At 43.4% G+C, this 72,089-nt stretch overlaps 1 long non-coding RNA gene across 1 annotated transcript; it reads right to left on the bottom strand.

The window, feature by feature from the left end:
• Window positions 1-21,259: 21,259 nt before the first annotated feature.
• Window positions 21,260-34,873, bottom strand: LOC123409919. The gene is made up of 2 exons (XR_006612934.1): window positions 34,787-34,873; window positions 21,260-21,446 (listed from the first exon to the last, which is right to left on the bottom strand). It is a non-coding gene; the product is annotated as an uncharacterized LOC123409919 (long non-coding RNA).
• Between the last annotated feature and the right edge of the window lie 37,216 nt (window positions 34,874-72,089).

Below are 72,089 nucleotides of genomic sequence, written 5' to 3' on the forward strand. Positions count from 1 at the left end.
GGGACATGGCGGTCCATTGTGCACTCGGACGTATCAAGGAAGTGTACAGAGGCTGCCCTATTTCACCGGACCTATTCACGGTATCCCGGAGAGGAGAAGATGGAGAAATCATCTCAAGCAAGACCAAGGAGGCTCTCCTGTCCTATGCCCAGACCTTGGAGAAGCATAGCGAGACTCTGGAGCATCGTGTGATCAAGGACGCCAGGAAGATCAAGCAACTGTCGCTCCGCGAACTCGAACTCGAAGAAGCAGCCCGGGAAGCCCACTATGAGCACGAATTGGAGGTGAAGAACTTTCTGGAGAGGATCGAGAAGCTGAAGACTCGAGTCGCATACCTGGAGGAGGAACTGGACATGGGCGAGAACCTTCATCCCGAAGGAGATGTAGCCCCCTTGATCAGCAATGAGGAGGACTATGAAGAAAGCTCCACCGAAGGACCCACCACCATGCTTTTCTGAGGAGGACACTTAGACTAGACCACCAAATTTATCTTATCGTTAAACGCTTAGGACGATGTTTAGGTTATCGAATTTTGTATCCCCGTGTGTGAACCTTTTGTGATGGTATTGAATAAAATGTGTGGTGTGATACTTGTTTGTTGAATTTCATATGGGTAGTGTAATTACTCTTTAGACCATTGTTCTATGCTAATCTCACCCCTCTACAAACATCAGATGCCTCCGAGACGTGCCCCTGCTTCCAACTTCCTGCCGGAACTCACTCAGTTGATTCAGCAACAGAATACCCTGATGCAGCTGATCACCCAGAACCAGAACAATAATAACAACCATCATCCACCCGAGGCCGACAGTCTCACCCGTTTCCTGAGGTTGAACCCTCCGACTTTCTCCAGCAGCATTGAGCCCATTGTGGCAGATGATTGGCTCCGCAAGATGGAGCGGGAACTTATCACTGCTCGTTGTACTCAAGCTGAGAAGGTGCGCTTTGCCGTGCATCAACTTGAAGGCCTTGCAGCTGCATGGTGGGAGAACTACACCACCACATACCCCATTGCTGGAGTCACTTGGGAGCAGTTCAAGCAAGCTTTCCGCACCGCACATGTCTCAGCTGGTGCAATGAGTCCGAAGAAGCGTGAGTTCCGCAACTTACGCCAGGGAAATCGCTCTGTGGCTCAGTATGTCGATGAATTCAGCATGCTCGCCCGTTATGCACCTGGAGATGTGGCCCATGATGCGGCCAAGCAGGAAAAGTTCTTGGAGGGACTCAATGATGAGCTGAGCATTCAGCTGACTGTAGCCAACTTCAACAACTACCAGGAGCTGGTAGATAAGGCCCTCATCTTGGAGGGGAAACATCGGCAGATGGATAACCGCAAGCGGAAGTATGGCAATGGAAAGTTCAACTCTGGCACTCAGCAGAAGCCTCGCTACACCCCCTATTCAGGGAATACCGGGACTGGATCCGGTAAGTTTGGAGGACACGTCCAGCATAACCACCCAGTGCACAACCATGGAGGCCACAACCATGGAGGAAATGGGAACCACCGCAACAACAACAATTTCAAGAATGGCGGTAGTGGCACTCAGCATCATTCAACTCCAGCTCAGAAGGATCTGAATCACATCACCTGCTTCAAGTGTCAAAAGATGGGACACTATGCCACTGAATGTCCCCAGAACAAGCAGGGAAATGGAAACGGCAACGGCAACTCTGCAGCAAAGAAGCCCAATCATTTTCCTTGAGCTCAGGTGAATCACATTGGTGTTGAAGAGGTCTATGATCACCCCGATACTGTGGTTGGTAAGTTTTTGCTAAGTTCACGTCCAGTATTGGTACTTTTTGATTCTGGTGCAACGTATTCATTCATATCAAGGGTAGTTGTTGAAAAGTATAGTTTGCCAACTAGAACCCTCAGCCAACCGATTAAGGTCAGTTCCCGAGGAGGCATGATGACAGTCGGGATAGGATGCCATGCTTTGAGTCTCAACATCGGGAACCATAATTTTCCCACCGACCTCATCGTATTAGAGTCCCACGGATTGGATGTAATCCTAGGAATGGATTGGTTTGCCTAGTACGAAGGGAATATTGATTGTGCCCTTAAGTCTATTTTGCTCACCACCCCCGAGCAAAAGCGGATAAAGTACGTGTCTCAGCGCCCGACACGGAGTAAACGAGTAAACTCTCTCATGGGAGTAGTATAGGAGGAAGTACCGATTGTACAAGAATACCCAGATGTATTTCCGGAGGAATTGCCGAGCATGCCACCTGATAGAGAAATTGAGTTCCTGATTGAGCTATTACCCGGAACAGCCCCGATATCCAAGAGACCCAATCGGATGCCCGCAAATGACTTGGTAGAAATCAAGAAGCAAATTAAGGAGTTGTTGGACAAAGGGTATATTCGCCCAAGTTCTTCACCTTGGGGAGCCCCAGTGCTCTTGGTTGAAAAGAAGGATAAGTCCTTGAGAATGGTAGTCGACTATCGTGCATTGAACGAGGTGACCATCAAGAACAAGTATCCTTTGCCGATGATCAATGATCTGTTTGACCAGTTAGTTGGAGCCCGAGTATTCTCCAAGATCGATCTTCGATCCGGGTATCATCAGTTGAAGATTCGTGAATAGGAATACCCAAGACAGCCTTCACCACTCGGTACGGCTTGTATGAGTACACGGTCATGTCATTTGGGCTGACTAATGTTCCGGCGTATTTTATGAATCTGATGAACAAGGTATTTATGGAATACTTGGACAAGTTTATCGTGGTGTTCATCGATGACATACTGATATTCTCCAAGAACGAGGAGGAACACAAGGAACATCTGCGTCTAGTTCTGGAGAAACTTCGAGAGCATAAGCTGTATGCAAAGTTTAGCAAATGTGAATTTTGGTTGAAGGAAGTCGGATTCCTCGGACACATCATCTCAGGAGAAGGAATAGCAGTGGACCCTGCCAAGGTCGCAGCAGTCACCGAATGGGTAGCACCCACTTCAGTCAAGGAGATCCGCAGTTTACTCGGACTTGCCGGATATTACCGGAGGTTCATTGAGAATTTCTCAAAAATCGCCAAGCCCATGACAGAGTTGTTGAAGAAGGAGTCCAAGTATGTTTGGACCGAGGAATGTGAATCCAGTTTTCAAGAGTTGAAGAAACGTTTGGTTACAGCCCCAGTGCTGATATTGCCGAACATTCGGAAGGATTTCCAGGTTTACTGTGACGCTTCTCATCAAGGACTCGGAGGAGTGCTCATGCAAGAAGGTAAAGTTGTAGCCTATGCATCTAGACAGCTCAGACCCCATGAGTTGAATTATGCCACACATGACTTGGAGCTAGTAGCCGTAGTGCACGCTCTCAAGAGCTGGAGACATTTCCTGATCGGAAATAGTTGTGATGTTTACACTGATCACAAGAGCCTGAAATATATCTTCAGGAGAAGGAGTTGAACGTCAGACAGAGGCGATGGCCAGAATTGATCAAGGACTATGACATGAGATTGCATTATCACCGAGGCAAGGAAAATGTTGTAGCCGATGCGTTGAGCCGCAAGAGTTATGTGAACACACTCATAGCGGGAGGATTACCCCAGGAGTTAGCCTATGATCTCCGAGAGCTCAAATTGGAAATAGTTCCAAGAGGATTTTTAGCCACACTGGAAATTCAGACCACCTTGACCGAAAAGATCCGCGAAGCACAGAAATCAGACAAGGAGATAGCTGAGATTAAGCAGAAAATGAAAGACGGGAAGGCTAAAGGTTTTTGTGAGGATGAACACGGAACTTTATGGTTTGAGGATCGCATTTATGTGTCCAATGATCCCGAACTCAGGAAGTTGATACTTCAGAAGGCCCATGATTCCCCGTACTCGATACACCCCGGCAACACCAAGATGTATCGGGATCTAAAAGAAAGTTTCTGGTGGACAGGAATGAACAAAGACATTGCCGAGTTTGTAGCAATATGCGATGTTTGTCCGCGAGTAAAAGCCGAGCATCAGAAGCCAGCAGGTTTGCTTCAACCTCTGCCAGTACCCGAGTGGAAATGGGAAAAGCTTGGTATGGACTTCATCACAGGATTACCCAGGACCCGTTCTGGCTATGATTCTATTTGGGTTGTGGTCGATCGTTTGACCAAGGTAGCTCACTTCATTCCCGTGAAGACTACTTACACGAGTGCCAAGCTGGCCAAGATATATATGACCAGGATCATATGTCTGCATGGAGTGCCGAAGAGTATTGTGTCAGATAGAGGGACTGAGTTCACATCAAAATTTTGGCACCAATTGCATGAAACCTTGGGAACGAGATTGGAGTTCAGTACAACTTTTCACCCACAGACAGATGGACAGACCAAGAGAGTCAATCAAATTCTGGAGGACATGTTGAGAGCTTGCGCACTAGTTGGGATGACAATTTGCCTTATGCCGAGTTCTCATACAACAACAGCCATCAGACCAGTCTGAAGATGGCCCCTTTCGAAGCTCTATACGAAAGGAGGTGCAGAACACCGTTGATGTGGGATGGAGTTGGAGACCGACAACTTTTTGGTCCCGACCTTATCCGAGATTCTGAAGAGAAGGTCAAGCTGATTTTTGACCGACTCAAGATAGCTCAGTCCAGGGAGAAAAGTTATGCCGACAGCAAACACAAGGAAGTAACATACAAAGTGGGAGACCGAGCCTATCTTCGGGTGTCTCCACTTCGAGGAATCAAGAGATTTGGTGTGAAAGGAAAGTTAGCACCCCGATTCATTGGCCCCTACAAAAATCTTCAACGTAGAGGCGAAGTTGCATATAAACTGGAACTGCCGGAAGGATTGTCGGGAGTTCATGATGTCTTCCATGTTTCCGAGTTGAAGAAATGCCACGCTGAGATGGCTAATGTTCCGTTGAGAGATACATTGCCCCTAGAGGCCATACAGCTTGATAGTGATCTTACGTATGAGGAGAAACCCGTCAGGATTCTCGAGACTGCCAACAGAGTTACCCGCAACAAGATCATCAAGTTCTGCAAGGTGTTGTGGAGCCACCACACCGAGGAAGAAGCCATGTGGGAACGAGAAGAGGATCATCGTTGAGATCACCCGCACCTATTTCTAACCGACCCGAATCTCGAGGGCGAGATTCATCTTAAGGTCGTAGGTTTGCAACATCCCAATTTTCCCACCTTGGAATGTTTTACAAATATAGCTAAGAATCTATGCATTTTGTTTGCAATAAAGTTTGCATTTGAATTCTTCAAATTTTTGCTCCTTGCTTCTCTATTTTTCTTCCCACAAGAAATACCCCACAAATAAATTCTTGCAAGCAAGAAAGAGTGGAGGAATATGACCCTCCCAAATCAGGGGTATTTCTGAAAATATTTGAGCCAAGGAAAACCAAAGTTTCACGGAGAAAATAATTGCCAAAAAGAAAATAAAACCTTTGGGGTTTTTGTGAAAAAACATTTTTTAAAAGTTTTAAATTTTGCCTTGGAAAAATGTTAATCGTGTAGAGATTTTTTTTATGAAAATTTTGGTATATAATACCCCTATGTTTATTATTTATTTTGTTAACTTTTTATTTTTATTACTTGCTCTTTTTAAAAAAAATACAAAATCAGGAAAGTTATTTAAAAAAAAAAGGAAACCCACCCCGAGCGCATCTTAGCCGGCCCACCAATCCCGCTGGCCCGGGATTCCCGTGCGCCCAACCGCACCCACGCCGCCCCTGGGCCCCGATCGCGCCGACCCCACCCGCAGCGCCGCCCCCACCCGCGCGCACCCCCTCTCTTCTTCCTCCTTCCTTCTTCTGTCCCTTCTTTCCTTTCTCTGGCCCGAGCTCGCTGGAGCACCGATCCGAACCTGGATGTCCCTCCTCCTTCCCTCCGGAGCTTGCCCCTCCCCCTATATATACCCCAGCCCTCCACCGCACCCCGTTCCCCCCAAGAGCCGAGCCCCACACCCCACGTCGCCCCGCCACCTCGCCGGAGTCGGCCACCACCGAAACCTCCCGGAGCTCCCCCTGCTCGCCCGACGTTCCCCCTCTCCTTGCCGTCGCCGCCAGAGGACACAGGAGCCCCGCCGCCACCTCTCCCACCCCTCGGACACCGCCGGGACCCGCCGGAATCGCCGCCCCAACCACCACCTCTTCTCCTCGGCCTCGCCGGAGCAGAGCAATGCCAGCAGCCACACTGTGAGCCCCATCTCTTTCCGTAGTCGTCGGATCGTGTATGAACGCTATAGATTAGATCATGATACCCTTTCGGTCTTCTAAACAAAACCGAGCCAGTTTTTATTTACTTAACTATTAGCCAGAGAGTTTTTTGTTAGGTTTCGATCCTTTGCTAGTTCCTCTCGCAGCAAACACCCTCCCAACCAACCAGAGAGAGACACGTATACCCCTCCCCGTTAGAATCAATTTCGTCTTTTTCTGTTTAATTCCAAAACAGAGAAAGTTCCAATATTGTTTTGATCATAACTTTTGATCTAGAGATCCAATGAGGTTGATTCTTTTTCCAGTAGATCAAAAGTTTTCTTTAGTGTTTAAAAACATATAATTTGTCTATGTTTGAAATTTGGAAATTTGAATTAGATCAGATATAGTTTAAACCTTGGTTTGCTTATTCCAGGAGTTTAAAAAATGATTTGTATTTGATTCTTTTTGCTACTACTTCCTAGTGGTTATATATCACTGTGGTATAAGTTTCAAATTTTGTTATATATTTTTACTTGGGGTTTTAACAGAAACAATTTCTGCCTTAGTTAGGTGAAGTGAATTCTTTCACTTACGCCATAGCTACTTTATACTTGTGATGTTATTTTACTTGTTGATGATTGTAGTGCTTATGGTGTGTATTTGTTTGTATCGGTAGATCACCCGGAGTGCGAAGCTTGTTACTTAGAAGCGCTCGATCAAGACAACTATCATCAAGGCAAGTCATTTTGATCATACTATCTCCTATGTTTTTCTATGGATGGTAGTTTCACCTTTCTTTGCCCAATTGTATGCTGCGTAGGTACTTGGAAATTTTGGTTACATATTGTAGTATCATGTGGTAGGCACCCAACAACCTCGATACTTGGCCCGGGACGACAAATTTCATATTGCTACGCTTGAGTAGACGGGATTTTGGTTGAGTGCATAACACGAGTGATGCGAGGATGATTAAATAACCAAGACCGGTTAAGACAAGATTTTCAAGACCCCGTGAAGAAATGCAACTCTGGGTGAAGGACGGTTTGACGGGCTCCCTGGAGAAACCAGTGGACGACCCCGGGATGCTGGAGACGGCCATGACATCTCGCGGAAAGCTTCACCCAGGCTCGAAGAGACGGACGGAGGCTTCAAGACCCAAGGCTTACCTGCACAGCCACAAGTCATTATGGGCTCTGGCTTGGTTGGACAACGCGGCGACTCTGGACAGGCGGTGCTAGCAGATGTAGAAGAACGGTAGGAATGGATGGGCACCGACAGGGATTCAGAGGGACCCGTTGAAAGACCATGTTTTGATCATCCGGTCTGCAAACACCCTGAAGTGCGAGGACATACTCGGAGACGATCAAATCTTGTGGGGAACATGTGCAAAACTCTGCAGAGTGCCCAAACCGAATCAATTAGCCGTGTCCACGGTCATGGACAACTTGAGCAGAAGGCATTGAAATTTCCCAGAACTCTCGACACAACTTAATAATGATGTGGGAATTATTAACAACTCGGGTACGAGAATTGGTTGGCGGAACCATCTCGTTAACAACAAACAATGTAGTAATATTTTGCTTTCAGCGCCCTCTTGTTGTAGGAGAAAATTGGTGTTATGCTAAAACTTATAGCCCCACCTACCAAATATGCATGTAGAGATAGTTGATTATTATTTTTCCCCTCTCTTTGATGACTTGCCGGCATATTCCATATGCTGACCTACACGGCTGCAACGTATCATGTTGCAGAGTACTTTTCCGACCAAGAGTGAGGCTACGATCTACGCTCAACGACATGCCCTGGAGTCGGATAGGCTCGTCTTCCTGATGCTTCCGCTAGTCTTCGTTAGATATCTCATGAGATGGCCTTCAGCCACTTTATTGTAATTCATTATTGTAATAAAGTACTCGATATGAGATTTCGATTAATAAAGCTGTGTGATTGAACTCTTGATATATACATTGATGTACCGAGTGTATACCAGCATGATCTTGGGATGGTACGGAAACACCAGAGGCTTGACTCGTATTGAGTCGGGTCGCTACATCAAGTTATTCCTCTCACTTTTACATTCTCTATGTGCATCAACAATGACCCGACGAAGATCATCATCGGGCACATCGTCTGGTTCCTCTTGATCTTCAGCTTCCCCCATTGCAGCAGCACCGTATTCAGGGGGCTGGCAGTTGTCATCATCCTCTTCTTCTATGTTGTCTTCCATCATAACCCCTCTTTCTCCGTGCTTGGTCAAAACATTATAGTGTGGCATAAAACCCTTCTGAAGCAGGTGGAAGTGAAGGGTTTTATAGTCGGAGAATTCCTTCGTATTCCCACACATAGTACATGGACAATGCCTAAAAACATTCTACTTGTTTGCCTCAGGCGCTTCGAGAAAATTATGCTGGCCCTTAATATACTCGGAGGTGCGTCAGTCATCGTACATCCATTGTCGGTTCATCTGTGTGCGTTATATAATAAAGTGTATTAAAAACTATTACAACATATCATGAATAGACAAGTGACCAAATTCATAAAAATTCATCATCACATTAAAGCCAAATTACAGTAGTGACCAAAATAAATACATAATGTTCATACATAGTTCTCATTATTGAACAACATATAGCTCTCGAGAGCAGATAATTAGAACATACATTGAAACTATAAAATTTAAATGGAACAATAAATGCGATCATAATCGCAACTAAGGTACCAATTGATCCAACGACATAATGATACCAAGCCTCAGTATGAATGATATATTTTCTAATCTTTATAATCTTCAAGCGCATTGCATCCATCTTCATCTTGTGACCGTCGACGATGTCCGCAACATCCAACTCCAATATCATCTTCTCCTCTTCAATTCTTTGTAATTTTTCTTTCAAGTAATTGTTTTTTAACCAAATTTAACTTCTCGGCAAGAATTTGTATGTCGGTTCGAATTTCCGGTTCACATACCACCTAGATTAGAAAATCTATGTCACGTTGGTCGGCATAATTGTCATAAACACTAAATAAAACAAATAGTTATAAAAGATAATATATACCACATCCGAATCAAAGACAGGACGAGGGCCGACGGAGGCGGATACCAAAACCATCGCACTATATAATAACAAACAATAATAAAATTAATAAAATTACATATGTATCTATCTAAATCATACAAGAACTTTTTTCTTTTAGAAAGAAGATAAGAAAAGAGACTAACCACGATGGTGCCGGCGCCGAGATGGGCGCGGGCGACCGACTGTAGTGAGGGACTGGACGGGACAGGAGACAAACCGCCAAAGCTACACAAATCTTGAGGAAAAGGGAGCTTGGACAAGGAGCTTCGAGAGGAGAAAACTTAAGTGTGGCTCGGGCATTTCATCGAACACCTCATGTGCATAGGAGGTGAGCTAGAGCACCACAAAGCTCTATTGCCTATATATACCCATTGCCGGTTTATGCCACAAATCGGGACGAATAATTTGCCTATATATACCCATTGCCGCGGCTGAGCAATCTGTTTTTTGTGGCCGGCGAGGGGTGGGTATTTGGGTGCTCTAGCTCACCTCCTATGCACATGAGGTGTTCGATGAAATGCCCGAGCCATTCTAGTTAAGCTTTCTCCTCTCGAAGCTCGACCTCAGAGCTCCATTTTTCCCGAGATTTGTCTAGATTAAGCGGTCCGTCACGCCCCGTCCCCGTTTTCACTGCCGTTGATCGCCCGCGTCGATCTCGTCACCGGCACCACCATGGTGAGCCTCTTGTTCTTATCTTCTTTCTAATTTTCTTACTTTGGATAGAGACTTGTCTGGTTTTCTTACTTTAGATAGATACTTGTCTGATTTTCTTACTTTTGAAACACATAATTATATATAATGCACGCAGATCAACCGGCAATAGATGTATGGTGACAGACACACCTCCGAGTACATTAAGGGCATGCATAATGTTCTCGAAGTGGCTGAGGCAAACAAGCAGAATGGTTTTATGTGTTGTCCATGCCCTAAATGTGGGAATACGAAGTCTTACTCTGACTGGAAAATTGTTCACACCCACCTTCTTTACAAGAGTTTCATGCCACACTATAATGTTTGGACGAGGCACGGAGAAATAGGGGTTATGATGGAAGACGGCGAAGAAGAAGAGGACGATGACAACTGTGTGCCCCCTGAATACCATGATGTTGCAACGGGGGGAGCTGCTGAAGATCAAGAGGAACCAGACGATGTGCCCAATGATGCTGCAACGGGGGATGCTACTGAAGATCAAGAGGAACCAGCTCATGTGCCCGATGATGATGATCTCCGCCGGGTCATTGTTGATGCAAAGACGCAATGCGAAAGTCAAAAGGAGAAGCTGAAGTTCGATCGCATGTTGGACGATCACAAAAAAGGGTTGTACCCCAATTGCAAATATGGCAACACAAAGATGGGTACCGTACTCGAATTGCTACAGTGGAAGGCAGAAAATGCTGTGCCTGAAAAAGGATTTGAGAAGCTACTGAAAATATCGAAGAAGAAGCTTCCAAAGGATAACGAATTGCCCGACAGTACTTACGCAGCAAAGAAGGTCGTATACCCTCTAGGACTGGAGGTGCAGAAGATACATGCATGCCCTAATGACTACATCCTCTACCGTGGTGCATACAAGGATTTGAACACATGCTCAGTATGCGGTGCATTGTGGTATAAGATCAGACGAGATGACCCTGCTGATGTTGACGGCGAGCCCCGCACGAGGAGGGTTCCTGCAAAGGTGATGTGGTATGCTCATATAATACCGTGGTTGAAACGAATGTTCACAAACAAAGACCATGCCAAGTTGATGTGATGGCACAGTGAGGACCGTAAGAAAGATGGGAAGTTGAGAGCACCCGCTGATGGGTCGCAGTGGAGAAAAATCGACAGAGAGTACTGGGCTGAGTTTGCACGTGACCCAAGGAATGTATGGTTTGGTTTAAGCACGGATGACATTAATCCTTTTGGGGAGCAGAGCAGCAATCACAGCACCTGGCCCATGACTCTATGTATGTATAACCTTCCTCCTTGGATGTGCATGAACGGGAAGTTCATTATGATGCCAGTTCTCATCCAAGGCCCTAAGCAACCTGGCAACGACATTGATGTGTACCTAAGGCCATTAGTTGAAGAACTTTTACAGCTGTGGAATGGAAACGGTGTACATGTGTGGGATGAGCACATATAGGAGGAATTTGACCTGCACACGTTGCTGTTTGTAACCATCAACGATTAGCCCGTGATGTCCCACAAGCGTATGGGATCGCATCAGTTTTCGAGGGTAGAGTATTCAACCCAAATTTGTTGGTTTGCACGACAAGAAGCGAAAGAATATTCTCAAGTATTAGTAGCTGAATGTGTCAGATTCAACCACACCTGAAAGATTAGTGTCTGCAAGCAAAGTATCAGAAGCAAAGTAGTATGATAGCAACGGTGCCAAAAAATATCTGTTGACAAGGCAGACCATTCCTAACTGTTGTATCAATGGCGCCAGAAAAAGCCTTGTTGATAGGATGTCAGTGCCAACAAAGTCTTGCAACGAGTAAGAGCGGAGTAGTAAGGAACAGTAGTAGCAGCAGCAGCAAAGTAACAAGTCACAACAGTAGCGACAGCAGCAGCAAAGTGACCCAATCCCTTTTGTAGCAAGGGACAAGCCTAGGCAAAGTAACATAGCGAGAACCAGTAGTAAAAGACTCGTAGGCAGTGGATCGGTGATGGATGAGTATGACGGATGTGATTCATCATATAATAACTATAACACTGAGAGATAAGTAACTAGCTCCCATTCGTCAATCTAATGTAGACATGTATTCCGTATGTAGTCATACATGCTTAGGGAAAAGAACTTGCCTGACATCTATTGTCCATCCCTCCCATGGAAGCGGGGTCCTAATGGAAACTACGGGATATTAAGGTTCTCCTTTTAATAAAGAACCGGACCAACGCATTAACACGCGGTGAATACATGAACTCCTCATACTATGGTCATCTCCGAGAGTGGTTCCGACTATTGTCACTCCGGGGTTGCCGGGTCATAACACATAGTAGGTGACTACAACTTGCAAGATAGGATCTAAAAGACACATATATTGGCGACAACATCATAGGTTCAGATCTGAAATCATGGCACTCGGGCCCTAGTGACAAGCATTAAGCATAGCCAACTAGTAGCAAGATCAATGTAGAATATAGTGGATACTAGGGATCAATCCCCGTCAAGAACTAACTCGATTACATGATAGATCTCATCCAACTCATCACCGTCCAGCAAGCCTATGATGAAATTACTCACGAACAATGAAGAGCATCATGGAATTGTCGATGGAGAAAGGTTGATGATGAGGATGGCGACGATTTGCCCTCGCCGGAGCCCGAAATGGAGTCTAGATCTGCCCTCCAGATGAAGAACAAGATGTGGCGGCGCCTCCGTATTGAAAAACGCGATGAAACCTTCTCTGTGATTTATTTCCACGCGAAACGGAAGATATAGAGCTGAGATTGGGGCGGTGGTGCCACGTGGGCCCCACAAGCCTGCATGGGGCGGCCATAGGGGGTGGCCGCGGCCTATGGGCTTGTGGCCCACTGGCAAGCCCCCTCCGGTGGATCTTTGCGCAGGTATTTTTCTTTTATTCTAGAAAAGATCTCTGTAAATTTTCAGGACGTTCTGAGAAATTTTATTTCTGCACAAAAACAACACCATGGCAATTCTGCTGAAAACAGCGTCAGTCCGGGTTAGTTCCATTCAAATCATGCAAATTAGAGTCCAAAACAAGGGCAAAAGAGTTTGGAAAAGTAGATACGACGGAGACATATCAACTCCCCCAAGCTTAAAGCCTTTCTTGTCCTCAAGCAACTCAGTTGACAAACTGAGAGAGACAAAAGAAAACTTTGACGAACTCTGTTTGACCTTGTTGTTGCAACTATGTCTAACTCATAACCAGAATTTCAGCAAGATCACAAGCAAACCACATAAGCAAATGACATCTAGGTCTCACGGTAAACTCATATCAATGGCATAATCAAGTAGCGAGCAAATAATAATAAGCCTCAAGTGTCAACACTTCAATCAAAACAACATGAAGCAATACGAATAGATGGTATCTTGCTAGCTATTTCTGAGACCGCAAAACATAAATGCAGAGCACCTTAAAAGACTAAGGGTTGTCTAAACATTGTAAATCAAGGCAATGAATATCCAGTCATAGTCACACTCAACACAGTTAAAAGCAAAGCATAAAAAAGACAGAGGTGCTCTCTAATTGGTGCTTTTGTAAGAGGAGGATGACTCAACAGGAACATAAATAGACAGGCCCTTCGCAGAGGGAAGCATTGATTTTCAGAGGTGCCAGAGCTCAAGCTTTGAAACAGAGACAAAAACTGGATGCACTTCGTGTACAAAATGGATAATCTCTTTTGAAGTACGAGGGTTTCATACGAAAACTCATTTGTTACAAAAGGATTTCATTTTTTGAACTTATTTGAACTCCAGACTTTTTGTGTGTTCAAAATGCACCATTCAGAGCGACATCATCAATTTTCAACTATTTCTGACTTCATTTGGTATTTTTCATGCATTTACTGATTTTTTGAGCTAAATGACCCGTAAATTAAAAGCACTACGAAAACTCATGTGTTAGAAAGGGCATTTCATTGCTTCACTTCTTCTTCGCTTGTGTTCTTTTCTTATTGCACCGTAACCATGGATAATCTTCATCATTTAACAGGGTGCTTGGGTCAGCCTTGACTTTGAAGGGAGGAATTTCATGAAACTTTTCATAATCTTCAGACATGTCTGTCTTTCCCTCCAATCCCATGATGTCTCTTTTTCCTGAAAGAACTATGTGGTGCTTTGGCTCATCGTTTGATGGATTCGCTTCCTTATATTTTTTTCTCGGTTTGGTAGACATGTCCTTCACATTGAAAACCTGCGCCAGATCATTGGCTAAGACGAATGGTTCCTCTGCGTGCCCAAGATTGTTCAGATCGACTGTTGTCATTCCGTACTGTGGGTCTATCTGTACCCCGCCTCCTGACAGATTGACCCATTTGCACTGAAACAAAGGGACTTTGAAATCATGTCCATAGTCAAGTTCCCATATGTCCACTATGTAACCATAATATGTGTCCTTTCCCCTCTTGGTTGCTGCATCAAAGCGGACACCGCTGTTTTGGTTGGTGCTCTTTTAATCTTGGGTGATCGTGTAAAATGTATTCCCATTTATCTCGTACCCTTGGTAAGTCAATACAGTCGAAGAAGGTCCCTTGGCCAATGACTACAGCTAATTAGAAACAGTGTTGTCACACATGAGATGTTTTTGCAACCAACTGCCGAAAGTCCTGATGTGTTTATATGTAATCCAGTCGTCACACTGCTCCGGGTGTTTGGAGCTCAGAATATTCTTGTGTTCATCGACATACGGGGTCACCATGGTAGAATTCTGTAGAACTGTGTAGTGTGCTTGAGACCAAGAATGCCCGTCCCTACATATTATTGAGTCCGCTCCTAGTGTGCCTTTCCCAGTCAGTCTCCCCTCATACCACGATTGAGGGAGACCAAATTTTGAAGGTCAAGAATGAAGTCCACACAAAACCCAGTGACATCCTCTCTTTGATGGCCCATGGAGATGCTTCCTTCTGGCCTAGCGTGGTTACGAACATATTTCTTTAAGATTCCCATGAACCTGTCAATGGGGAACATATTATGTAGAAATACAAGGCCAAGAACGCTAATCTCGTCGACCAGATGAACTAGGATGTGCGTCATATTATTGAAGAAGGACGGTGGGAACACCATCTCGAAACTAACAAGACATTGCACCAAATCACTCCTTAACCTTGGCAGGATTACAAGATCGATCACCTTCTGAGAGATTACATTGAGGAATGCACATAGCTTCACAATGGCTAATCGTACGTTTTCCACTAGAAGCCCCCTCAATGCAGCCGGGAGCAGCTGCGTCATAAACACGTGGCAGTCATGAGACTTTAGGTTCTCGAACTTTTTCTTTGCCATATTTATTATTCCCTTTATATTCGACGAGAAGCTAGACGGGACCTTCATACTGAGTAGGCATTCAAATAAGATTTCCTTCTCTTATTTGGTTAGAGTGTAGCTAGCGGGACCTTCATACTGCTTTGGATGCATGTCGTCTTTTTCATGCACACGTTGATGTTGCTCCCGTGCCTCCGGTGTATCTGTTTTGTATTCCCATACATTCCCAAGAAGCCTAGCAGGTTCACACCAAGATTCTTCGTCACGTGCATCACGTCGATTGCACAGCGGACCTCTAGGTGTTTCTAATAGGGTAGGTCCCAAAATATAGATTTCTTCTTCCACATGGGTGTGTGTCCCACATCGTCATTCGGAACAGATAGTCCGTGAGGACCCTTTCCAAAGATTACTTGTAAATCATTGACCATATCAAGTATGTGATCACCAGTACGGAGGGCGGGCTTCTTCCGGTGGTCTGCCTCACCTTTGAAATGCTTTCCTTTCTTTCGACATTGATGGTTGGTCGGAAGAAATCGACGATGCCCCAGGTACACATTCTTCCTGCATTTGTCCAAATATACACTGTCTGTGTCATCTAAACAGTGTGTGCATGCGTTGTATCCCTTTTTGTCTGTCCTGAAAGGTTACTAAGAGCAGGCCAATCGTTAATGGTTACAAACAGCAACGCATCTAGGTCAAATTCCTCCTGTTCGTTCTCATCCCACACACGTACACCATTTTCATTCCATAGCTGTAAAAGTTCATCAACTAATGTCCTTAGGTACACATCAATGTCAATGCCGGGTTGCCTAGGGCCTTGGATGAGCACTGGCATCATAATGAATTTCCACTTCATGCACAACCAAGGAGGAAGGTTATACATACATAGACTCACAGGCCATGTGCTATGCTTCCTGCTCTACTCCCCAAAAGGATTAACACCATCTGCACTTAAACCAAACCATACGTTCCTTGGGTCACATGTAAAGTCGCTCCACCTTTTCTCGATCTTTCTCCACTGCGACCAGTCAGCGGGTGCTCTCAACTTCCCGTCTTTCTTACGGTCTTTTATGTGCCATTGCATGAACTCGGCATGGTTTTTGTTTCTGAACAGACGCTTCAACCGTGGTATTAGAGTAGCATACCACATCACCTTGGCAGGAACCATCTTCCCGGTGTGCTGGCCCTCAACATCACCAGGGTCATCTCTTCTGATCTTATACCGCAATGCGCGGCATACCGGGCATGCGTTCAAATCCTCGTACGCACTGCGGTAGAGGATGTAGTCATTAGGGCATGCATGTATCTTCTGCACCTCTAATCTTAGAGGGCATTGAACCTTCTTTGCTTCGTACGTACTGCTAGGAAATTCGTTATCCTTTGGAAGCGTCTTCTTCATTAATTTCAGTAGCGAACTAAATCCCTTGTCAGATACACCATTGTCTGCCTTCCATTGCAGCAATACCAGTGTGGTACCGAGCTTTGTGTTGTCATCTTCGCAATTTGGGTACAACCCTTTTTCGTGATCCTCTAACATGCGATCGAACTTCAAGTTATTCCTCTCACTTTCGCATTCTCTATGTGTATCAACAATGACCCAACTAAGATCATCATCGGGCACATCGTCTGGTTCCTCTTGATCTTCAGCTTCCCCCATTGCAACATCACCGTATTCAGGGGGCAGGTAGTTGTCATCATCCTCTTCTTCTACCTTGTCTTCCATCATAACCCCTCTTTCTCCATGCTTGGTCCAAACATTATAGTGTGGCATAAAACCCTTTTGAAGTAGGTGGAAGTGAAGGGTTTTATAGTTGGAGAATTCCTTCGTATTCCCACACACAGTACATGGACAATGCCTAAAAACATTCTGCTTGTTTGCCTCAGCCGCTGCGAGAAAATTATGCAGGCCCTTAATATACTCGGAGGTGCGTCAGTCATCGTACATCCATTGTCGGTTCATCTGTGTGTGTTATATAATAAAGTGTATTAAAAACTATTACAACATATCATGAATAGAGAAGTGACCAAATTCATAAAAATTCATCATCACATTAAAGCGAAAGTAGAGTAGTGACCAAAATAAATACATAATGTTCATACATAGTTCTCATTATTGAACAACATATAGCTCTGTAGAGCATCTAATTAGAACATAGATTGAAACTATAAAATTTAAATGCAACAATAAATGCGATCATAATCGCAACTAAGGTACCAATTGATCCAACGACATAATGATACCAAGCCTCAGTATGAATGATATATTTTCTAATCTTTATAATCTTCAAGCGCATTGCATCCATCTTCATCTTGTGACCGTCGACGATATCCGCAACATCCAACTCCAATATCATCTTCTCCTCTTCAATTCTTTGTAATTTTTCTTTCAAGTAATTGTTTTTTAACCAAATTTAACTTCTCGGCAAGAATTTGTATGTCGGTTCGAATTTCCGGTTCACATACCACCTAGATTAAAAAATCTATGTCACGTTGGTCGGCATAATTGTCATAAACACTAAACAAAACAAATAGTTATAAAAGATAATATATACCACATCCGAATCATAGACAGGAAGAGGGCCGACGGAGGCGGATACCAAAACCATCGCACTATATCATAACAAAGAATAATAAAAGTAAGAAAATTACATATGTATCTATCTAAGTCATACAAGAACTTTTTTCTTTTAGAAAGAAGATAAGAAAAGAGACTAACCACGGTGGTGCCGGCGCCGAGATGGGCGCGGGCGACCGACGGTAGTGAGGGACGGGACGGGACAGGAGACGGACCGCCAAAGCTACACAAATATTGAGAAAAAGGGAGCTTGGACAAGGAGCTTCGAGAGGAGAAAATTTAAGTGTGGCTCGGGCATTTCATCTAACACCTCATGTGCATAGGAGGTGAGCTAGAGCACCACAAAGCTCTCCCACGGCCGGCCGAAAAACAGAGCAGTGCACTGCTCTGCTCACGTGCTGGGGGTATATATAGGCCAACCATTTGTCCTGGTTTGTGGCTGGAACCAAGACTAAAGGACAACCCGAGGTCCCGGTTTCAGCCACAAACCGAGACTATTGGTTGTGGGCCAAGAGCGAGGCACATTGGTCCCGGTTCGTGTGTGGAACCGGGACCCAAGGTGTCAAACGAAGCGGGACAAATGGTGTTAGAATAAATCCAAGGCATAACACGAGTACGACACCGAGATTTGTTAACAAGGTTCACCGATATGGCTACATCCCCGGGGCATGACTACGGGCGCTCCTCCCCGTGACACCGCAACACCGGCCACCCGGGTGTCGGCACAAGCCGCCGGCACCCCCTTGCGAGCCTATTGCTGTCTAGTCGTCATAGGTTACAACGTGGGGTGCCTCCTCATATATAAGAGGCCAAGGGTACAATGTGTACGACTACAACACTACATGTATCCTACCCAAACTACAACACGAAGTCCATATGTAACCCAAATCGTACACAATATTCGACACAACTCTAACACCAAGTCCATTGATACGCAGTAGTACATAGGAAATCATCAGGCTTTGGCAAATCAATTAGCATCAACCGACCAGATTTGTGCTTACGAGTAGATCACGTGGAAGGCCAATTTATTTTGGTGGTTTGCTACTAGGGCACGGAGGCGAGACCACTTGGGTTTTGCTAGTGTACTTTGGCATCGCGGGGATAGCTCAGTTATTTTTTCACACAGTCAACTGTACAAAGAACCATGGCGCCAGTGGGTACCAGGTTTGAGGTGGAGAAGTTCGATGGGACTGGAAGCTTTGGGTTATGGTAGACAAGGATGAAAGATTTGTTGGGACAATAGGGATGTCTTGAAGGCGTTGTTGTAGGAAGCCAAGCTAGCTAAGATGGAGGTTGAGGAATTTGAGGAGTTACAGTTGAGGACATCCGGAACTATACGGTTGTGTCTGTCGGACTAGGTTGTTTATCATGTGATGGATGAGAATTCGCCGAAGAAGATATGGGAGAAGCTGGAGAGTCAATTTATGTCCAAGACTGCGACGACCAAGGTGTATCTGAAGCAAAAGTTGTATGGGATGAAGATGCAGGAGGGGTCGGATCTTGTGGAGTATATGAACACCTTTAATCAAGTCGTGATGGATCTAGCACGCTTGGGTGCGACGATTGACGACGAGGATAGGGCAATTCTGCTTCGTTGTTCATTGCCATCATCCTATGGCCACTTGATTACTACTTTGACGCACGACAAGGATACCGTCGAGCATGAGGATATTATTGCGGCCTTGCTATCTTATCATATGAGAAAGAAGAATGCGGTGGAAGTCTCTCATGGTGAAGGTTTGCTAGTCAAGGCTGAAGAGTGGCGGAAGGGATATGAGGCAGGGAAGAACAAGAAAAATAAAAATAAAATACAGTGTCACAAGTGTAAGCAGAGGGGACATATTAAAAAGGACTATCCAAAGCTCAATGGTGGGTCAAGTGCTAATATGGCAATTCATGGTGATGACTCACACAACAATAGTGATGCCCTTGTAGTATCAGACAAGCGGTCAACCAAAAGTGAAGCGTGGATGTTGGATTCAGCTTGCTCTTTTCATGTGACACCCAACAAGGAGTGGTTCTCTTCGTACAATTCTGGTGGTTTTGGTTTAGCCTATATGGGTGATGACAGTGGCTATCATGTTGCTGGAGTAGATGACATAAAAATCAAGATGTTTGACGTAGTTGAGCGGATGCTTCGGGGAGTCGGGCATGTTCCAGGGCTAAGGTGAAATCTAATTTCGCTTTGAGTTCTTCATGATGGTGGTATGGTATTCCATTGTGATCAGGATAGGAAGACCATGAAAATCATGGAAGATGAGGTGACCGTGATGATTGGAGCGAGGACGGCTTCGCATCTTTACAAGTTGCAAGGAAGCACTATTGCAGGTGGAGTCACGAAGACTCGAGTTGCAGGAATAGCGGCAGGTTCCCACGGAGGCGGTGGGTATGGGGCAGACTCGTCGGGTAGCTCTCGGTAAACTACAAAGAAGACAACACAAATCCGGAGTACATGGAAGTTGTACGCATGGACAAATTCAAAGGGGTGAAAAATATTCGCCAAGGTGGAGTTTGTTAGAGTTGTGTCGAATATTGTCTACTACTTGGGTTACATATGGACTTGGTGTTGTAGTTTGTGTAGGATACATGTAGTGTCGTAGTCGGACACGTTGTACCCTTGACCTCTTATATATGAGGAGGCACCCCACGTTCTAACCTATGACGACTAGATAATATCCAACACAACTCTAACAAATGGCCCACGAGGCCCGGCCGGTGCCCTGGTCTCACGAACCGGTACCTATGCCCACATGGGTCCCGGTTCATGAGAGAACCAAAACTAATGGAATTTCATCGTGTGGACCAAATCCCTCTTTTCGACTAGTGGAAGTGCACGCTAGGTACTTCTTTAATGAGATTTTAAAAAATAGAAGACAAGGGGTATAGTGTAGATGAATGGGAAGATAGAAAAAGAAGAATAAGAAGACTTTATTCAAACAAATGTAGAATCAAAATGGAAGGTTTTGTTCTTATTAGCATTTTTTCCTCCCGAATTAACACCGATATAAAGTAGTAACTTCAGATATTTATGACTTACTAACATAATTTCTGCAAATAAAGTTTGGCACATGCATGAAGCTGGCTCATTTAATATGGCATCACAACGACAACTCATATCCACCATTTCTTTCTCCTCTATGTGATTCAAAACTTAAATTCTTCTTACCTAGTACTCGCCGAGTTGTATAAATTTAGATATTTACTTTCGGATGAAGAAAATAATTCAATGAATCATCCATCAGGACAAACTACCCATCCACTGATCTGTCTTCACTTACCGACATGGATAACCTGCGAGTTATACTACTTACTACAACTAGTCGAAACCGTCAAGGGTGAAGTTGGACAATGCGAAGATTCTGTCAAAAAATTTACTGCTGTCGAGTCCAATATGCAGTTTTTCAACAATGAATTGTTCTTGTGATCATGTACAATCAATTAGGACATGTAGTTACATATTAGAAGCATGTTATTTCTGTTTTTATGTTCGTTGAAATCCTATGAATCATTGTGAACCAGTTATCATACCCAATGCAAACAATCAGTGATGAGGCTATGCCCAGTTTTTTATTACACATTAAAAAAGTAAAATACAACATGCAAATCCATTCATCTCACATCATTATTTGCTTTATTCAATAATTTCTCTATTAGGAGAATGGTCTCACATTGAAGGCCTAGGGACTTGCCGGGGGTGAAGGTGGTGTTATTTCTGGGACACGGTAACCTGCAGAATTTCAGTTTTGGCATTATAATGATGAACTAGAGAAATTAAATAAAGTTTGTATATATTTATAAGAAAATATAACAACCTGCACAGTTGCTGTGTGTGTGCAAACCATTGCCGCATGCACGTGTAACCGTGGCAAACTTGGAGAGACTGATCAAAGTCAGTTCATGAGCGGTGAAGCGGTTACAGACGCAGTGGATGTCCTTGGCATCTTTTATTGTATGACAACATGGGCTCTCTAGTGGCGGGTACCGGTCACCAAGGCTCTTTTCGATGTTATGCCAACAGTCTCGCATCACCTTTTTTTTGTCAAGGAGGCAGTGGTCTACCTGGTTGACTTCTCGTGCATAGCACGAACAAGAAGAGAGACCAACAAGGACTAGGAAGCATACTCCAGCTAATTTTGCGTTGTTCCTGTTCTATGTTGTGTAGTACTATTGGTGTGTGTTTATGGAGGACTTCTTCACCACTCAGTGTCTTATATAGTGTTCATAGTGCAAGTTTTCACACTCCCTTCGCTCATTAATCGCTCAATTGGAATCTTTTTAATTAAATGAGAGATATATGACTTGGATATGTTCTAATTTAATGTAGGCACACTAGGTGTTATATCAAATTATTGGGAATGGATACTTGGATGCAACCTATTAATTATTGGCAATGGAGTAGATATTTTGAACTCTTAATAGCTATGTGTAAATAACTTGGATATGTTGATATTTACTGTAGGCACATGTGTGCTTATTGTTGTATCAAATTGATGGTAAAGGATACTTCTTATTAAATGTAGCTGGGTTCATCCAGTTCTTGTATCAAACTGATGGTAAAGGCAACGAGTAGATGCATGCAGCCGATCTATCTATCTATCTATCTATCTATCTATATCTATCTATATATCTATCTATCTATCTATCTATATCTATCTATCTATATGTCTACCAATCTATCTATCTATCTACCAATCTCTCTCTCTCTCTTTCTCTCTCTCTCTTTCTATATATATATATAAATATGAGAGAGAGAGAGAAATTGGTATGTACTCTTGGGTGTATGTACTCTCAACCCTCATATACAACATAGATGAGTCTTTTATACCTTATTATTATTATAAAATATACTTCATTAATAATTACTAAGTACCTTAAATAGAGTTTCTTGAAAAAATTTACGTGAGTTCATATATATTTAAAGGTTTACATGTATATTGTTTTGTTTATACGTGAAAATGATATATTATAAAAAGTACATCCCAACTGATATTTTTTTCAAAAAACTCATATTGAGGCATCTTAGAATATTTAATGAATTATACTGAAAATGATAAAGAGGTATAACATTGCGTATATGAAGTATATTAAGAATAGAAGTACACACTAGTAGAAAACGGGGCTATAGCCCCGGTTCGTTTGGGCTATTAGCCCCGGTTCACGAACCGAGACTAACAAAGCAGGACTAATGCTAGCCCCGGTTCGGCCCCGAACCGGGACTAATGATCCTCCACGTGGCGGGGCTGGGGGCGAGACACTAGTAGAAAATAGGGCTTTGCTTCGGGCCTGGCCAGCCCATTAGTCCCGGTTCTTCACGAACCGGGACCCATGTGGGACATTAGTCCCGGTTCATGAGCCTAGGGGGCCGGCCGGGGCCTCGTGGGCATTGGTCCCGGTTCGTCTGGACCCATTTGTCTTGGTTCGAAGCACGAACTGGGACCAATGGGCCGTGCTCTGGCCCACATCCATTGGTACCGGTTCGTGCTTTGAACCGGTATAGAAGGGGGGGAGCGTTAGTCCCGGTTTATGCCACGAATCGGGACGAATAATTTGCCTATATACACCCATTGCCGCGGCAGAGCAATCTATTTTTGGTGGCCGGCGAGGGGTGGGTATTTGGGTGCTCTAGCTCACCTCCTATGCACATGAGGTGTTCGATGAAATAGCCGAGCCACACTAGTTAAGCTTTCTCCTCTCGAAGCTCGACCTCGGAGCTCCATTTTTCCCGAGATTTGTCTAGATTTAGCGGTCCGTCACGCCCCGTGCCCGTTATCACCGCCATTGATCGCCCCCGTCGATCTCGTCACCGGCACCATCGTGGTGAGCCTCTTGTTCTTATCTTCTTTCTGATTTTCTTACTTCGGATAGAGACTTGTCTGGTTTTCTTACATTAGATAGATACTTGTCTGATTTTCTTACTTTTGACACACAAAATGATATATAATGCACGCAGATGAACCGGCAATGGATGTATGGTGACAGACACACTTCTGAGTACATTAAGGGCATGCATAATTTTCTCGAAGTGGCTGAGGCAAACAAGCAGAATGGTTTTATGTGTTGTCCATGCCCTAAATGTGGGAATACGAAGTCTTACTCTGACTAGAAAATCCTTCACACCCACTTGCTTTACAAGAGTTTCATGCCACACTATAATGTTTGGACGAGGCACGGAGAAATAGGGGTTATGATGGAAGACGGCGAAGAAGAAGAGGACGATGACAACTATGTGCCCCCTGAATACCATGATGTTGCAACGGGGGGAGCTGCTGAAGATCAAGAGGAACCAGACGATGTGCCCGATGATGCTGCAATGGGGGAGGCTACTGAAGATCAAGAGGAACCAGCTGATGTGCCCGATGATGATGATCTCCGCCGGGTCATTGTCGATGCAAAGACGCAATGCGAAAGTCAAAAGGAGAAGCTGAAGTTCGATCGCATGTTAGACGATCACAAAAAAGGGTTGTACCCCAATTGCAAATATGGCAACACAAAGCTGGGTACCGTACTCGAATTGCTACAGTGGAAGGCAGAAAATGCTGTGCCTGAAAAAGGATTTGAGAAGGTACTGAAAATATCGGAGAAGAAGCTTCCAAAGGATAACGAATTGCCCTACAGTACGTACGCAGCAAAGAAGGTCGTATGCCCTCTAGGATTGGAGGTGCAGAAGATACATGCATGCCCTAATGACTATATCCTCTACCGTGGTGCGTACAAGGATTTGAACACATGCTCGGTATGCGGTGCATTGCGGTATAAGATCAGACGAGATGACCCTGCTGATGTTGACGGCGAGCCCCGCACGAGGAGGGTTCCTACAAAGGTGATGTGGTATGCTCCTATAATACCACGGTTGAAACGAATGTTCAGAAACAAAGTCCATGCCAAGTTGATGCGATGGCACAGTGAGGACCGTAAGAAAGATGGGAAGTTGAGAGCACCTGCAGACGGGTCGCAGTGGAGAAAAATTGAGAGAGAGTACTGGGTTGAGTTTCCACGTGACCCAAGGAATGTATGGTTTGGTTTAAGCACGGATGGCATTAATCCTTTCGGGGAGCAGAGCAGCAATCACAGCACCTGGCCCGTGACTCTATGTATGTATAACCTTCCTCCTTGGATGTGCATGAAGCGGAAGTTCATTATGATGCCAGTTCTCATCCAAGGCCCTAAGCAACCCCGCAACGACATTGATGTGTACCTAAGGCCATTAGTTGAAGAACTTTTATAGCTGTGGAACGGAAACAGTGTACATGTGTGGGATGAGCACAGACAGGAGGAATTTGACCTGCACACGTTGCTGTTTGTAACCATCAACGATTAGCCCGTGATGTCCCACAAGCGTATGGGATCGCAGCAGTTTTCGAGGGTAGAGTATTCAACCCAAATTTGTTGGTTTGCACGACGAGAAGCGAAAGAATATTCTCAAGTATTAGCAGCTGAATGTGTCAGATTCAAACACACCTGAAAGATTAGTGTCTGGAAATAAAGTATCAGAAGCAAAGTAGTATGATAGCAACGGTGCCAGAAAAGATCTGTTGACAAGGCAGACTATTCCTAACTGTTGTATCAATGGCGCCAGAAAAAGCCTTGTTGACAGGATGTTAGTGCCAACAAAATCGTGCAACGAGTAAGAGCGGAGTAGTAAGGAACACTAGTAGTAGCAGCAGCAAAGTAACAAGTCACAACAGTAGCGACAACAGCAGCAAAGTGACCCAATCCCTTTTGTAGCAAGGGACAAGCCTAGGCAAAGTAACGTAGCGAGAACCAGCAGTAAAAGACTCGTAGGCAGTGGATCGGTGATGGATGAGTATGAAGGATGTGAATCATCATGTAATAACTATAACACGGAGATATAAGTAACTAGCTCTAGTTTGTCAATCTAATGTAGGCATGTATTCCGTATGTAGTCATACATGCTTAGGGAAAAGAACTTGCCTGACATCTATTGTCCATCCCTCCCATGGCAGCGGGGTCCTAATGAAAACTACGGGATATTAAGGTTCTCCTTTTAATAAAGAACCGGACCAACGCATTAACACGCGGTGAATACATGAACTCCTCATACTATGGTCATCTCCGGGAGTGGTTCCGACTATTGTCACTCCGGGGTTGCCGGGTCATAACACATAGTAGGTGACTACAACTTGCAAGATAGGATCTAAAACACACATATATTGGCGACAACATAATAGGTTCAGATCTGAAATCATGGCACTCGGGCCCTAGTGACAAGTATTAAGCATAGCCAAGTAGTAGCAACATCAATCTAAAACATAGTGGATACTAGGGATCAATCCCCGTCAAGAACTAACTCGATTACATGATAGATCTCATCCAACTCATCACCGTCCAGCAAGCCTATGATGAGATTACTCACGAACGATGAAGAGCATCATGGAATTGTCGATGGAGAAAGGTTGATGATGAGGATGGCGACGATTTCCCCTCGCTGGAGCCCGAAACGGAGTCTTGATCTGCCCTGCAGATGAAGAACAGGATTTGGCGGCGCGTCCATATCGCAAAACGTGATGAAACCTTCTCTCTGATTTATTTCCACGCGAAACGGAAGATATAGAGCTGAGATTGTGGGCGGTGGTGCCACGTGGGCCCCACAAGCCTGCATGGGGCGGCCATAGGGGGTGGCCGCGGCCTATGGGCTTGTGGCCCACTGGCACGTCGCCTCCAGTGGATCTTTGCGCAGGTATTTTTCTTTTATTCCAGAAAAAATCTCCGTAAATTTTCAGGACGTTCCGAGAAATTTTATTTCTGCACAAAAACAACACCATGGCAATTCTGCTGAAAACAGCGTCAGTCTGGGTTAGATCCATTCAAATCATGCAAATTAGAGTCCAAAACAAGCGCAAAAGAGTTTGGAAAAGTAGATACGACGGAGACGTATCAACTCCCCCAATCTTAAAGCCTTGCTTGTCCTGAAGCAACTCAGTTGACAAACTGAGAGAGACAAAAGAAAAACTTTGACGAACTCTGTTTGATCTTGTTGTTGCAACTATGTCTAACTCATAACCAAAATTTCAGCAAGATCACAAGCAAACCACATAAGCAAATGACATCTAGGTCTCACGGTAAACTCATATCAATGGCATAATCAACTAGCGAGCAAATAATAATAAGCCTCAAGTGTCAACACTTCAATCAAAACAACATGAAGCAGTACGAATAGATGGTATCTTGCTAGCTCTTTCTGAGACCGCAAAACATAAATGCAGAGCACCTTAAAAGACCAAGGGCTGTCTAAACATTGTAATTCAAGGCAATGAATATCCAGTCATAGTCACACTCAACACAGTTAAAAGCAAAGCATAAAAAAGACAGAGGTGCTCTCTAACTGGTGCTTTTGTAAGAGGAGGATGACTCAACAGGAACATAAATAGACAGGCCCTTCGCAGAGGGAAGCATTGATTTTCAGAGGTGCTAGAGTTGAAGCTTTGAAACACAGACAAAAACTGGATGCACTTCGTGTACAAAACGGACAATCTCTTTTGAAGTATGAGGGTTTCATACGAAAACTCATTTCTTACAAAGGGATTTCATTTGTTGAACTTATTTGAACTCCAGACTTTTTGTGTGTTCAAAATGCACCATTCAAAGCGACATCATCAATTTTCAACTATTTCTGACTTCATTTGGTATTTTTCATTCCGTACTGTGGGTCTATCTATACCACGCCTCCTGAGAGATTGACCCATTTGCACTGAAACAAAGGGACCTTGAAATCATGTCCATAGTCAAGTTCCCATATGTCCACTATGTAACCATAATATGTGTCCTTTCCCCTCTTGATTGCCGCATCAAAGCGGACACCGCTGTTTTGGTTGGTGCTCTTTTAGTTTTGGGTGATCGTGTAAAATGTATTACCATTTATCTCGTACCCTTGGTAAGTCAATATAGTCGAAGAAGGTCCCTTTGCCAATGACTACAGCTCATTAGAAACAGTGTTGTCACACATGAGACGTTTTTGCAACCAACTGCCGAAAGTCCTGATGTGTTTATATGTAATCCAGTCGTCACACTGCTCCGGGTGTTTGGAGCTCAGAATATTCTTGTGTTCATCGACATACAGGGTCACCATGGTAGAATTCTGTAGAACTGTGTGGTGTGCTTGAGACCAAGAATGCCCGTCCCTACATATTATTGAGTCGCTCCTAGTGTGCCTTTTCCAGTCAGTCTCCCCTCATACCACGATTGAAGGAGACCACATTTTTAAGGTCAGGAATGATGTCCACACAAAACCCAGTGACATCCTCTCTTTGATGGCCCATGGAGATGCTTCCTTCTGGCCTAGCATGGTTACAAACATATTTCTTTAAGATTCCCATGAACCTCTCAATGGGGAACATATTATGTAGAAATACAAGGCCAAGAACGCTAATCTCGTCGACCAGATGAACTAGGATGTGCGTCATGATATTGAAGAAGGATGGTGGGAACACCAGCTCGAAACTAACAAGACATTGCACCAAATCACTCCTTAACCTTGGCACGATTACAGGATCGATCACCTTCTGAGAGATTACATTGAGGAATGCACATAGCTTCACAATGGCTAATCGTACGTTTTCCACTAGAAGCCCCCTCAATGCAGCCGGGAGCAGTTGCGTCATAATCACGTGGCAGTCATGAGACTTTAGGTTCTCGAACTTTTTCTCTGCCATATTTATTAATCCCTTTATATTCGACGAGAAGCTAGACGGGACCTTCATACTGAGCAGGCATTCAAATAAGATTTCCTTCTCTTATTTGGTAAGAGTGTAGCTGGCAAGACCTTCATACTACTTTGGATGCATGTCGTCTTTTTCATGCACACGCTGATTCTTCTCCCGTGCCTCCAGTGTATCTCTTTTGTATTCCCATACACTCCCAAGAAGCCTAGCAGGTTCACACAAAGATTCTTCGTCACGTGCATCACGTCGATTGCACAGCGGACCTCTAGGTGTTTCTAATAGGGTAGGTCCAAAATATAGATTTCTTCTTCCACATGGGTGCTTGTTCCACATCGTCATTCGGAACAGATGGTCCGTGAGGACCCTTTTCAAAGATTACTTGTAAATCATTGATCATATCAAGTATGTGATCACCAGTACGGAGGGCGGGCTTCTTCCGGTGGTCTGCCTCACCTTTGAAATGCTTTCCTTTCTTTCGACATTGATGGTTGGTCGGAAGAAATCGACGATGCCCCAGGAAAACATTCTTCCTGCATTTGTCCAAATATACACTGTCGGTGTCATCTAAACAATGTGTCCATGCGTTGTATCCCTTTTTATCTGTCCTGAAAGGTTACTAAGAGCAGGCCAATCGTTAATGGTTACAAACAGCAACGCATGTAGGTCAAATTCCTCCTGTTCGTTCTCATCCCACACACGTACACCATTTTCATTCCATAGCTGTAAAAGTTCATCAACTAATGTCCTTAGGTACACATCAATGTCATTGCCGGGTTGCCTAGGGCCTTGGATGAGCACTGGCATCATAATGAATTTCCACTTCATGCACAACCAAGGAGGAAGGTTATACATACATAGACTCACAAGCCATGTGCTATGCTTCCTGCTCTACTCCGCAAAAGGATTAACACCATCTCCACTTAAACCAAACCATACGTTCCTTGGGTCACATGTAAAGTCGCTCCACCTTTTCTCGATCTTTCTCCACTGTGACCAGTCAGCGGGTGCTCTAGACTTCCTGTCTTTCTTATGGTCTTTTATGTGCCATTGCATGAACTCGGCATGGTTTTTGTTTCTGAACAGACGTTTCAATCGTGCTATTATAGGAGCATACCACATCACCTTGGCAGGAACCATCTTCCCGGTGTGCTGGCCCTCAACATCACCAGGGTCATCTCTTCTGATCTTATACCGCAATGCGCGGCATACCGGGCATGCGTTCAAATCCTCGTACGCACTGCGGTAGAGGATGTAGTCATTAGGGCATGCATGTATCTTCTGCACCTCTAATCCTAGAGGGCATTGAACCTTCTTTGCTTCGTACGTACTGCTGGGAAATTCGTTATCCTTTGGAAGCGTCTTCTTCATTAATTTCAGTAGCGAACTAAATCCCTTGTCAGATACACCATTGTCTGCCTTCCATTGCAGCAATACCAGTGTGGTACCAAGCTTTGTGTTGTCATCTTCGCAATTTGGGAACAACCCTTTTTCGTGATCCTCTAACATGCGATCGAACTTCAAGTTATTCCCCTCACTTTCGCATTCTCTATGTGTATCAACAATGACCCAACGAAGATCATCATCGGGCACATCGTCTGGTTCCTCTTGATCTTCAGCTTCCCCCATTGCAACATCACCGTATTCAGGGGGCAGGTAGTTTTCATCATCCTCTTCTTCTACGTTATCTTCCATCATAACCCCTCTTTCTCCGTGCTTGGTCCAAACATTATAGTGTGGCATAAAACCCTTCTGAAGTAGGTGGAAGTGAAGGGTTTTATAGTCGGAGAATTCCTTCGTATTCCCACACACAGTACATGGACAATGCCTAAAAACGTTCTGCTTGTTTGCCTCAGCCACTTCGAGAAAATTATGCAGGCCCTTAATATACTCGGAGGTGCGTCAGTCATCGTACATCCATTGTCGGTTCATTTGTGTGCGTTATATAATAAAGTGTATTAAAAACTATTACAACATATCATGAATAGAGAAGTGACCAAATTCATAAAAATTCATCATCACATTAAAGCCAAAGTATAGTAGTGACCAAAATAAATACATAATGTTCATACATAGTTCTCATTATTGAACAACATATAGCTCTCTAGAGCATCTAATTAGAACATACATTGAAACTATAAAATTTAAATGCAACAATAAATGCGATCATAATCGCAACTAAGGTACCAATTGATCCAACGACATAATGATACCAAGCCTCAGTATGAATGATATATTTTCTAATCTTTATAATCTTCAAGCGCATTGCATCCATCTTCATCTTGTGACCGTCGACGATATCCGCAACATCCAACTCCAATATCATCTTCTCCTCTTCAATTCTTTGTAATTTTTCTTTCAAGTAATTGTTTTTTAACCAAATTTAACTTCTCGGCAAGAATTTGTATGTCGGTTCGAATTTCCGGTTCACATACCACCTAGATTAAAAAATCTATGTCACGTTGGTCGGCATAATTGTCATAAACACTAAATAAAACAAATAGTTATAAAAGATAATATATACCACATCCGAATCATAGACAGGACGAGGGCCAACGGAGGCGGATACCAAAACCATCGCACTATATAATAAGAAACAATAATAAAAGTAAGAAAATTACATATGTATCTATCTAAGTCATACAAGAACTTTTTCTTTTAGAAAGAAGATAAGAAAAGAGACTAACCACGGTGGTACCGGCGCCGAGAGGGGCGCGGGCGACCGACGGTAGTGAGGGACGGGACTGGACAGGAGACGGACCGCCAAAGCTACACAAATCTTGAGGAGAAGGGAGCTTGGACAAGGAGCTTCGAGAGGAGAAAACTTAAGTGTGGCTCGGGCATTTCATCGAACACCTCATGTGCATAGGAGGTGAGCTAGAGCACCACAAAGCTCTCCCACGGCCGGCCAAAAAACAGAGCAGTGCACTGCTCTGCTCACGTGCTGGGGGTATATATAGGCCAACCATTAGTCCTGGTTTGTGGCTGGAACCGAGACTAAAGGACAACCCGAGGTCCCGGTTTCATACACAAACGGAGACTACTGGTTGTGGGCCAAGAGCGAGGCACATTGGTCCCGGTTCGTGTGTGGAACCGGGACCCAAGGTGTCAAACGAGGCGGGACAAATGGTGTTAGAATAAATCCGAGGCATACCGTCGATCATCCGAGGACCAAGCAATCACACGAGTACGACACCGAGATTTGTTAACGAGGTTCACCGATATGGCTACATCCCCGGGGCATGACTACGGGCGCTCCTCCCCGTGACACCGCAACACCGGCCACCCGGGTGCCGGCACAAGCCGCCGGCTCCCCCTTGCGAGCCTATCGCTATCTAGTCGTCATAGGTTACAACGTGGGGTGCCTCCTCATATATAAGAGGCCAAGGGTACAATGTGTCCGACTACGACACTACATGTATCCTACCCAAACTACAACACCAAGTCCATATGTAACGCAAATCGTACACAATATTCGACACAACTCTAACACAAAGTCCATTGATACGCAGTAGTACATAGGAAATCATCAGGCTTTGGCAAATCAATTAGCATCAAGCGTCCAGATTTGTGCTTACGAGTAGATCACGTGGAAGGCCAATTTATTTGGTGGTTTGCTACTAGGGCACGGAGGCGAGACCACTTGGGTTTTGCTAGTGTACTTTGGCATCGCGGGGATAACTCAGTTATTTTTTCACACAGTGAACTGTACAAAGAACCATGGCGCCAGTGGGTACTAGGTTTGAGGTGGAGAAGTTCGATGGGACTGGAAGCTTTGGGTTATGGTAGACAAGGGTGAAAGATTTGTTGGCACAACAGGGATGTTTTGAAGGCATTGTTGTAGCAAGCCAAGCTAGCTAAGATGGATGTTGAGGACTTTGAGGAGTTACAGTTGAGGACATCCGGAACTATACGATTGTGTCTGTCGGACTAGGTTGTTTATCATGTGATGGATGAGAATTCGCCGAAGAAGATATGGGAGATGCTGGAGAGTCAATTTATGTCCAAGACTGCGACGACCAAGGTGTATCTGAAGCAAAAGTTGTATGGGATGAAGATGCAGGAGGGGTCGGATCTTGTGGAGTATATGAACACCTTTAATCAAGTCGTGATGGATCTAGCACGCTTGGGTGCGATGATTGACGACGAGGATAGGGCAATTCTGCTTCGTTGTTCATTGCCATCATCCTATGACCACTTGATTAATACTTTGACGCACGACAAGGAGACCGTCGAGAATGAGGATATTATCGCGGCCTTGCTATCTTATCATATGAGAAAGAAGAATGCGGGGGAAGTCTCTCATGGTGAAGGTTTGCTAGTCAAGGGTGAAGAGTGGCGGAAGGGATATGAGGCAAGGAAGAACAAGAAAAAGAAAAATAAAATATAGTGTCACAAGTGTAAGCAGAGCGGACATATTAAAAAGGACTGTCCAAAGCAAAATGGTGGGTCAAGTGCTAATATGGCAATTCATGGTGATGACTCAGACAACAATAGTGATGCCCTTGTAGTATCAGACAAGCGGTCAACCAAAAGTGAAGCGTGGATGTTGGATTCAGCTTGCTCTTTTCATGTGAAACCCAACAAGGAGTGGTTATCTTCATACAATTCTGGTGGTTTTGGTTTAGCCTATATGGGTGATGACAGTGGTTATCGTGTTGCTGGAGTAGATGACATAAAAATCAAGATGTTTGACGTAGTTGAGCGGATGCTTCGGGGAGTTGGGCATGTTCCAGGGCTAAGGTGAAATCTAATTTCGCTTTGAGTTCTTCATGATGGTGGTATGGTATTCCGTTGTGATCAGGATAGGAAGACCATGAAAATCATGGAAGATGAGGTGACCGTGATGATTGGAGCGAGGACGGCTTCGCATCTTTACAAGTTGCAAGGAAGCACTATTGCAGGTGGAGTCATGAAGACTGGAGTTGCAGGAATAGCGGCAGGTTCCCACGGAGGCGGCGGGTATGGGGCAGACTCGTCGGGTAGCTCTCGGTAAGCTACAAAGAAGACAATACAAGTCCGGAGTACATGGAAGTTGTACGCATGAACAAATTCAAAGGGGTGAAGTATATTCGCCAAGGTGGAGTTTGTTAGAGTTGTGTCGAATATTGTCTACGACTTGGGTTACATATGGACTTGGTGTTGTAGTTTGTGTAGGATACATGTAGTGTCGTAGTCGGACACATTATACCCTTTACCTCTTATATATGAGGAGGCACCCCACGTTCTAACCTATGACGACTAGATAATATCCAACACAACTCTAACAAATGGCCCACGAGGCCCGGCCGGTGCCCTGGTCTCACGAACCGGTACCTATGCCCACATGGGTCCCGGTTCATGAGAGAACCGAAACTAATGGAATTTCATCATGTGGACCAAATCCCTCTTTTCTACTAGTGGAAGTGCACGCTAGGTACTTCTTTAATGAGATTTAAAAAAAAATAGAAGACAAGGGGTATAGTGTAGATGAATGGGAAGATAGAAAAAGAAGAACAAGAAGACTTTATTCAAACAAATGTAGAATCAAAATGGAAGGTTTTGTTCTTATTTGCATTTCTTCCTCCCGAATTAACACCGAGATAAAGTAATAACTTCAGATATTTATGACTTACTAACATACTTTATGCAAATAAAGTTTGGCACATGCATGAAGCTGGCTCATTTAATATGGCATCACAACGACAACTCATATCCACCATTTCTTTCTCCTCTATGTGATTCAAAACTTAAATTCTTCTTACCTAGTACTCCCCGAGTTGTATAAATTTAGATATTTACTTTCGGATGAAGAAAATAATTCAATGAATCATCCATCAGGACAAACTACCCATCCACTGATCTGTCTTCACTTACCGACATGGATAACCTGCGAGTTATACTACTTACTACAACTAGTCGAAACCGTCAAGGGTGAAGTTGGACAATGCGAAGATTCTGTCAAAAAAATTACTGCTGCCGAGTCCAATATGCAGTTTTTCAACAATGAATTGTTCTTGTGATTATGTACAATCAATTAGGACATGTAGTTACATATTAGAAGCCTGTTATTTCTGTTTTTATGTTCGTTGAAATCCTATGAATCATTGTGAACTAGTTATCATACCCAATGCAAAGAATCAATGATGAGGCTATGCCCAATTTTTTATTACACATTAAAAAAAGTAAAATAAAACATGCAAATTGATTCATCTCACATCATTATTTGCTTTATTCGATAATTTCTCTATTAGGAGAATGGTCTGACACTGAAGGCCTAGGGACTTGCCGGGGGTGAAGATGGTGTTATTTCTCGGACACGGTAACCTGCAAAATTTCAGTTTTGGCATTATAATGATGAACTAGAGAAATTAAATAAAGTGTGTATATATTTATAAGAAAATATAACAACCTGCACAGTTGCTGTGTGTGTGCAAACCGTTGCCGCATGCACGTGTAACCGTGGCAAACTTGGAGAGACTGATCAAAGTCAGTTCATGAGCGGTGAAGCGGTCACAGACGCAGTGGATGTCCTTGGCATCTTTTATTGTATGACAACACGAGCTCTCTAGTGGCGGGTACCGGTCACCAAGGCTCTTTTCGATGTTATGCCAACAATCTCGCATCACCTTTTTTTTGTCAAGGAGGCAGTGGTCTACCTGGTTGACTTCTCGTGCATAGCACGAACAAGAAGAGAGACCAACAAGGACTAGGAAGCATACTCCAGCTAATTTTGCGTTCTTCATGTTCTATGTTGTGTAGTACTATTGGTGTGTGTTTATGGAGGACTTCTTCACCACACAGTGTCTTATATAGTGTTCATAGTGCAAGTTTTCACACTCCCTTCGCTCATTAATCGCTCAATTTGAATCTTTTTAATTAAATGAGAGATATATGACTTGGATATGTTCTAATTTAATGTAGGCACACTAGGTGTTATATCAAATTATTGGGAATGGATACTTGGATGCAACCTATTAATTATTGGGAATGGAGTAGTTATTTCGAACTCTTAATAGGTATGTGTAAATAACTTGGATATGTTGATATTTACTATAGGCACATGTGTGCTTATTTTTGTATCAAATTGATGGTAAAGGATACTTCTTATTAAATGTAGCTGGGTTCATCAAGTTCTTGTATCAAACTGATGGTAAAGGCAACGAGTAGATGCATGCAGCCGATCTATCTATCTATCTATCTATCTATCTATCTATATCTATCTATCTATCTATCTATCTATATCTATCTATCTATATGTCTACCAATCTATCTATCTATCTACCAATCTCTCTCTCTCTCTCTCTTTCTCTCTCTCTTTCTATATATATATATATAAATATGAGAGAGAGAGAGAGAAATTGGTATGTACTCTTGGTGTATGTACTCTCAACACTCATATACAACATAGATGAGTCTTTTATACCTTATTATTATTATTATAAAATATACTTCATTAATAATTACTAAGTACCTTAATGTGAGTTTCTTGAAAAAATTTACGTGAGTTCATGTATTTTTAAAGGTTTACATATATACTGTTTTGTTCATGCGTGAAAATGATATATTATAAAAAGTACATCCCAACTGATATTTTTTTCAACAAAACTCATATTGAGGCATCTTAGAATATTTAATGAATTATACTAAAAATGATAACGAGGTATAACCATGCGTATATGAAGTATATTAAGAATAGAAGTACACACTAGTAGAAAACGGGGCTATAGCCCCGGTTCGTTTGGGCTATTAGCCCCGGTTCACGAACTGAGACTAACAAAGTGGGACTAATGCTAGCCCCGGTTCGGCCCCGAACCGGGACTAATGATCCTCCACGTGGCAGGGCCGGGGGCGAGGCACTTTAAGAAAATAGGGCTTTGCTTCGGGCCTGGCCAGCCCATTAGTCCCGGTTCTTCACGAACCGGGACCCATGGGGGACATTAGTCCCGGTTCATGAGCCCAGGGGGCCGGCCGGGGCCTCGTGGGTATTGGTCCCGGTTCGTCTGGACCCATTTGTCTTGGTTCTAAGCACGAACTGGGACCAATCGGCCGCGCTCCTGGCCCACATCCATTGGTACCGGTTCGTGCCTTGAACCGGTATAGAAGGGGGGGGGCGTTAGTGCTGGTTTATGCCACGAATCGGGACGAATAATTTGCCTATATATACCCATCGCCGCGGCAGAGCAATCTGTTTTTGGTGGCCGGCGAGGGGTGGGTATTTGGGTGCTCTAGCTCACCTCCTATGCACATGAGGTGTTCGATGAAATGCCCGAGCCACACTAGTTAAGCTTTCTCCTCTCGAAGCTCGACCTCGGAGCTCCATTTTTTCCGAGATTTGTCTAGATTTATCGGTCCGTCGCGCCCCATCCCCGTTATCACCGCCGTTGATCGCCCGCGTCGATCTCGTCACCGGCACCGCCGTGGTGAGCCTCTTGTTCTTATCTTCTTTCTGATTTTCTTACTTTCGATAGAGACTTGTCTGGTTTTCTTACTTTAGATAGATACTTGTCTGATTTTCTTACTTTTGACAGACATAATTATATATAATGCACGCAGATGAACCGGCAATGGATGTATGGTGACAGACACACCTCCGAGTACATTAAGGGCATGCATAATTTTCTCAAAGTGGCCGAGGCAAACAAGCAGAATGGTTTTATGTGTTGTCCATGCCCTAAATGTGGGAATACGAAGTCTTACTCTGACTGGAAAATCCTTCACACCCACCTGCTTTACGAGAGTTTCATGCCACACTATAATGTTTGGACGAGGCACGGAGAAATAGGGGTTATGATGGAAGACGACGAAGAAGAAGAGGACGATGACAACTATGTGCCCCCTGAATACCATGATGTTGCAACGGGGGGAGCTGCTGAAGATCAAGAGGAACCAGACGATGTGCCCGATGTTGCTGCAACGGGGGAGGCTACTGAAGATCAAGAGGAACCAGTTGATGGGCCCGATGATGATGATCTCCGCCGGGTCATTGTGCTACTCGAATTGCTACAGTGGAAGGCAGAAAATGCTGTGCCTGAAAAAGGATTTGAGAAGCTACTGAAAATATCGAAGAAGAAGCTTCCAAAGGATAACGAATTGCCCGACAGTACGTACGTAGCAAAGAAGGTCGTATGCCCTCTAGGATTGGAGGTGCAGAAGATACATGCATGCCCTAATTACTACATCCTCTACCGCGGTGCGTACAAGGATTTGAACACATGCTCGGTATGCGGTGCATTGCGGTATAAGATCAGACGAGATGACCCTGCTGATGTTGAGGGCGAGCCCCGCACGAGGAGGGTTCCTGCAAAGGTGATGTGGTATGCTCCTATAATACCATGGTTGAAACGAATGTTCAGAAACAAAGACCATGCCAAGTTGATGCGATGGCACAGTGAGGACCGTAAGAAAGATGGGAAGTTGAGAGCACCCGCTGACGGGTCGCAGTGGAGAAAAATCGAGAGAGAGTACTGGGCGGAGTTTGCACGTGACCCAAGGAATGTATGGTTTGGTTTAAGCACGGATGGCATTAATCCTTTCGGGGAGCAGAGCAGCAATCACAACACCTGGCCGGTGACTCTATGTATGTATAACCTTCCTCCTTGGATGTGCATGAAGCGGAAGTTCATTATGATGCCAGTTCTCATCCAAGGCCCTAAGCAACCCGGCAACGACATTGATGTGTACCTAAGGCCATTAGTTGAAGAACTTTTACAGCTGTGGAATGGAAACGGTGTACATGTGTGGGATGAGCACAGGCAGGAGGAATTTGACCTCCACACGTTGCTGTTTGTAACCATCAACGATTAGCCCGTGATGTCCCACAAGCGTATGGGATCGCAATAGTTTTCGAGGGTAGAGTATTCAACCCAAATTTGTTGGTTTGCACGACGGGAAGCGAAAGAATATTCTCAAGTATTAGCAGCTGAATGTGTCAGATTCAACCACACCTGAAAGATTAGTGTCTGCAAGCAATGTATCAGAAGCAAAGTAGTATGATAGCAACGGTGCCAGAAAAGATCTGTTGACAAGGCAGACTATTCCTAACTGTTGTATCAATGGCACCAGAAAAATCCTTGTTGACAGGATGTCAGTGCCAACAAAATCTTGCAACGAGTAAGGGCGGAGTAGTAAGGAACAGTAGTAGCAGTAGCAGCAAAGTAACAAGTAACAAAAGTAGCGACAGCAGCGGCAGAGTGACCCAATCCCTTTTGTAGCAAGGGACAAGCCTAGGCAAAGTAACGTAGCGAGAACCAGTAGTAAAAGACCCGTAGGCAGTGGATCGGTGATGGATGAGTATGACGGATGTGATTCATCATGTAACAACTATAACACGGAGAGATAAGTAACTAGCTCCCGTTTGTCAATCTAATGTAGGCATGTATTCCGTATGTAGTCATACATGCTTAGGGAAAAGAACTTGCCTGACATCTATTGTCCAGCCCTCCCTTGGCAGCGGGGTCCTAATGGAAACTACGGGATACTAAGGTTCTCCTTTTAATAAAGAACCGGACCAACGCATTAACACGCGGTGAATGCATGAACTCCTCATACTATGGTCATCTCCGGGTGTGGTTCCGGCTATTGTCACTCCGGGGTTGCCGGGTCATGGCACATAGTAGGTGACTACAACTTGCAAGATAGGATCTAAAACACACATATATTGGCGACAACATAATAGGTTCAGATCTGAAATCATGGCACTCGGGCCCTAGTGACAAGCATTAAGCATAGCCAAGTAGTAGCAACATGAATCTAGAACATAGTGGATACTAGGGATCAATGCCCGTCAAGAACTAACTCGATTACATCATAGATCTCATCCAACTCATCACCGTCCAGCAAGCCTATGATGAGATTACTCACGAACGATGAAGAGCATCATGGAATTGTCGATGGAGAAAGGTTGATGATGAGGATGGCGACGATTTCCCCTCGCCGGAGCCCGAAACGGAGTCTAGATCTGCCCTCCAGATGAAGAACAGGATGTGGCGGCGCCTCCGTATCGCAAAACGCGATGAAACCTTCTCTCTGATTTATTTCCACGCGAAATGGAAGATATAGAGCTGAGATTGGGGGCGGTGGTGCCACGCGGGCCCCACAAGCCTGCATGGGGCGGCCATAGGGGGTGGCCGCGGCCTATGGGCTTGTGGCCCACTCGCACGCCCCCTCTAGTGGATCTTTGCGCAGGTATTTTTCTTTTATTCCAAAAAAAATCTCCGTAAATTTTCAGGACGTTCTGAGAAAATTTATTTCTGCACAAAAACAACACCATGGCAATTCTGTTGAAAACAACATCAGTCCGGGTTAGTTCCATTCAAATCATGCAAATTAGAGTCCAAAACAAGGGCAAAAGAGTTTGGAAAAGTAGATACGACGGAGACGTATCAACTCCCCCAAGATTAAAGCGTTGCTTGTCCTCAACCAACTCAGTTGACAAACTGAGAGAGACAAAAGAAAAACTTTGACAAACTCCGTTTGATCTTGTTGTTGCAACTATGTCTAACTCATAACCAGAGTTTCAGCAAGATCACAAGCAAACCACATAAGCAAATGACATCTAGGTCTCACGGTAAACTCATATCAATGGCATAATCAACTAGCGAGAAAATAATAATAAGCCTCAAGTGTCAACACTTCAATCAAAACAACATGAAGCAGTACGAATAGATGGTATCTTGCTAGCTCTTTCTAAGACCGCAAAATATAAATGCAGAGCACCTTAAAAGACCAAGGGCTGTCTAAACATTGTAATTCAAGGCAATGAATATCCAGTCATAGTCACACTCAACACAGTTAAAAGCAAAGCATAAAAAAGACAGAGGTGCTCTCTAATTTGTGCTTTTGTAAGAGGAGGATGACTCAACAGGAACATAAATAGACAGGCCCTTCGCAAAGGGAATCATTGATTTTCAGAGGTGCCAGAGCTCAAGCTTTGAAATAGAGACAAAAACTGGATGCACTTCGTGTACAAAACGGACAATCTCTTTTGAAGTATGAGGGTTTCATACGAAAACTCATTTGTTACAAAGGCATTTCATTTTTTGAACTTATTTGAACTCCAGACTTTTTGTGTGTTCAAAATGCACCATTCAAAGCGACATCATCAATTTTCAACTATTTCTGACTTCATTTGGTATTTTTCATGCATTTACTGATTTTTTGAGCTAAATGACCCGTAAATTGAAAGCACTACGAAAACTCATGTGTTACAAAGGGCATTTCATTTCTTCACTTTTTCTTCGCTTGTGTTCTTTTCTTATTGCACCGTAACCATGGATAATCTTCATCGTTTAATAGGGTGCTTGGGTCAGCCTTGACTTTGAAGGGAGGAATTTCATGAAACTTTTCATAATCTTCAGACATGTCTGTCTGTCCCTCGAATCCCATGATGTCTCTTTTTCCTGAAAGAACTATGTGGTGCTTTGGCTCATCATTTGATGTATTCGCTTCCTTATATTTTTTTCTCGGTTTGGTAGACATGTCCTTCACACTGAAAACCTGCGCCAGATCATTGGCTAAGACGAATGGTTCCTCTGCGTGCCCAAGATTGTTCAGATCGACTGTTGTCATTCCGTACTGTGGGTCTATCTGTGCCCCGCCTCCTGACAGATTGACCCATTTGCACTGAAACAAAGCGACCTTGAAATCATGTCCATACTCAAGTTCCCATATGTCCACTATGTAACCATAATATGTGTCCTTTCCCGTCTTGGTTGCTGCATCAAAGCGGACACCGCTGTTTTGGTTGGTGCTCTTTTAATCTTGGGTGATCGTGTAAAATGTATTCCCATTTATCTCGTACCCTTGGTAAGTCAATACAGTCGAAAAAGGTCCCTTGGCCAATGACTACAGGTCATTAGAAATAGTGTTGTCACACATGAGACGTTTTTGCAACCAACTGCTGAAAGTCCTGATGTGTTTATATGTAATCCAGTCGTCACATTGCTCCGGGTGTTTGGAGCTCAGAATATTCTTGTGTTCATCGACATACGGGGTCACCAAGGTAGAATTCTGTAGAACTGTGTAGTGTGCTTGAGACCAAGAATGCCCGTCCCTACATATTATTGAGTCCGCTCCTAGTGTGGCTTTTCCAGTCAGTCTCCCCTCATACCACGATTGAGGGAGACCAAATTTTTAAGGTCAGGAATGAAGTCCACACAAAACCCAGTGACATCCTCTCTTTGATGGCCCATGGAGATGCTTCCTTCTGGCCTAGCGTGGTTACGAACATATTTCTTTAAGATTCCCATGAACCTCTCAATGGGGAACATATTATGTAGAAATACAAGGCCAAGAACGCTAATCTCGTCGACCAGATGAACTAGGATGTGCGTCATGATATTGAAGAAGGATGGTGGGAACACCAGCTCGAAACTAACAAGACATTGCACCAAATCACTCCTTAACCTTGGCAGGATTACTGGATCGATCACCTTCTGAGAGATTACATTGAGGAATGCACATAGCTTCACAATGGCTAATCGTACGTTTTCCACTAGAAGCCCCCTCAATGCAGCCGGGAGCAGTTGCGTCATAATCACGTGGCAGTCATGAGACTTTAGGTTCTCGAACTTTTTCTCTGGCATATTTATTATTCCCTTTATATTCGACGAGAAGCTAGACGGGACCTTCATACTGAGCAGGCATTCAAATAGGATTTCCTTCTCTTATTTGGTAAGAGTGTAGCTGGCAGGACATTCATACTGCTTTGGATGCATGTCGTCTTTTTCATGCACACGTTGATGTTCCTCCCGTGCCTCCGGTGTATCTCTTTTGTATTCCCATACACTCCCAAGAAGCCTAGCAGGTTCACGCAAAGATTCTTCGTCACGTGCATCACGTCGATTGCACATCGGACCTATAGGTGTTTCTAAGAGGATAGGTCCCAAAATATAGATTTCTTGTTCCACATGGGTGCGTGTCCCACATCGTCATTCGGAACAGATAGTCCGCGAGGACCCTTTCCAAATATTACTTGTAAATCATTGACCATATCAAGTATGTGATCACCAGTACGGAGGGCGGGCTTCTTCCGGTGGTCTGCCTCACCTTTGAAATGCTTTCCTTTCTTTCCACATTGATGGTTGGTCGGAAGAAATCGACGATGCCCCAGGTACACATTCTTCCTGCATTTGTCCAAATATATACTGTCACTGTCATCTAAACAGTGTGTGCATGCGTTGTATCCCTTTTTATCTGTCCTGAAAGGTTACTAAGAGCAGGCCAATCGTTAATGGTCACAAACAGCAACGCATGTAGGTCAAATTCCTCCTGTTCGTTCTCATCCCACACACGTACACCATTTTCATTCCATAGCTGTAAAACTTCATCAACTAATGTCCTTAGGTACACATCAATGTCATTGCCGGGTTGCCTAGGGCCTTGGATGAGCACTGGCATCATAATGAATTTCCACCTCATGCACAACCAAGGAGGAAGGTTATACATACATAGACTCACAGGCCATGTGCTATGCTTCCTGCTCTACTCCCCAAAAGGATTAACACCATCTGCTCTTAAACCAAACCATACGTTCCTTGGGTCACATGTAAAGTCGCTCCACCTTTTCTTGATCTTTCTCCACTGCGACCAGTCAGCGGGTGCTCTCAACTTCCCGTCTTTCTTACGGTCTTTTATGTGCCATTGCATGAACTCGGCATGGTTTTTGTTTCTGAACAGACGTTTCAACCGTGGTATTATAGGAGCGTACCACATCACCTTGGCAGGGACCATGTTCCCGGTGTGCTGGCCCTCAACATCACCAGGGTCATCTCTTCTGATCTTATACCGCAATGCGCGGCATAACGGGCATGCGTTCAAATCCTCGTACGCACCGCGGTAGAGGATGTAGTCATTAGGGCATGCATGTATCTTCTGCACCTCCAATCCTAGAGGGCATTGAACCTTCTTTGCTTCGAACGTACTGTCGGGAAATTCGTTATCCTTTGGAAGCGTCTTCTTCATTAATTTCAGTAGCGAACTAAATCCCTTGTCAGATACACCATTGTCTGCCTTCCATTGCAGCAATACCAGTGTGGTACCGAGCTTTGTGTTGTCATCTTCGCAATTTGGGTACAACCCTTTTTCGTGATCCTCCAACATGCGATCGAACTTCAAGTTATTCCTCTCACTTTCGCATTCTCTATGTGTATCAACAATGACCCAACGAAGGTCATCATCGGGCACATCGTCTGGTTCCTCTTGATCTTTAGCTTCCCCCATTGCAACATCACCGTATTCAGGGGACAGGTAGTTGTCATCATCCTCTTCTTCTACGTTGTCTTCCATCATAACCCCTGTTTCTCCATGCTTGGTCCAAACATTATAGTGTGTGGCATAAAACCCTTCTGAAGTAGGTGGAAGTGGAGGGTTTTATAGTCGGCGAATTCCTTCGTATTATCACACACAGTACATGGACAATGCCTAAAAACATTCTGCTTGTTTGCCTCAGCCGCTTCGAGAAAATTATGCAGGACCTTAATATACTCGGAGGTGCGTCAGTCATCGTACAGTCATTGTCGGTTAATCTGTGTGCGTTATATAATAAAGTGTATTAAAAACTATTACAACATATCATGAATAGAGAAGTGACCAAATTTATAGAAATTCATCATCACATTCATGCCAAAGTACAGTAGTGACCAAAATAAATACATAATGTTCATACATAGTTCTCATTATTGAAGAACATACATTGAAATTATAAAATTTAAATGCAACAATAAATGCGATCATAATCGCAACTAAGGTACCAATTGATCCAACGACATAATGATACCAAGCCTCAGTATGAATGATATATTTTCTAATCTTTATAATCTTCAAGCGCATTGCATCCATCTTGATCTTGTGACCGTCGATGATATCCGCAACATCCAACTCCAATATCATCTCCTCCTCTTCAACTCTTTGTAATTTTTCTTTCAAGTAATTGTTTTTTAACCAAATTTAACTTCTCGGCAAGAATTTGTATGTCGGTTCGAATTTCTGGTACACATACCACCTAGATTAAAAAAAATCTATGTCACGTTGGTTGGAATAATTGTCATAAACACTAAATAAAACAAATAGTTACAAAACATAATATATACCACATCCGAATTGACGAAGGCGGGTACCAAAACAATCGCACTATATAATAACAAACAATAATAAAAGTAAGAAAATTACATATGTATCTATCTAAATCATATAAGTAAGAACTTTTTTCTTTTAGAATGAAGATAAGAAAAGAGACTAACCACGGTGGTGCCGGCGCCAAGATGGGCACGAGTGACCAACGACAGTGAGGGATGGGACGGGACAGGAGACGGACCGCCAAAGCTACACAAATCTTGAGGAAAATGGAGCTTGGACAAGGAGCTTCGAGAGGAGAAAGCTTAAGTGTGGCTCGGGCATTTCATCGAACACCCCATGTGCATAGGAGGTGAGGTAGAGCACCACAAATCTCTCCCCCCGCCGGCCGAAAAAATAGAGCAGTGCACTGCTCTGCTCGCGGGCTGGCGGTATATATAGGCCAACCATTAGTCCCGGTTTGTGGCTGGAACCGAGACTAAAGGACAACCTGAGGTCCCGGTTGTAGCCACAAACCAGGACTACTAGTTGTGGCTCAAGAGCGAGGCACATTGGTCCCGGTTCGTGTCTGGAACCGGGACCGAAGGTGTCAAACGAAGCGGGACAAATGGTGTTACAATAAATCCGAGGCATACCGTCGATCATCCGAGGTCCAAGCAATCACACGAGTACAACACCGATATTTGTTAACGAGGTTCACCGATATGGTTACATCCCCGGGGCATGACTACGGGCGCTCCTCCCCGCGACACCGCAACATCGGCCACCCGGGCGCCGGCACAAGCCGCCGGTTCTCCCTTGCGAGCCTATCGCTATCTAATCAGCATAGGTTACAACGTGGGGTGCCTCCTCATATATAAGAGGCCAAGGGTACAATGTGTCTGACTACAACACTACATGTATCCTACCCAAACTACAACACCAAGTCCATATGTAACCCAACTCGTACACAATATCCGACACAACTCTAACACCAAGTCCATTGATACGCAGTAGTACATCGGAAAGCATCAGGCTTTGGCAAATCAATTAGCATCAAGCGTCCATGTTTGTGCTTATGAGTAGATCACGTGGAAGGCCAATTTATTTTGGTGGTCTGCTACTAGTGCACGGAGGCGAGACCACTTGGGTTTTGCTAGTGTACTTTAGCATCGTGGGGATAACTCAGGTATTTTTTTCACACAGTCAGCCGTACAAAGAACCATGGCGCCAGTGGGTACTAGGTTTGAGGTGGAGAAGTTCGATGGGACTGGAAGCTTTGGGTTATGGCAGACAAGGGTGCAAGATTTGTTGGCACAACAGGGATGTTTTGAAGGCGTTGTTGCAGGAAGCCAAGCCAGCTAAGATGGAGGCTGAGGACTGGGAGGAGTTACAGTTGAGGACAGCCGGAACTATACAGTTGTGTTTGTCGGACCAGGTTATTTATCATGTGATTGATGATAATTCACCGAAGAAGATCTGGGAGAAGCTGCAGAGTCAATTTATGTCCAAGACTGCGACGACCAAGGTGTATCTGAAGCAAAAGTTGTATGGGATGAAGATGCAGGAGGGGTCGGATCTTGTGGAGTATATCAACGCCTTTAATCATGTCGTGACGGATCTAGCACGCTTGGGTGCGACGATTGACGACGGGGATAGGGCAATTCTGCTTCTTTGTTCATTGCCATCATCCTATGAACACTTGATTACTACTTTGACGCACGGCAAGGAGACCGTCAAGAATGAGGATATTATTGCGGCCTTGCTATCTTATCATATGAGAAAGAAGAATGCGGTGGAAGTCTCTCATTGTGAAGGTTTGCTAGTCAAGGGTGAAGTGTGGTGGAAGGGATATGAGGCAGGGAAGATCAAGCAAAAGAAAAAGAAAATATAGTGTCACAAGTGTAAGTAGAGGGGACATATTAAAAAGGACTGTCCAAAGCTCAATGGTGGGTCAAGTGCTAATATGGCAATTCATGGTGATGACTCAGACAGCAATAGTGATGCCCTTGTAGTATCAGACAAGCGGTCAACCAAAAGTGAAGCATGGATGTTGGATTCAGCTTGCTCTTTTCAAATGACACCCAACAAGGAGTGGCTCTCTTCGTACAAGTCTGGTGGTTTTGGTTTAGCCTATATGGGCGATGACAGTGGTTATCGTGTTGCTGGAGTAGATGACATCAAAATCAAGATGTTTGACGGAGTTGAGAGGATGCTTCGGGGAGTCAGGCATGTTCCGGGGCTAAGGAGAAATCTAATTTCTCTTGGAGTTTTTCATGATGGTGGTATAGTATCCGTTGTGATCAGGATAGGAAGACTATGAAAATCATGGAAGATGAGATGACCGTGATGATTGGAGCGAGGACGGCTTCGCATCTTTACAAGTTGCAAGGAAGCACTATTGCAGGTGGAGTCACGAAGACTGGAGTTGCAGGAGTAGCAGCAGGTTCCCACGGAGGCGGCGGGTTTGGGGCTGACTCGTTGGGTAGCTCTCGGTAAGATACGAAGAAGACAACACAAGTCCGGAGTACATGGAAGTTTGACGCATGGACAAATTCAAAGGGGTGAAGAATATTCGCCAAGGTGGAGTTTGTTAGAGTTGTGTCGAATATTGTGTACGAGTTGGGTTACATATGGACTTGGTGTTGTAGTTTGGGTAGGATACATGTAGTGTCGTAGTCGGACACGTTGTACCATGGACCTCTTATATATGAGGAGGCACCCCACGTTGTAACCTATGACGATTAGATAATATCCGACATAACTCTAACAAATGGCCCACGAGGCCCGGCCGGTGCCCTGGTCTCACGAACCGGGACCTATGCCCACATGGGTCCTGGTTTGTGAGAAAACCGAAACTAATGGAATTTCATCATGTGGATCAAAGCCCTGTTTTCTACTAGTGGAAGTGCATTCTAGGCACTTCTTTAATGAGATTTTAAAAAAATAGAAGACAAGGGGTATAGTGGAGATGAATGGGAAGATAGAAAAAGAAGAATAAGAAGACTTTATTCAAACAAATGTAGAATCAAAATGGAAGGTTTTGTTCTTATTAGCATTTCTTACTCCCAAATTAAAACCGATATAAAGTAGTAACTTCAGATATTTATGACTTACTCGCTCCATCTCAGTTTATAGTCCGGCACGTGTATCTAGGTCGTCCATTTGATCAACTTATTGATAAACATATATTACAAAAAATATACCTTTAAAAACTTTAGATGTTCTATTTTCTAATGATATAATTTTCATTTTAAATAATAGATTTTATATAAGTCAAATTGACGACCTAGGTACATGCGCGTGTCTTATAAACTGTGACGGAGGTAGTAACATACTTTCTGCAAATAAAGTTCGGCACATGCATGAAGCTGGCTCATTTAATATGGCATCACAACGACAACTCATAACCACCATTTCTTTCTCCTCTATGTGATTCAAAACTTAAATTCTTCTTACCTAGTACTCCCCAGATGTATAAATTTAGACATTTACTTTCAGATGAAGAAAATAATTCAATGAATCATCCATTAGGAAAAACTACCCATCCACTGATCTGTCTTCACTTACCGGCATGGATAATGTACCAGTGAGACTAGTTACTACAATAGTCGAAACCGTCAAGGGTGAAGTTGGACAATGCGAAGATTCTGTCAAAAAATTTACTGCTGCCGAGTCCAATATGCAGTTTTTCAACAATGAATTGTTCTTGTGATCATTTACAATCAATTAGGACATGTAGTTACATATTAGAAGCCTGTTATTTCTGTTTTTATGTTCGTTGAAATCCTATGAATCATTGTTAACCAGTTATCATACCCAATGCAAACAACCAGTGATGAGGCTATGCCCAATTTTTTTATTACACATTAAAAAAAGTAAAATACAACATGCAAATCCATTCATCTCACATCATTATTTGCTTTATTCAATAATTTCTCTATTAGGAGAATGGTCCGACACTGAAGGCCTAGGGACTTGCTGGGGGTGATGGTGGTGTTATTTCTGGGACACGGTAACCTGCAAAATTTCAGTTTTGGCATTATAATGATGAACTAGAGAAATTAAATAAAGTGTGTATATATTTATATAAAAATATAACAACCTGCACAGTTGCTGTGTGTGTGCAAACCGTTGCCGCATGCACGTGTAACCGTGGCAAACTTGGAGAGACTGATCAAAGTCAGTTCATGAGCGCTGAAGCGGTCACAGACGCAGTGGATGTCTTTGGCATCTTTTATTGTATGACAACACGGGCTCTCTAGTGGCGGGTACCGGTCACCAAGACTCTTTTCGATGTTATGCCAACAGTCTCGCATTACCTTTTTCTTGTCAAGGAGGCAGTGGTCTACCTGGTTGACTTCTCGTGCATAGCACGAACAAGAAGAGAGAGCGACAAGGACTAGGAAGCATACTCCAGATAATTTTGCGTTGTTCATGTTCTATGTTGTGTAGTACTATTGGTGTGTGTTTATGGAGGACTTCTTCACCACTCAGGCTCTTATATAGTGTTCATAGTGCAAGTTTTCACACTCCCTTCGCTCATCAATCGCTCAATTGGACTCTTTTAAATTAAATGAGAGATATATGACTTGGATATGTTCTAATTTAATGTAGGCACACTAGGTGTTGTATCAAATTATTGGGAATGGATACTTGGATGCAACCTATTAATTATTGGCAATGGAGTAGTTATTTCGAACTCTTAATAGGTATGTGTAATATGTTGATATTTGCTGTAGGAACATGTGTGCTTATTTTTGTATGAAATTGATGGTAAAGGGTACTTCTAATTAAATGTAGCTGGGTTCATCCAGTTCTTGTATCAAACTGATGGTAAAGGCAACGAGTAGATGCATGCAGCCTATCTATCTATCTATCTATCTATCTATCTATCTATCTATCTATCTATCTATCTATATGTATCTATCTATCTATCTATCTATCTATCTATATCTATCTATCTATATGTCTACCATTCTATCTATCTATCTACCAATCTCTCTTGGGAATACGTACTCTCAACCCTCATATACAACATAGATGAGTGTTTTATACCTTATTATTACTATACAATATACTTCATTAATAATTACTAAGTACCTTAATGTGAGTTTCTTTAAAAAAATATGTGAGTTCATATATTTTTAAAGGTTTACATATATACTGTTTTGTTTATACGTGAAAAGGATATATTATAAAAAGTACATCGCAACTAATATTTTTTCAACCAAACTCATATTGAGGCATCTTAGAATATTTAATGAATTATATTGAAAAATATAAATAGGTATAACCATGCGTATATGAAGTATATTAAGAATGGATGTACACACTAGTAGAAAACGGGGCTATAGCCCCGGTTCGTATGGGCTATTAGCCCCGGTTCACGAACCGAGACTAACAAAGCGGGACTAATGCTAGCCCCGGTTCGGCCCCGAACCGGGGCTAATGGTCCTCCATGTGGCGGGGCTGGGGGCGAGGCACTAGTAGAAAACATGGATTTGGTTCGGGCCTGGCCAGCTCATTAGCCCCGGTTCTTCACGAACCAGGACCCATGGGGGACATTATCCCGGTTCATGAGCCCAGGGGGCCGGCCGGGGCCTCGTGGGGATTGGTCCCCGTTCGTCTGGACTCATTTGTCCCGGTTCTAGGCACGAACTGGGACCAATGGGCCGCGCTCTGGGACCACATCCATTGGTACCGGTTCGTGCCTTGAACCGGTATAGAAGGGGGGGGGCGTTTGTCCCGGTTTATGCCACGAACCAGGACAAATAATTTGCCTATATATACCCATCGCCGCGGCAGAGCACTCTGGTTTTTCTGGCCGGCGAGGGGAGGGCATTTGGGTGCTCTATCTCACCTCCTATGCACATGACGTGTTCGATGAAATGCCCGACCCAAACTAGTTAAGCTTTCTCCTCTCGAAGCTCTACCTCAGAGCTCCATTTTTCCCGAGATTTGTCTAGATTTAGGGGTCCGTCACGCCCCGTCCCCGTTTTCACCGCCGTTGATCGCCCGCGTCGGTCTCGTCGCCGGCACCACCATGGTGAGCCTCTTGTTCTTATCTTCTTTCTGATTTTCTTACTTTAGATAGAGACTTTTCTAGTTTCTTACTTTAGATAGATACTTGTGTGATTTTCTTACTTTTGACACACATAATTATATATAATGCACGCAGATGAACCAACAATGGATGTATGGTGACAGACACACCTCCGAGTACATTAAGGGCATGCATAATTTTCTCGAAGTGGCTGAGGCAAACAAGCATAATGGTTTTATGTGTTGTCAATGCCCTAAATGTGGGAATACGAAGTCTTACTCTGACCGGAAAATCCTTCACACCTACCTGCTTTACAAGGGTTTCATGCCACACTATAATGTTTGGACGAGGAACGGAGAAATAGGGGTTATGATGGAAAACGACGAAGAAGAAGTGGACGATGACAACTATGTGCCCCCTGAATACCATGATGCTTCAACAGGGGGAGCTGCTGATGATCAAGAGGAACGAGACGATGTGCCCGATGATGCTGCAACGGGGGAAGCTACTGAAGATCAAGAGGAACCAGTCGATGTCCCCGATGATGATGATCTCCGCCGGGTCATTTTCGATGCAAAGACGCAATGCGATAGTTAAAAGGAGAAGCTGAAGTTCGATCGCATGTTAGACGATCACAAAAAAGGGTTGTATCCCAATTGCGAAGATAGCAACACAAAGCTGGGTACCGTACTCGAATTGCTACAGTGGAAGGCAGAGAATGCTGTGCGTGACAAAGGATTTCAGAAGCTACTGAAAATATTGAAGAAGAAGCTTGCAAAGGATAACAAATTGCTCGACAGTACGTACGCAGAAAAGAAGGTCGTATGCCCTCTAGGACTAGAGGTGCAGAAGATACATGCATGCCCTAATGAGTGCATCCTCTACCGCGGTGCGTACAAGGATTTGAAAGCATGCTCGGTATGCGGTGCATTGCGGTATAAGATCACACGAGATGATCCTGGTGATGTTGACGGCGAGTCCCGCAGGAAGAGAGTTCCTGCGAAGGTGATGTGGTATGCTCCTACAATACCACGGTTGAAACGACTGTTCAGAAACAAAGAGCATGCCAAGTTGATGCGATGGCACAGTGAGGACCGTAAGAAAGACGGGAAGTTGAGAGCACCCGCTGAAGGGTCGTAGTGGAGAAAAATCGAGAGAGAGTATTGGGCTGAGTTTGCACATGACCCAAGGAATGTATGGTTTGGTTTAAGCGCGGATGGCATTAATCCTTTCGGGGAGCAGAGCAGAAATCACAACTCCTGGCCCATGACTCTATGTATGTATAACCTTCCTCCTTGGATGTGCATGAAGCGGAAGTTCATTATGATGCCAGTTCTCATCCAAGGCCCTAAGCAACCCGGCAACGACATTGATGTGTATCTAAGGCCATTAATTGAAGAACTTTTGCAGCTGTGGAATGGAATCGGTGTACATGTGTGGGATGAGCACAGACAGGAGGAATTTGACCTCCACACGTGCTATTTGTAACCATCAACGATTGGCCTGTGATGTCCCACAAGCGTATGGGATCGCAGCAGTTTTCGAGGGTAGAGTATTCAACCCAAATTTGTTGGTTCGCACGACGGGAAGCGAAAGATTAGTGTCTGCAAGCAAAGTATGAGTAGCAATGGTGCCAGAAAGATTCTCAAGCAAAGTATCAGTATTCAACCCAAATTTGTTGGTTCGCACGACGGGATGCGATGGCACAATTCTCAAGTATTAGCAGCTGAATGTGTCAGATTCAACCACACGTGAAAGATTAGTGTCTGCAAGCAAAGTATCAGTAGCAAAGTAGTATGATAGCAATGATGCCAAAAACGATCTGTTGACAAGGCAGACTATTCCTAACTCTTGTATCAATGGCGCCAGAAAAATCCTTGTTGACAGGATGTAAGTGCCAACAAAGTCTTGCAACGAGTAACATCGGAGTAGTAAGGAACAGTAGTAGTAGCAGCAACAAAGTAACAAATAACTGCAGTAGCGATAGCAGCAGCAAAGTGGCCCAATCCCTTTTGTAGCAAGGGACAAGCTTAGGCAAAGTAACATAGAGAGAACCAGTAGTAAAAGACTCGTAGGCAGTGGATCGGTGATGGATGAGTATGACGGATGTGATTCATCATGTAACAGCTATAACACGGAGAGATAAGTAACTAGCTCCCTAATGGAAACTACGGGATATTAAGGTTCTCCTTTTAATAAAGAACCGGACCAACGCATTAACACGTGGTGAATACATGAACTCCTCATACTATGGTCATCTCCGGGAGTCGTTCCGGCTATTTTCACTCCAGGGTTGCCGGGTCATCACACATAGTAGGTGACTACAACTTGCAAGATAGGATCTAAAACACACATATATTGGCGACAACATAATAGGTTCAGATCTGAAATCATGACACTCGGGCCCTAGTGACAAGCATTAAGCATAGCCAAGTAGTAGCAACATCAATCTAGAACATAGTGGATACTAGAGATCAATCCCCGTCAAGAACTAACTCGATTACATGATAGATCTCATCCAACTCATCACTGTGCAGCAAGCCTACGATGAGATTACTCACGAACGATGAAGAGCATCATGGAATTGTCGATGGAGAAAGGTTGATGATGACGATGGCGACGATTTCCCCACTCCGGAGCCCGAAACGGACTCCACATCTGCCCTCCACATGAAGAACAGGATGTGGCGGCGCCTCCGTATCACAAAACACGATGAAACCTTCTCTCTGTTTTTTCCAGGCGAAACGGAAGATATAGAGCTGAGATTGGGGGCGGTGGTGCCACGTGGGCCCCACAAGCCTGCATGGCGCGGCCATAGGGGGTGGCCGCGGCCTTTGGGCTTGTGGCCCACTAGCACGCCCCCTCCGGTGGATCTTTGTGCAGGTTTTTTCCTTTTATTCTAGAAAAAATCTCCGTAAATTTTTAGGATGTTCCGAGAACTTTTATTTCTGCACAAAAACGACACCATGGCAATTCTGCTAAAAACAGCGTCAGTCCCGGTTAGTTCCATTCAAATCATGCAAATTAGAGTCCAAATCAAGGGCAAAAGAGTTCGAAAAAGTAGATACGATGGAGACGTATCAACTCCCCCAAGCTTAAAGCCTTGCTTGTCCTCAAGCAACTCAGTTGACAAACTGAGAGAGACAAACCACAAAACTTTGACGAACTCTGTTTGATCTTGTTGTTGCAACTATATCTAACTCATAACCAGAATTTCAGCAAGATCACAAGCAAACCACATAAGCAAATGACATCTAGGTCTCACGTAAACTCATATCAATGGCATAATCAACAAGCGAGCAAATAATAATAAGCCTCAAGTGTCAACACTTCAATCAAAACAACATGAAGCAGTACGAATAGATGGTATCTCGCTAGCTGTTTTTGAGACCGCAAAACATAAATGCAGAGCACCTTAAAAGACCAAGGGCTGACTAAACATTGTAATTCAAGGCAATGAATATCCAGTCATAGTCACACTCAACACAGTTAAAAGCAAAGCTGAAAAATGACAGAGGTGCTCTCTAATTGGTGCTTTTGTAAGAGGAGGATGACTCAACAGGAACATAAATAGACATGCCCTTCGCAGAGGGAAGCATTGATTTGCACAGGTGCCAAAGCTCAAGCTTTGAAAACAAAGACAAAAACTGGATGCACTTCGTGTACAAAACGGACAATCTCTTTTGAAGTATCAGGGTTTCATACGAAAACTCATTTGTTACAAAGGTATTTCATTTTTTGAACTTATTTGAACTCGAGACTTTTTGTGTGTTCAAACTGCACCATTCAAAGCGACATCATCAATTTTCAACTATTTCTGACTTCATTTGGTAGTTTTCATGCATATACTGATTTTTTGAGCTAAATGGCCCTTAAATTAAAAGCACTACGAAAACTCATGTGTTACAAAGGGCATTTCATTTCTTCACTTTTTCTTCTCTTGTGTTCTTTTGGTCTACATGCCCTTCACTTTGAAAACCTGCGCCAGATCATTGGCTAAGACAAATGGTTCCCCTGCGTGCCCAATATTGTTCAGATCCGCTGTTGTCATTCTGTATTGTGGGTCTATCTGTACCCCACCTCCTGACAGATTGACCCATTTGCACTGTAACAAAGGGACCTTGAAATCATGTCCATAGTCAAGTTCCCATATGTCCACTATGTAACCATAATATGTGTCCTTTCCCCTCTTGTTTGCTGCATCAAAGCGGACACCGCTGTTTTGGTTGGTGCTCTTTTAATCTTGGGTGATCGTGCAAAATGTATTCCCATTTATCTCGTACCCTTGGTAAGTCAATACAGTCGAAGATGGTCCCCTGGCCAATGACTATAGCTCATTAGAAACAGTGTTGTCACACATGAGATGTTTTTGCAACCAACTGCTGAAAGTCCTGATGTGTTCATATGTAATCCAGTCGTCACACTGCTCCGGGTGTTTGAAGCTCAGAATATTCTTGTGTTCATTGACATACGGGGTCACCAAGGTAGAATTCTGTAGAACTGTGTAGTGTGCTTGAGACCAAGAATGCCCGTCCCTACATATTATTGAGTTTGCTCCTAGTGTGGCTTTTCCAGTCAGTCTCCCCTCATACCGCGATTGAGGGAGACCAAATTTTTAAGGTCAGGAATGAAGTCACCACAAAACCCAGTGACATCCTCTCTTTGATGGCCCATGGAGATGCTTCCTTCTGGACTAGCGTGGTTATGAACATATTTCTTTAAGATTCCCATGAACCTCTCAATGGGGAACATATTATGTAGAAATACAAGGCCAAGAACTAGGATGTGCGTCATGATATTGAAGAAGGATGGTGGGAACACCAGCTCGAAACTAACAAGACATTGCACCAAATCACTCCTTAACCTTGGCAGGATTACTGGATCGATCAACTTCTCAGAGATTACATTGAGGAATGCACATAGCTTCACAATGGCTAATCGTACGTTTTCCACTAGAAGCCCTGATGTCTACTACGCAACCTTCTCCTTATAGACGTTGTTGGGCTTCCAAGTGTAGAGGGTTGTAGGATAGTAGAAATTTTCGCTCAAGTGGGTGACCTAAGGTTTATCAATCCGCGGAAGGCGTAGGATGAAGATGGTCTCTCTCAAGAGACCCTGCAACCAAATAAGAAAGAGTATCTTGTGTCCCCAACACACCTAATACAATGGTAAGTTGTATAGGTGCACTAGTTCGGCGAAGAGATGTTGATACAAGTGCAATATGGATGGTAGATATAGGTTTTTGTAATCTGAAATTACAAAAACAGCAAGGTAACAAATGGTACAAGTGAGCACGAACGGTATTGCCATGCGCGGAAACAAGGCCTAGGGTTCATACGTTCACTAGTGAAGTTCTCTCAACAATGATAACATAATTGGATCATATGACTAGCCCTCAACAAGCAACAAAGAGTCACTCCAAAGTCACTAATAGCAGGGAAGAAACGAAGAGATTATTGTCGGGTACGAAACCACCACAAAGTTATTCTTTCTGAATGATCTATCATAGAGTTCGTACTAGAATAACACCTTAAGATACATATCAACCAAGACCCTAATGTCACCTAGATACTCCATTGTCACCTCAACTATCCGTGGGCATGATTTTACGATATGCATCACACAATGTCAGAATCATCTATTCAACCAAAACATAGAACTTCAAAGAGTGCCCCAAAGTTTCTACGAGAGAGTCAAAACGTGTGCCAACCCCTGTGCATAGGTTCCCAATGTCACGAACCCGCAAGTTGATCGCCAAAACATACATCAGGTACTCACATGAATCCACGTGTGCCAAACCATATGCATAGGTTCCCAATTATCACAAACCCGCAAGTTGATCACAGCAGATAGATACGTGCAAGACATACATGAAGTGTTCTCAAAGACTCAATCCGATAACATAACTCCAAAGGGGAAACTCAATTCATTACAAGAGGGAGAGGGGGAAGAACATCATAAGATCCAACTATAGTAGCAAAGCCCATGGTACATCGAGATAAAGACATCTCAAGAACACGAGAGAGAGAGATCAAACACATAGCTACTGGTACATACCCTCAGCCCTGAGGGAGAACTACTCCCTCCTCGTCATGGAGATCGCCGGGATGATATAGATGGCCACCTGAGATGGATTCCCCCTCCGGCAGGGTGCCGGAACGGACTCCAGATTGGTTTTTGGTGGCTACAGAGGCTTGCGGCGGCGGAACTCCCGATCTTGGTTTCTTTTTGGGGGTTTCTGAGTTTCTAGGAATCTATGGCGGGCGAATTACGTCAGTTGGGCCCACGAGGAGGTCACAAGCCTGCCCTGCGCCACCTAGGGGGGTGGTGGCGGCGTCAGGGCTTGTGAATCCCTTGTGGCTCTTCTGGCCTTCTTCCAAAGCTTCGGGGGTCGCTTTTGGTCCAAAATAAATCATCGTAAACTTTCATTCCATTTGGACTCCGTCTGAAAATGGGCCAAAAACACGGAAAAAACATAAACTGGCACTTGGCACTGAGTTAATAGGTTAGTCCCAAAAAAGATATAAAATAGCATATTCATGCATATAAAACATCCAAAGTTGACAAGATAATAGCATCGAACCATCAAAAATTATAGATACGTTGGAGACGTATCAAGCATCCCCAAGCTTAACTCCTGCTCGTCCTCAAGTAGGGAAGTGATAAAGAATGAATTTTTGATGTTGCATGCTACCTAGCATAGTTGTCCTTTGTAACTTCTCTCACTTGACATGAATATTCAGATCCGTTAGATTCAAAACAATAGTTTGCTATTGATGTGGAGACAATAATACTTCAAGAAAACTAGCAAGGTAATCATGAACTTTCAAAAGAACAAGGCCAAAATAAAGTTATCCCTACAAAATCATATAGTCTGTCTATGCTCTATCATCATTGCACAACGAATTTAAATCATGCACAACCCCGGTATTGGCCAAGTAATTGTTTCACACCTTTACTTTCTCAAACCTTTTCAACTCTCACAAAATACATAAGCGTGAGCCATGGTTTTAGCACTATAAGTGGTGTGGAGTGTGGTGGAGGTTGCAAGACAAAAAAGGAGAAGATGACCACATTAACTAGGCATATCAATATGTTGTGGAGATGCTCATCAATAGATATCAATGTGAATGAGTAGGGATTGCCATACAAATGATGCACTAGAGCTAAGAGTATGTGAAAGCTCTTAAAGAAAACTAGTGGGTGTGCATCCAACTTGCTTTCTCACGAACACCTAAGGTAATTTTGAGGAAGCCTATCATTGGAATATACAAGCCAAGTTATATAATGAAAATTTCCCACTAGCTATATGGTGGTCACAAAACGAGAGACTCTCAATCATGAAGATCATGGTGCTTAATATGCACAAGTGTGGAAAGGTGGTAGCATTGTCCCTTCTCTCTTTTTCTCTCATATTTTTTTTGGTTGGCTCTTTGGCCTCTCTTTTTTTATTTTATTTTTTATTTTTGTGGGCATCTTTGGCCCCTTTTATTTCCTCACTTGGGAAAATTCTCCATCAATGATGATTATCACACTTTCGACTCAAAACTTAGAGCAACAAAGACACTATATGGAATGCCATTGGTAGTGTACCGTGACAATGATCTAGCATGGCATAGACATTAATGGAAACATCATGCTAGCTATCTTACGATCATGCAATGGCAATGTAGACGTGGTGGCACATGTCATGTTGGTAGTTGCATGGCAATATATCTTGGAATGACTTTGAAAAGCCATAGTAGGTAGGTATGGTGGCTGTTTTGAGGGAGGCAAATGGTGGGTTTTGTGCACCGGCGAAAGTTGCACGACACTAAGAAGATAGTGATGGTGGAAGGTGAAAGTGCATCTAAATCATGGACTCAACATTAGTCATGAAGAACTCATATATTTGTTGCAAAAGTTTTATTAGTAATCGAAACAAAGCATTCAACGCATACTCCTAGGGGAAGGGTTGGTAGGTATAAACCATCGCGCGATCCCGACCGCCACGCAAAGGATGACAATCAAAAGACTAATCATGCTCAGACTTCATCACATAGCGGTTCACCATACGTGCATGCTACGGGAATAACTAACTCCAACACAAGTATTTCTAGATCCACAACACCTTACTAGCATAACTTCAATATTACCACAACCACAACTCAAAACTAAATGAGATGAATCAAACTTCTCTAACTATTCAATGCACATGAAGGTGGAAGTTTTCGTATCCCTCTGGATAACTGCCCCTTTTGAGACTACTTTCAAAGCATAGATCAACTACCAAGCCACGCACCGCTGTGCTCTAAAAGATATAAGTGAAGAACATAGAGCAAAAGTATCTAGCTCAAAAGATATAAGTGAAGCACATGTGAGCTGAATTGTCTACCAAAGGATATAAGTGAAGCTCGACAAAATCACGGTGAGTGCATGTCTCTCTCTCTAGGTGTGCAGCAAGGATGATTGTGACACAACAAATATAAAAGACTCCTACGATACAAGACGCTCCAAGCAAAAACACATAACATGTGGTGAATAAAAATATAGCCCTGAGTAACGTTACCGATGGATTGAAGACGAAAGAGGGGATGCCTTCCCGAGGCATCCCCAAGCTTAGGCTTTTACGGCATCCTTGAATCTCTTGGGGTGCCTTGGGCATCCCCAATCTTGAGCTCTTTTGTAACATCCCAAATTTTGGAATGTTAATAAACTATTAGATTGATTGTTTGTTTGCTTGAGTGATTGAAACTTGAGTGAAATTTGAAACTTTTCAAAAACTTTTGAATGAGAGGGAATAAAATGACTTTCCCCTTCTCCGGTGAATTCAAATTCAATCATTTAAAAGCAAAGAGAGAAGATGACATGACTTCTTCAACTATAAATAATTTGAACAGAGATATTTGCATTTGAATTCTTTTGCATTTCTATTCGTTTTCTTCGTGCAAGAAATGGCAGGAAATACATTCTGTCAATCAGAAAAAAAGAGAGGAGGAACATGACCCTCAAACCCACGGGCATTTTGAAAGTTATTTGAACCCTAAAACTTAGAGGGTCATTTGAAAATTATTTGCAAAAGAAAATAAATCTTTTAGGCAATTTTGTGAAAATAATTTTTTCTGAAGTTTTTATTTTTGCCGTCGAAAAATGCCCATCATTTATATTTTATTTTTCTGATAATTTTAGTATATAGAAACTCTTTATTCCGAATTGATTTGAATTCCCTTTTATCGTTTTAGTTTCCTAGTTTTAAAAATAGGAAAGGAATCACTTTTATTTGGAAACACCTGCTGGCCCATCAAGAGTTTTCCTATTTTGGCCCAACAGAGGATCTTCTTCCTCCTATGTTTCTTCCCCACGTCACACGAGCTTTCCTTAGCCATGGACAGGGAGATCTTCACCTCCGGGATTCGCGAAGCTCTTTCCCTCCCAGCACCTCCCGTCGTCCCTATAAGAAGGCCCCGGTCCTCCTCGTTCCATTCCCGCTGAAACCGCCGCCTCTCCCCACCTCCTCCTCCCCCTGCACCATCGCCGGAGTCGGTCACCAGAGACTCGCTGTGCTCCTCCACATCACCGGTGCACCCCCTCCCCTACCTCGCTGCACCCCATCCCACCCTTGCCGCGCCTCCCCACCCCTTCGCCCCCCCTCCTCCACCACCCCATCCCGTCGGCCACCCCCCTGCTCCCCCACGTCGCCACGACCAGGAAGAACTCCTCCCGTCGCCCCCCCACCTGCACGCCCCTCCACCTCACCGCCCTCCCTCCGCCTTGCCGCCCCACCCCTCCTCCACCGGCACCGCACCCCCCCACCGGCGACCCCACCCCGCCGGAGCTCCACCCCGATCCCAGCCACCATCGGCCACCATTGCCAATACGGGAGCCACTCCCAGCCACGGTAAGACTCCTCCTCCTGTTTTTATTTTTTCTTTTTTTTTGTATTACCATTAGATCTAGATCCCACGGTGTAGATTAGAAGGTACTTACCCTTTCGGTTTTTAAACAAGGACCGCCGGTTTTTATTCACTTAACTTATTAGCCAGAGAATTCTCGTTAAGCTTCGGCCATTCGCTGGCTAGCCTACGCAGCGCACAGCCCCGCAGCCAATCAGGGACTGCCACGTAGTTAGTTAGCTTTTATTCTATTTTTTCTGTTTAATTCCAAAAAACAGAAAAGTTCCAATCTTGTTTAGCCCATAGCTTTTGATCCCGAAGTCCAATGATGTTGATTCTTTTTCCAGTAGCTCACAAATTTCTTGTAGTTTTTAAAAACATATAATTTGTCTATGTTTGAGTTTTCAAATTTGAATTAGATCAGATTTATTTTAAACCTTGTTTTTCCTATTCCAGGAGTTTAAAAATAGCTTCTAATTTGATTCCTTTTGCTACTGATCACTAGTGATCTTATTTATCAGCGATAAAAATTTCAGATTTGTTTGAGTACTGTAGCTTATGGTTTCTTGTGAAACAATTTCTGTTTCACCTCTTTTAGGATTTCGGCTAATTCCTTTTCTATCTTTGTTTTAAAATATTTTCTTTATTATTTCAGAAAGATTATTGTTTTGTTTATGTTAGTTAAACAGTAGTTTTGCAACATGTTTTTATTTTATTTTTATTTGCTTTCATGAAATCAATTCTAGTTCCTTAGTAACTTGCAATTGGTTTCCCCACTGTTTCAAATCCCGTTTGAAAATACTTTGAAAAAGTTTTCTGAAAAATATTCTATTTTATCTTAGTTAGATTTATATCTTAGTTCCTTGTATTATTTTCTGTTAGACAAAAACTATTTAGTGTTTGACGTAGTAGAAGACTCCCTAGTCTTATTTGAAGTTTCTTTCGGATTCCTATTCGCTCTCTCTTTTGTTTTGATTGTTAGAATGATTGCTAGTATGAGTGCTTATGTGAATGATATGTTTGTTATATAGATTTCATCGGAGAGTGACGAGTAGTCTATCAAGTTATTTCTCGAGAAATTCTTCTTCGTCAACATCATCAGGCAAGTCACTTTGATCATACTATCACCTATGTTTTATGCATCGTAGTTCTACCATCCTATGCCCAAATTTGCATGCTGCTTAGGTACTTGGAAATTTTAGTATAGATTGTAGTATCATGTGGTAGGCACACAACAACCCCGATACTTGGCCCTGGGACGACAAATTTCATATTGCTATGCTTGAGTAGACGGGATTTCGGTTGAGCGCATAACACGAGTGATGCGAGGTTGATTAAATAATCAAGACCGGTTAAGACAAGATTTTCAAGACCTCGGACGCAATGCAACTCTGGGTGAAGGACGGTTTATCGGCTCCCTGGAGAACCCAGTGGATGACCCGGGATGCTGGAGAGGCCATGACATCCTGCGGAAAGCTTCACCCAGGCTCAAAGAGACGGACGGATATTTTGAAGACCCAAGGCTTACCTGCACAGCCACAAGTCATTATGGGCTCTGGCTTGGTTGGACAACGCGGCGACTCTGGACAAGCGGTGCTAGCAGATGTAGAAGAACGGTAGGATTGGATGGGCACCGACAGGGATTCAGAGGGACCCGTTGAAAGACCATGTTTTGATCATCCGGTCTTCAAACACCCTGAAGTGCGAGGACATATATATCAATTTTACCGCTTGACCGCTTCCGCTGAGATATTTAAGGTATATATATCAATTTTACGCTATTTACATGTGATTTCACTTTGATATATACATTGATGTACTGTGTGTGCCAGCATACTGATCCAGGGATGGCACAGAAACACAGAGGCTTGACTTGTTTTGAGTCGGGTCGCTACAGAAATGGTATCAGAGCACATGTTGACTGTAGGACGTGACCCCTAGAAACTGGAAACTTCTTCGGATAGGATCTCTCAAAAATCTTATTTTCAAGAACATCCTTTACTTCTCATCCCTTCTGATTTCATCAAATGTTTCCCTCTCACCTCAAATAGTTATACAATCCCCTTACCCCTTTGACCTCATGAAGAATCGACGGAGTTCTCTTTCAAAGTAAAGAGGATCTCACCATGCATTTGAAGAATTGAAGCTACACCCATTGAAGTCTCTCAAGACCCGAAGAAATCGAAGACCCTGAAGTGTTCGAATAATTATATGACCATTAGTAGTCCAAACCCCTTTTATATACTCACGTTAGATACGATGATTTTGTGAGCCGTCATTGGTGTGTGTTTTCCGACGGCCACAAATAAAACCTATTCTCAAAAATATTGTTTGTATTGTGTGTATCTCCTTACCTCTCCTACCCGTCTCATCCCCAAAACCTCAACCCTACGAGATGGAGTATGAAGCTGGACTTGGAGTCTCTGGACCAATGACCCACCTGGAGGCTGAAACATGGATTCAGAACATGGAGAACCACTTCGGGAGGAACTTGATCTCAAGGAAGTATGAAGTGGAACACGCTCTTCACTACTTTACCCAGAGTGCTGCTATCTGGTGGAAAATGCACCATGCCATACAAGGATTTAGTGGAGCAGAACACATGGGACGAATTCAAGAAGACTCTGTTAAGATCCCGTCTCATTCGGAAGTGCTATGATAATCCGAAGGAGAAGACTTGTGCATGCAAGATCTGTGGAGAAATAGGACACACCCAGGAAGAACAGAAGGATGGATGCACTCATTGTGAAGAAAATCACCCAGCTGGGGAATGCCCAAGTAGTCAGGTGACTTGTTTCCTTTGTGAAGGAACCACCCACTACCCAGCTCAGTGTCACATTTACCCCAAGGTGCAACAAGTTGTCAAGAAGCAGAAAGATGCAGTGAAGGAAACCCTCAAGAAGAATATTCTAGAAGAACCAGTGATGAACGAATATATTGGAGACCCTGATGGAAAAGGTCTGACCAGATTTTTCTCCAATGCATGCTACTCATGTGGAGAAGAAGGACATTATTCACAGGATTGCACGAAGAGAAGCCCAGAGTATCTGGGAAACTCCCCGACGGAAGAAATGGAGTTTGATCCACTTGAAATAGAAGAACTGGCCAAAATAAAGGAGTCCAGAAAGAAGAAAAAGTACCCTTGGAAGAACCAAATCTCTGCAGACATAGACCTGAGTCATGTTAGATGTTACAAGTGTATGAAATTTGGCCACCACAAATACATGTGCTCAGGAAGGAAGCCGGGAACCCAAGGAGCAAAAGAAAACACTAAGACGCCTCGAGACTTGTCAGAAATCATTTGATTTTGTTGCAAGGAAGCAGGACATTTTGCCAGCGATTGTCCACAAAGGAAGAAAGCTAGAATGGAGTAGTTAAGTTTTGACCATGGCAATAAGTGTAATCCGAAGCACTCTTGTTTTTCATAAGATCATGGAGTGAAATTTTTGTAACAGAAGTCCCTGAGATTGTAATAACATCATGAATTAATGGAATTTATTGTATCATGATTGCCTATGTTGAAAATGTATGCGTTGTTTCTCTACGAGCAAAGCTCTCTGAACATTATGAGGATATGAGAAAATATGGTCTATGCAGGCATGAGTATAATTCATTTTTAAGTGTGGTAGTAATCGGTAAACCCACAGGATCCATTGAGTAGGAGTGTACCATGATTACCAAGGAGACATATACATTCCTCTGAGTACCCATTTACTGACACCTGCAGATGACAACTCTCTACGAGTCATTCCTCAAGGGCCCAGAAACGATCATGACCCTGACCAGTGATCATGATTACCCGAAAATCCTGAAGGACATGATGAAGCACATTCATCTTGAAGGAGATGCAGTCTACAAAGGCTACCCATTTGTGGAAAATGGAGTGGAACTTTGGTACATGGAAGTACACCTCCACCATGTGAAAGGAGTTTGTCCAAAGACTATGGGGCAATACTTTTTCATTTCACGTGTACCACGAGCAACCTTCTTTGATGCTGTTCGTGAAGCTGCCATGGAAGCCATACGTCAGATTGGAGAAATACTTGAAGCAAGACTCCGTCATACCCAGGAATACCTGAGTGAGGTACGTGCGGAGATGATGGAGACGAAGCTCATGACCACCATGATGAAGCAAAAGATGGATGATTTCAAGGAGCACCTTGGAAAGTTCGAGTGGAACTAAAGTACCTCCAAGAGAGGTTGATGAATAAAGTTGGTAGAAATGCTCGACCATACCGAACCATGTGGATGGCAGCATTTGTAATAGAGTACTTTTGAATTGGAGTTTTTGAGGATAAATTAAGGATGTAATAAAGGATTGATTATGAAATGAATATGATTTATGGAAGAAGCTATGATGGATCAGCAAACGTTTTCTTAGGAGCATACGAAAACCTGAGAGTTGTCAAGATACGATAGGTGTTTCGTTCAGCTTGCAGAACCAATGGATTATCCGAACTTCGTTCCTGGACAAGAGAAATTCTGCAACGCTTGTGAGGATGCCCAAGTGTTAGAATGCGAGATTCGCTAAACCTTATACAGAGAAATGATTTGGGTGCGGAATGGATTGATCACCATGACGACTTACTCTTATCATTTATCTTGCTATTCGGAATGGTAAATCTGAGAAACTTACCCATATAGAGAGACGACGTTCTTTGAAGCTTTTGTTTAAGCCTTAGAATGGTATGATGAAAGCCCCACGTACATGGCATTTGTTGTCATGCGTAGGAAATTTGATGGTGAGGATGAAGACAAGACCCCTTTCTCTGCAGGATAACCACAAATGGTAGACCACCATGAGAACCATCGATATGTTATTTAGAATTGACCACGAGACTGTCAGTTAAAGAAGACCCAGTAACGGAAGAAGCTTATATCAACGGGAGAGCATCACCAAAGGATTTAATATGAAGACTGTGCGATGTCAGTTGCCAAAACCCCAGAGGATCGTTAAAGCATTTTGAGGGACCAGTATCTCTCATTTTAAGTGTGGTAGCATCCCACCTTGCCGGAGATTGGATTTGTTCGAAGACCCGCAAACCCTAACCTTTTCTTTCTAGCCCTTCCGAATCTCTAGGACGAGATTCATTTTAAGTGTGGCAGATTTGTAACATCCCAAATTTTGGAATGTTAATAAATTATTAGATTGATTGTTTGTTTGCTTGAGTGATTGAAACTTGAGTGAAATTTGAAACTTTTCAAAAACTTTTGAATGAGAGGGAATAAAATGACTTTCCCCTTCTCCGGTGAATTCAAATTCAATCATTTAAAAGCAAAGAGAGAAGATGACATGACTTCTTCAACTATAAATAATTTGAACGGAGATATTTGCATTTGAATTCTTTTGCATTTCTATTCGTTTTCTTCGTGCAATAAATGGCGGGAAATACATTCTGTCAATCAGAAAAAAAGAGAGGAGGAACATGACCCTCAAACCCACGGGCATTTTGAAAGTTATTTGAACCCTAAAACTTAGAGGGTCATTTGAAAATTATTTGCAAAAGAAAATAAATCTTTTAGGCAATTTTGTGAAAATAATTTTTTCTGAAGTTTTTATTTTTCTGTGGAAAAATGTCCATCATTTATATTTTATTTTTCTGATAATTTTAGTATATATAAACTCTTTATTCCGAATTGATTTGAATTCCCTTTTATCGTTTTAGTTTCCTAGTTTTAAAAATAGGAAAGGATTCACTTTTATTTGGAAACACCTGTTGGCCCATCAAGAGTTTTCCTATTTTGGCCCAACAGAGGATCTTCTTCCTCCTATGTTTCTTCCCCACGTCACAGGAGCTTTCCTTAGCCATGGACAGGGAGATCTTCACCTCCGGGATTCGCGAAGCTCTTTCCCTCCCAGCACCTCCCGTCGCCCCTATAAGAAGGCCCCGGTCCTCCTCGTTCCATTCCCGTTGAAACCGCCGCCTCTCCCCACCTCCTCCTCCCCCTGCACCATCGCCGGAGTCGGTCACCAGAGACTCGCCGTGCTCCTCCCCTACCTCTCTGCACCCCATCCCACCCTTGCCGCGCCTCCCCACCCCTTCGCACCCCCTCCTCCACCACCCCACCCCGTCGGCCACCCCCCTACTCCCCCACATCGCCACGACCAGGAAGAACTCCTCTCGTCGCCCCCCCACCTGCAGGCCCCTCCACCTCGCCGCCCTCCCTCCACCTCGCCGCCCCACCCCTCCTCCACCGGCACCGCACCCCCCCATCGGCGACCCCACCCCGCCGGAGCTCCACCCCAACCCCAGCCACCATCGGCCACCATTGCCAGCACGGGAGCTAATCCCAGCCACGGTAAGACTCCTCCTCCTGTTTTTCTTTTTTCTTTTTTTTGTATTACCATTAGATCTAGATCCCACGGTGTAGATTAGAAGGTACTTACCCTTTCGGTTTTTAAACAAAGACCGCCGGTTTTTATTCACTTAACTTATTAGCCAGAGAATTCTCGTTAAGCTTCGGCCATTCGCTAGCTAGCCTACGCAGCGCACAGCCCCGTAGCCAATCAGGGACTGCCACGTAGTTAGTTAGCTTTTATTCTATTTTTTCTGTTTAATTCCAAAAAACAGAAAAGTTCCAATCTTGTTTAGCCCATAGCTTTTGATCCCGAAGTCCACTGATGTTGATTCTTTTTCCAGTAGCTCACAAATTTCCTGTAGTTTCTAAAAACATATAATTTGGCTATGTTTGAAATTTGGAAAGTTGAATTAGATCAGATTTAGTTTAAACCTTGTTTTTCCTATTCCAGGAGTTTAAAAATAGCTTTTAATTTGATTCATTTTGCTAATGATCACTAGTGATCTTATTTATCAGTGGTACAAATTTCAGATTTGTTTGAGTACTGTAGGTTATGGTTTCTTGTGAAACAATTTCTGTTTCACCTCTTTTAGGATTTCGGCTAATTCCTTTTCTATCTTTGTTTTAAAATATTTTCTTTATTATTTCAGAAAGATTATTGTTTTGTTTATGTTAGTTAAACAGTAGTTTTGCAACAAGTTTTTATTTTATTTTTATTTGCTTTCATGAAATCAATTCTAGTTCCTTAGTAACTTGCAATTGGTTTCCCCACTGTTTCAAATCCCGTTTGGAAATACTTTGAAAAAGTTTTGGGAAAAATATTCTATTTTGTCTTAGTTAGATCTATATCTTAGTTCCTTGTATTATTTTCTGTTAGACAAAAACTATTTAGTGTTTGACTTGGTAGAAGACTCCCTAGTCTTATTTGAAGTTTCTTTCGGATTCCTATTCGCTCTCTCTTTTGTTTTGATTGTTAGAATGATTGCTAGTATGAGTGCTTATGTGAATGATATGTTTGTTATATAGATTTCATCGGAGAGTAACGAGTAGTCTATCAAGTTATTTCTCGAGAAATTCTTCTTCGTCAACATCATCAGGCAAGTCACTTTGATCATACTATCACCTATGTTTTATGCATCGTAGTTCTACCATCCTATGCCCAAATTTGCATGCTGCTTAGGTACTTGGATATTTTAGTATAGATTGTAGTATCATGTGGTAGGCACACAACAACCCCGATACTTGGCCCCGGGACGACAAATTTCATATTGCTATGCTTGAGTAGACGGGATTTCGGTTGATTAAATAATCAAGACCGGTTAAGACAAGATTTTCAAGACCTCGGACGCAATGCAACTCTGGGTGAAGGACGGTTGATCGGCTCCCTGGAGAACCCAGTGGATGACCCGGGATGCTGGAGAGGCCATGACATCCTGCGGAAAGCTTCACCCAGGCTCAAAGAGACGGACGGATATTTTGAAGACCCAAGGCTTACCTGCACAGCCACAAGTCATTATGGGCTCTGGCTTGGTTGGACAACGCGGCGACTCTGGACAAGCGGTGCTAGCAGATGTAGAAGAACGGTAGGATTGGATGGGCACCGACAGGGATTCAGAGGGACCCGTTGAAAGACCATGTTTTGATCATCCGGTCTTCAAACACCCTGAAGTGCGAGGACATATATATCAATTTTACCGCTTGACCGCTTCCGCTGAGATATTTAAGGTATATATATCAATTTTACGCTATTTACATGTGATTTCACTTTGATATATACATTGATGTACTGTGTGTGCCAGCATACTGATCCAGGGATGGCACAGAAACACAGAGGCTTGACTTGTTTTGAGTCGGGTCGCTACAGAAATGGTATCAGAGCACATGTTGACTGTAGGACGTGACCCCTAGAAACTGGAAACTTCTTCGGATAGGATCTCTCAAAAATCTTATTTTCAAGAACATCCTTTACTTCTCATCCCTTCTGATTTCATCAAATGTTTCCCTCTCACCTCAAATAGTTATACAATCCCCTTACCCCTTTGACCTCATGAAGAATCGACGGAGTTCTCTTTCAAAGTAAAGAGGATCTCACCATGCATTTGAAGAATTGAAGCTACACCCATTGAAGTCTCTCAAGACCCGAAGAAATCGAAGTCCCTGAAGTGTTCAAATAATTATATGACCATTAGTAGTCCAAACCCCTTTTATATACTCACGTTAGATACGATGATTTTGTGAGCCGTCATTGGTGTGTGTTTTCCGACGGCCACAAATAAAACCTATTCTCAAAAATATTGTTTGTATTGTGTGTATCTCCTTACCTCTCCTACCCGTCTCATCCCCAAAACCTCAACCCTACGAGATGGAGTATGAAGCTATATTTTCTACTTATGTTGGTGTTGGGTTGCTATATTTTCACTTTTCCATGGCTAGTTCCCTCCGATACTATACATAGTTCCATCAAAATAAGCAACCAACTCAACAAAAACAGAATCTGTTAACAGCAGACCAGTCTGTAGCAATCTGTATACTTCGTATACTTCTGGTACTTCAAAAAATCTGAAAACTTAGGACAGTCTAAAAAATTGGCATAGAAATCAGCAGCAAAAAGAATCAACTAAAAATCTCTTACAGAATAAAAACGAAAATGCTTTTCGTGAGCAGAAAGTTTCTGTGTTTTTCCAGCATGATCAAACAATCATCACCAAGACTAATCATAACGGTTTTGCTTGGCACAAACACAAAAAGAAACACAAAAGACACAATCATAACAGAATTATGATGGTGTGGAGAAAACAAAACAGGAAGCAAAAAGCAAACAAAAATTTATTCATTTGGGTGCCTCCCAACAAGCGCTATCGTTTAACGCCCTTAGCGAGGCATTGATTTCAATGATGCTCACATAAAAGGTAAGGATTGAAACACAACGAGAGCATCATGGAGAAAATGGCTAGCACATTTAAGTCTAACCCACTTCCTATGCATAGGGATTTTGTGATCAAACACTTTATTGCAGCAAGAATCAACTAGCATAGGAAGGCAAAACAAGCATAGCTTCAAAAATTTCAACACATGGAGAGGAAGCTTGATACTATTGCAATAAGTAGAAGCATATGACCCTCTTTCATAGTAATTTTCAGTATCATCATGAATGAATTCAACAATATAACCAGCACCTACAGCATTATTTTCATGATCTACAAGCATAGAAATTTTACTACTCTCCCCATAAGGGAATCTATTCTCAAGAATAGTAGTGGGAGTATCGTAAAAGACTTGAGCACTAAAAATTGTGTCCACAATGAAAAGCAAGGTTTAGCAAAGGGGTTCTTGGGAGTATGACAAGTTTTATCATCCATCTTCTGTAAAGCATAAGTATCCTCACAATAATCATCATAGATAGGGGGCATGCTTTCATCAAAATAATTTTGATCATTCAAAGTGGAAGAACTAAAAAGATCATCTTCATCAAATATAGCATCCCCAAGCTTGTGGCTTTGCATATCATTAGCATCATGGGTATTCAAAGAATTCATGCTAAGGACATTGCAATCATGCTCATCTTTCACATATTCTATGCCAAGCATTCTATGTAATTCTTCTTTCAGCACTTGAGCACAATTTTCCTTCCCATCATGCTCATGAAAGACATGGAAAAGATGGAACATATGAGGCATCGTCAATTCCATTTTTTGTAGTTTTCTAGCGAAAGAACAAGAAACAAAAAGATTCGATTGCAAGATCTAAAGATATACCTTCAAGCGCTAACCTCCCCGGCAACGGCGCCAGAAAAGAGCTTGATGTCTACTACGCAACCTTCTCCTTGTAAACGTTGTTGGGCCTCCAAGTGGAGAGGGTTGTAGGACAGTAGCAATTTTCCCTCAAGTGGGTGAACTAAGGTTTATCAATCTGTGGGAGGCGTAGGATGAAGATGGTCTCTCTCAAGCAACCCTGCAACCAAATAACAAAGAGTCTCTTGTGTCCCCAACACACCTAATACAATGGTAAGTTGTATAGGTGCACTAGTTCGGCGAATAGATGGTGATACAACTGCAATATGGATGGTAGATATAGGTTTTTGTAATCTGAAATTACTAAAACAGCAAGGTGACAGATGGTAAAAGTGAGCACGAACGGTATTGCAATGCGTGGAAACAAGGCCTAGGGTTCATACTTTCACTAGTGAAGTTCTCTCAACAATGATAACATAATTGGATCATATAACTAGCCCTCAACATGCAACAAAGAGTCACTCCAAAGTCACTAATAGCGGGGAACAAACGAAGAGATTATTGTCGGGTACGAAACCAGCACAAAGTTACTCTTTCTCATCGATCTATTCAAGAATCTGTAGTAAAATGACACGAAGCTATTCTTTCCGTTCGATCCATCATAGAGTTCGTACTAGAATAACACCTTAAGATACATATCAACCAAGACCCTAATGTCACCTAGATACTCCATTGTCACCTCAAGTATCCGTGGGCATGATCATACGATATGCATCACATAATCTCAGAATCATCTATTCAACCAACACATAGAACTTCAAAGAGTGCCCCAAAGTTTCTACCAGAGAGTCAAAACGTGTGCCAAACCCTGTGCATAGGTTCCTAATTGCACGAACCCGCAAGTTGATCACCAAAACATACATCAAGTACTCACATGAATCCACGTGTGCCAACCCATATGCATATGTTCCCAATTGTCAGAAACCCGCAAGTTGATCACAGCAGATAGACACGTGCAAGACATACATCAAGTGCTCTCAAAGACTCAATCCGATAACATAACTCCAAAGGGGAAACTCAATTCATTCCAAGAGAGAGAGGGGGAAGAACATCATAAGATCCAACTATAGTAGCAAAGCCCATGGTACATCGAGATCAAACACATAGCTACTGGTACATACCCTCAGCCCTGAGGGAGAACTACTCCCTCCTCATCATGGAGATTGCCGGGATGATGAAGATGGCCACCGGAGATGGATTCCCCCTCCGGCAGGGTGCCGGAATGGGCTCCAGATTGGTTTTTGGTGGCTACATAGGCTTGCGGCGGCGGAACTCCCGAGCTTGGTTTCTTTTTGGGGGTTTCTGAATTTATAGGAATTTATGGCGGTGGAATTGCGTCAATTGGGCCCAGGAGGAGGTCACAAGCCTGCGCGCCACCACCGAGGGGGGGGGGGTGGCGGAGTGAGGGCTTGTGACTCCCTCGTGGCCCATCTCGCCTTCTCCCAAAGCTTCGGGGGTCTGTTTTGGTCCAAAAAAATCATCGTAAAGTTTCATTCCATTTGGACTCCGTCTGAAAATGGGCCAAAAACACGGAAAAAACAGAAACTGGCACTTGGCACTGAGTTAATAGGTTAGTCCAAAAAAAGATATAAAATAGCACATTCATGCATATAAAACATCCAAAGTTGACAAGATAATAGCATGGAACCATAA

Source organism: Hordeum vulgare, chromosome 7H (assembly GCF_904849725.1).
Source record: "Hordeum vulgare subsp. vulgare chromosome 7H, MorexV3_pseudomolecules_assembly, whole genome shotgun sequence".
Taxonomy (NCBI): Eukaryota; Viridiplantae; Streptophyta; class Magnoliopsida; order Poales; family Poaceae; genus Hordeum; species Hordeum vulgare.